This window comes from Polypterus senegalus, chromosome 12, assembly GCF_016835505.1.
Source record: "Polypterus senegalus isolate Bchr_013 chromosome 12, ASM1683550v1, whole genome shotgun sequence".
Taxonomy (NCBI): domain Eukaryota; kingdom Metazoa; phylum Chordata; class Cladistia; order Polypteriformes; family Polypteridae; genus Polypterus; species Polypterus senegalus.
The window spans coordinates 36,040,893-36,112,981 of NC_053165.1; positions in this window are offsets into that span (position 1 = coordinate 36,040,893).

Sequence of the window (72,089 nt, forward strand, 5' to 3'; positions counted from 1 at the left end):
GTCTTAGTGAATTATATATATAGATACATAACTGCACTAACCGAAATTATGTCCACAAACACATGTATCTGGGCTCCGAGTGACCCTTACTAACGCTCTCGGCTGATTTGTTTAAAATCGCAAAAGCGGATACACGTGACCGCATTTGGGTCGTAACGCAAGATGTTGGTCGTAAATCAAAACAAAAATTTTGGTTGTAAATAAAGTTGTTCCTATGTCAGGCCGGTCGTATGTCAAGGGTCGACTATATATGTTTTTCTTACTTTTCCTTCAGTGGAATGAAATAAACTAATGAAATATAATTTAAAGTAAAAATGGCTTCATAATATAATAACCAAATATAAAAAGAGTTAAAAAAGCACAACTTGATAAATATTGTTTCTACGATGAATGTAAAAGAAGTGAAAGGCATGCTGTAAAAGAAAAGTAGAATTATCTTAAAAGTTGTTTACTAAGGCATTTAGCCACCTTTCAAACTCTGAGAAAAAGAAAAGTGGATTGTTACAATGAGGAAAATAAGACTGCACATCTCAACCTATTTTTACTACCTTACACACAGACACAAGCTGGGGAGTCTGGTAGATATTTAATTTATGTAATCTGTTATTTTACCACAGTAAAATTTCATTATGCATTAAAAATTTCCACAATTCTTTGAATAGTGCATGGTGTGTTTACATCAGAAATACATTGGGAATTTATGTTTTATATTATATTATATTATATTATATTATATTATATTATATTATACGAGCTGTGTAAGCTTGTGCTATAAAAAGCCAGGGCTCTTAGAAACTTAAAATCATCAGAAAAAAAAATGAAATGCAGAGTCGGCAGTTTTGTTTTGTGGACGTGGTCGCCCCCCTTGTCTCTCTCCTTGGAGGTTATTTTTTTGTCAAACTCCTTGCCTCGCTTGTGTATTAGCAGCTAAGCGAGTGGCAGTCTCACTTTGGTGACGGAATCGCTTTCTTTCAGCTTCATGCTGTAGCCTCGTACTTCTTTCTTCTTCTGACTCGTTAACCTTGCTGGCTCTTTGAGCTTCATTCTGCAGCCTTGCACTTCCTGGCCAGACAGACAGACACACACACTTCCATGTGTAGATGTTTATATATAAGATTATATTATCTGAAAAGAAGTATACCTTGCTTTTCACCACGCTTGTAGGTTGGCTGATGTGCTGGATTGTATTGTTCTTCGGCCATTGTCTGAAGGTTAGTTATAGATGTCAACAGGTGTGTATGAGGGAGATACCCACTATCACCCAGTGACCCCCCACCACTAAACTTGGTGTTTCTTGCTTTTTTACACACTCTTAAATTGTCATTCTCAGTGAAGATACTGTGGGTATTCCCTTAGCAGCCTGCCTTAATACAGATTAAATCTCCTTAGTGATTACAAAATTACCTGTATGTTTAATGAGGTGAACCTTTATGGCAGGTTTAATAAGGCTTCAAGAGGCTGGGGGTGTGAATTGGCATCAGGTACATCCCCTTGATTAAATTTCAATAGCGTATAAGCGTTGGGCTTGTGAGCTGGTATTCAGAGTTATAGAATGCTATACATATTCTTCTGAGTTCTCTTTCTTTATTGCTTCTCAACTATCTCAGTCTAAACATATCAACCCTGGTTCCCTTTTATTTCTTCCCACTTCTCCATGTAAAAAGTTGCAACACAGAAAATGTGTCAGTAAAATTAAAGTTAGCTGCAACCTTACAACATGGATTCTTTAAAATGTCTAAAGAACATAGAAATATTAACCAATACATTTGTAATCATTAAATCATTTGTACTTTATTGTTATTTTGTAATTGTTTAAATTATTTAAATTAATTTAACAATGTATCTATAAAATTACATAATTGTTTATTGTATTTGATTATGAGTATATTATTGTCTTAATATAGACCTTAGGATTCCAGGTGCTGAGAGATCTGTAATAACATGAAGTTAGCATGTTCTCTGCAAAGATGATGGCCGTGGTCACCACAAGAAGTAGCCTGTTTAAGAAGCACTTAGCTATTAACTACTGGGTTGAGGAGCACATAGATTACGAAGTATTTAGCATGCTACTTTAGTAACAGTGAGGTCTGATAAACATTTATAAATTAACAATCGATCTTGAGTTGGATTTTATTAGGTTCTTAGTGTTACAATGCATTTGGCAAATGAAGCCCAGAGAGATAATGTCAGTCAGTTGTTTTTCATCCCGCTATATCCTAACACAGGGTCATGGGGGTCTGCTGGAGCCAATCCCAGCTAGCATAGGGTGCAAGACAGGAACAAATCCTGGGCAGAAAGTCACCCATGTGTAAATGAAACTGATAAGCCCATACCTTGAGATGAGGAGAGAACTAATCTGCAATTGTTAATTAGTTAGTTAGAACAACAAATGTATTAGCCAGATAGATATAGAAAATAAGAAAAAAGTGTAACTAATTATATGTTCTACTAAAAAAACTCTGTCACACCTTAACATTAAAATCCCTGAAGCCTGAAAAAAGTTGTAATTCTGGGCCACCTTAAATTCCTTCACACCTCTCCATTAGCCTCTTTTGTTTTTTTTTTTAAACATTTTATTAATTTTATTAATATCAAATAACATTCCACACAAGCAAGTTAAGTTTAACAAAACAGAGTAAAACTTTAATAATAGTAAAAATATGTAAATAAATAAATGAATCAACAGAATATAAAATAGGGGACAGAATCAGATTCCTCAATTTAAATTCTTATTCTAAAATGTTATTGAATAGATTCTGCCAAGTTTTGAAAAAGTTTTGTACAGATCCTTTTGTAGCCACTGAAGTATAAGGTGAAGTTGAGCACGGGCAAAATGCGGGTCGAAAGACATCTCAAGTTTGTTTTGAAAATATTTAGTGAAAGTTAAAAGCAAATAATCCACACAAGAATAAAAGAAAAATAGTTACACACGTAGAATAAAAGGCAACAAAATGGAAAATTGTATTTTCTCTAAACTTAGTTTTTCTTGAGAAAATTTAGTTACTTCTGTACTTAAAAGTTCCTTACTTCTATACTTAGAGGTTCTTAGTATCTTCTTCTATACGCCTTAAGTGTACAGTTCAACACTTAAATATGTGCTGTTTTACAATTTACTTTACACACTCAAAAAGCTCATAGGTGCGGGCACGAGCAGGTGCCCAGGCATGGTCACGTGTGTAAGCATGAGCATGAGTTTAAAACTGTATGCCTCTACACCTTACACATGACAAGGCTGTCACTAACTATAGAATAATGTTTACTCAAAGCTATTAGAAATGGCAAGAATATACCAATACAATTCTACTTTTGGGGGGTTATAGGAACCTCCCATAATTTATGCATTGTTATCTAGTAAAATATTCATGAATCTTATAGGACTAGGAAAATGGCTCTTACACCTGTAAATGAGAATTAGATTTTTTCTAATTTCAGATAAAATGTAACATCAGTTACCCACTGACTTAAAATAGGTGAGTTAGGATTCTTCCAATTGAGCAAGATAAGTCTACGTACCAATAGTGAAATAAAGGCAATTACAGTTTGTCCTTCTCTACTTTAAGCCCATCTATAAGTACATCAAACACAGCTGTTAGTGGATTAGGCTGTCTGAAAGGCATTTACAGATTTTGGTCCAAAATTATGTTAATTTGGTGCACGCACAAAACAAATGGCCCAATGATACTGGAACTTCATTGCAACGTTTGCAGGTTTGATCTTGCATTGGAAACATTTAGGACAATTTTAAAAAAGACAGAAGCACTTGATATATAATTTTAAGTTGAATAATTATATCCTTTGCGCATATGGAGCTTGAGTGAATTCTGTGCAGTGTTACCTTCCACTCCTTTTCTGAGATGTTGAGTGAGAGATCCTTTTCCCACTGTACTCAGGGAGGGACTTTAAAATGTTTTTGTATATTACGGAAATGCTGTCTGATTCTTCAAGACTGATTAATATTTTTTCTGGAATACGGGTAGATGGTAGGTGAGAGAAATTGGGTAGGTTTTGTTTAACAAAGTTTCTAATTTGAAGGTAATGAAAGAAATGTGTTGTTGAAAAGTTAAATTTGGAGTGTAACTGTTTGTAGGATGCTAAGACGTTGTCTATGTACAGATCTCTAAGTGATCTAATCCTGAATGTTTTATAGACATTAAAAACTGCATATGTTTGAGAGGGTGGAAAAAGGTGGTTCTCGTGCAGAGGTACCACAGATACAACTTCACTATCTTGAAGTACTTCCTATATTGGTTCCATATGCTGAGTGAGTGAAGCACAATTGGGTTGTTAGTATATTGGAAATGACTTTTACTTATTGGGGTACAAAGCAAAGAATAAAAAAAGTACTGCAGGATTTTATTTCTATTGCGGACCAAGCCTGTGTATGTTCATCTATTTATGTCAATGTCCAGGTTTTTATAGCTTGTATACTTGCTACCCTGTAATAAAATTGGAAGTTAGGTAGAGTCATGCAAACTTGAATTCCAAATAAATGAGGTTATGATTGAATCTAACTTCTTAAAAAATGATTTATTGATGTATATTGGAATGTTCTGAAATAGAAAAAGAAGCTTAGGAAGGATATTAATCTTAACTATGTTAATTCTTACTGCTAAAGTGAGATAGAGGGTAGACCATCTATGCAAGTCTTGCTTATTTTTTTCCATGCAGACAGCAAAATTTTGTTGATAAAGAGCTTTATGTTTACTTGTGATGTTCACCCGTAGGTATTTAAACTGATCTGTGATGATAAAAGGGAAGATGTCCAATCTAAACTTCTGTGCTTGAGTTTCCTCCCACAGCCCATGACCCTGTAGTTAGGATATAGCGGGTTGGATAATGAATGGATGGATGGTTGGCGATTTCATTGGAAAGAGCACACTTTTATTCAAATTAATTCTAAGACCAGAAATCTTTTGAAATTCTGTTAGTATTGTTAGGACTGCAGCCACAGTATTTTGTGGATCTGATATACAGTATACAGTATCATCTGTATATAGAGAAATTTTCTGTTCAAGTCCTTCTTTGATAATCCCCTGAGCAAGTGGCTCAATGATGATTGCAAAAAGCAGTGGTGACAAGGGACATCCTTGTTTAGTACTATGTTCCAGTTTGAAGTACTCTGAATTAATGTTGTTAATACAAACTGAAGCTTCTGGACTTGATTCATGCACAAATGTTCAGGCCAAACCCAAATTTCTCCAATATGCTGAAAAGGTAGTTCCATTCGATGTTATCATATCATTTTTATGCATCCAACAATAATAATATCTTTGGGATGTTAGACTCTGTGGGTGAATATATTACATTACACAGACGTTGAAGATTGGAAGCTAAGTGTATGCCTTTAATAAATCCAGTTTGGTCTTGTGATACTACCGAAGGAAGCACTTTCTCAATCCTTTTAGCTAGAACTTTGGAGAGTATCTTAACATCATTATTCAAAAGTGAGATTGGCCTGTATGATGCACATTGTAATAAGTCCTTATTTTGGTTAGGAAAGACAGTAATTAAAGCTTGACGAAAACTTTGAGGTAAAAATTTATTGTCTCTGTTGCTAATAAAATGGGAGCTAGCTGAGTTGAGAATTTCTTGTAAAATTCTGGAGGGTAGCCATCAGGGTCTGCTGCTTTCCCTTTCTGCAGTGAGTTTATAGCATCTAGTAATTCTTATAGTGCCAGAAGTTTATCCAATTCCTTTGCACTGAGAGTACCTAGTTGTGGTATCTGTAATGCATCCAGAAATGCCTTAGATTGTGTCTTGTCTTTAATCTCAGTGTAGTATAAGGGTTTATAGTAGTCTCTAAATTTGTGCACTATATTTTTATGGTCAATGATTTTGTCTCTGTCTGTGTTTGCACAATTGCTGGGATTGCATTGCGAACTTCCTGCTTGTGGATTTGTTGAGCTAAAATCTTATTAGCATTTTCTCCATGTTCATAGTAATGATGTCTTGATTTAAAAATGAGTTGATCTGTTTCTTTAGATGTCAAGAGGTTGAGTTCTGAATGCAAAGCCTGTCTTTTCCTATGAAGTACTTCATTTGGACACCTGAGGCTTCATGCGTAACGCTGTGAGTAGAATTCACACGAAAACATGGTGTAAGGACAAAAGTGGAAAGGTGCATACACACAAATAAATCCAGATTCATAAATCTGTGCGTACACTAACTTCCACATTCTTCTACTACATAAATCCCTGCTTGTGTGAAATGTAATGCACGTGCACGCGACTGCCACCCCTTTCAGACTCCTCCCAGAATTACGCATCTTTGAATATGCAAATCAATATAAATAGCCCCTTATGTTTTGCTTTCTGTGAAAAGGCAATGGCAAAAGCACAGGGGAAAAAGAAGAATTTCAGTGAATACCAAGTAGAGGCAAGGAAAAACATACTACTTTTTGGTTAAGCTGTGATATAAACAACAAAAAGAAGTTTATCGAGTAACAGAGTAGCAGAGAAAGTCGAAAGTTCAAGTTCAGAAAGTCGCAAAAACTGCCCGAAATAAATAATAAGTGGTCAGATATCGAAGTCACTATGAAAAGGTGAGTCATAGCCCACCGTCTGAGTGTCATATAGAAGCATATCAGGGTACAGAGAAAAGAAAAACAAAATAGGGACACAGTTAAAAAAAATATCCAAATGTCAACTTTAATCTTGAAATTTCCACTTTAATCATGTAGTTTATTTTGTCATTAAAGTAGAATGTCATAAACTTAATCTTAAAATCATTTATGTACTAGTTTCTCAAATCCCATCGTAGCTAAAGTAGGACGTTAAATGCTTCATATTGTATATATTCTTCTATGTAGTCTATGTGTGTGTGAATCACTATGTGCTCCTTAAATGAGCTTTCTCTTCTGTCTATAGGACACAGAATACATTACATTCATGATATTACAACTCTCTGAATGATTTAAATATTAAAATGTATACTTGACATAATTTTCATAATGATAGGAATTAAAGCATGTATTAAACATTGGGACATCTTGCAGGAGGCAGGAACAATCTCTGGACAGGGCACCAGCTCATTGCCACTGCTCTCCACCGTGTCCACACATGTTTAATTATTAACAATATACATTATTTTAATGAAGTTCAAAACTTATCTGTGTAATGTAATAAACATGCATTACTGCATTTGATCTTAAAAATGATATCAGAAACTCCAAAAATATAGTGCTTGGAAATCTATATCAACTTAGAAGCAAAGTCGTCATCATATGTAAATACAAGCTTTATAAAGTGGCTGAGGTTGTGCAATAATATAACTGTAGTGCAAGTTTACAGTGAGGTGATTGTATTTATAAGTACAAACAGTTCTACCAAGAACACTTGATGGACTGATTGAGTACGTTTAGATCTCTTGGGATGAAACTGTTTCTGAACCACGAGGTTCGTGCAGAAAAAGCTCTGAAGCGTTTGCCGAATGGGAGAAGTTGAAATGTGTGCAAGGCTGAGACAGCGTGTGCTAGATGCTTAACTCTGATAATCCTCTTTTCAATCAGCTGCTGTAGAGCTGTGATTCCACACTCAGATACAGTGGGTTAAATTCTCTGAGTGGTGCCCTGACAGTGACAACGCTAAAGCAGCTATAGTATTTGGAATAGTTTGGGCATTCTGTGTACCATTATATGGTAACTGGTTGATTACAAACAGATGCCTTAAACAAATAAACGATATGCGGTTAATTTCAGTGTTTTTGATAATACCGCGTGAGGGATGTAGATCTAAAAAATGAAAGGGAAACGACACAGGAACGTAGCACTGCTTTGACGCTGGGTGCAGGCAGTTTGAAAAAACCAAGCAGAGAACCTACATACGCAGATTGACCTGGTGTGAAAATGTGCATGGCTTTATGCCTAGTTTAGTTTTTATACATCGCGATGGAGCATGGAAACGGACATTTGTGTGCGTACGCACCATTTATACATAAGGCCCCAGGTTTCTAACCAGCAGTGAAGGGAACACAATCTGATATTTACCTCATCCTCTATGTAATCTTTGTAAGGTACCAGAAAATTTTTTTTTTTAAATGCCAGGTAGATACTGGAGATGAGAGCAAAGGAGTCACTCCACACGTGGAGTCAGATGTTTTGAGTGCTAGGAGAGGAGAAATAAGTGGAAACTGAACTCTAAAGCGACCCAGCATCCAGAAGCTGCCCAAGGACCTATGGGTTACTACTGTAAAATTCCATGCAGTCTGATTTATGCATCCTCAGACTGTGTTTTCTCAGTCTCAAACAGGTTATGTGAACATTGTAACATGTTGCTGGTGTCAAGATTAATTGAAAACCTCATGCGACTGGCCACTTCACCATACAACTTCACCTTGTGGAGAGGCCGTGTCACAGACAACACAGGTTGGCTGGCACCCCGGCTGGAATGGATGACTCCTTTCCCAGCCAGAAAGCCATTATTATGGAAGGACATGGATGAGTTTGGTTGTTGGCACCTTCCCAGCCAGGAGGCCATAATAACAGAACGTCAAAGGGAGACAGTTTCCTGAGAACATGTATTCCAACTCTACAGAGTATGGCAGCATCTTTCTGGTAACACGTGTACATCTACAGAACATCATAAGAGATGTAGTCCTGATGGAAAGACCTGTTGGGGTAATAGCAGACACCCAAGTGAGGGTCATCAGGGGGAGCTGCAGGGGAACATTGTCCCTACATTGGGGGTTTGCCTACATCTAGGAGTTGGATTAGGGAGGTAGTTGACAGTGCTTGCTGGGAGGTGTGGAAAGAGGGAAAGTCAGAAGGATTTTTATTATACTGTAGTGCATGGTGTTTCTCGAGGCAAGAGCAAACCTGTTGAAGGTATTGTCACAAATAAAAGAACCTTTATTTGAACTTGTTACAGTTTGTGCATGGTTTTTGTGTCTTTGTCTGGAGCATGGGACTGGTGGCGCCCCTATGTGCCACAATTTTTTTAAAGCATAGCAAAATACCTGCGCTTCGCAGCGGAGAAGTAGTGTGTTAAAGAAGTAATGAAAAAGAAAAGGAAACATTTAAATAATAACGTAACATGATTGACATTGTCATTGTCACGAGTGTTGCTGTCATATATACTCAGCAAAAAAAGAAATGTCCCTTTTTCAGGACTGTGTATTTCAACAATAATGTTTTAAAAATCCAAATAACTTTACAGATCTTCATTGTAAAGGGTTTAAACAATGTTTTCCATGCATGTTCAATTAACCATAATCAATTAATTAACATGCACCTTTGGAATGGTCGTTAAGACCTTAACAGCATACAGAAAGTAGGCATTTAAGGTCACAGTTCTAAAAACGCAGGACACTAAAGAGACTTGTCTACCGACTGTGAAAAACACCCAAAGAAAGATGCCCAGGGTCCCTGCTCATCTGCGTGAATGTGCATTAGGCATACTGCAGGGAGGCATGAGGACTGCTGATGTGGCTAGGGCAATAAATTGCCATGTCCGCACTGTGAGACGCCTAAGACAGCGCTACAGGGAGACAGGAAGGACAGCTGATCATCCTCGCAGTGGAAGACCACGTGTAACAACACCTGCACAGGATCGGTACATCCGAATATCACACCTGCAGGTACAGGATGGCCACAACAACTGCCCGAGTCACACCAGGAACACACAATCCCTCCATCAGTGCTCAGACTGTCCGCAATAGGCTGAGAGAGGCTGGACTGAGGGCTTGTAGGCCTGTTGTAAGGCAGGTCCTTACCAGACATCACCAGCAACAACGCCGCCTATGAGCACAAACCCACCTTCGCTGGACCAGACAGGAGTGGCAAAAAGTGCTCTTCACTGATGAGTCATGGTTTTGTCTCACCAGGGGTGATGGACGGATTCGTGTTTATCGTCGAAGGAATTGAGCACGTCTGGGACCTGTTGGATGGCAGGGTGAGGGCTAGGGCCATTCCCCCCAGAAATGTCCAGGATCTTGCAGGTGCCTTGGTGGAAGAGTGGGGTAACATCTCACAGCAAGAACTGACAAATCTGGTCCAGTCCATGAAGAGGAGATGTACTGCAGTACTTCAAGCAGCTGGCGGCCACACCAGATACTGACTGGTACTTTTGATTTTGAGCCTCCCTTCATTCAGGGACACATTGTGAAACATTTTTAGTTTATGTGTTATGGTGTTGACTCTTTTAGGGTTCATACAAATATTTACCCATTAAGTTTACTGAAAGTAAAAACAGTTGAAAGTCAGAGGACGTTTCTTTTTTTGCTGAGTATATATATATATATATATATATATATATATATATATATATATAACTATATAAACTTAAAAAATTAAAGGAACACTTTGAAAACACATCAGATCTCAATGGGAAAAAGAAATCCTCCTGGATATCTATACTGATATAGACTGGGTAATGTGTTAGGAACGAAAGGATGCCACATCGTTTGATGGAAATGAAAATGATCGAACCTACAGAGCCCTGAATTCAAAGATGCCCCAAAAATCAGAGTGATAAAATTATGTGGCAGGCTAGTCCATTTTGCCAAAATGTAAGTGCAGCAACTCAAAATTGTACGCAGCACTTTGTATGGCCCCTGTGTTCTTGTATACATGCCTGACAACATCGGTGCATGCCTCTAATGAGATGACAGATGGTGTTGTGGGGGATCTAATCCCAGATCTGGACCAGGGCATCACTGAGCTCCTGGACAGTCTGAGGTGCAACCTGGTGGCATTGGATGGACCAAAACATAATGTACCAGAGGTGTTCTATTGGATTTAGGTCAGGAAAGTGTGCTGGCCAGTCAATGGTATCAATTCCTTCATCCTCCAGGAACTGCCTGCATACTCTCACCACATGAGGCCAGGAATGGTCGTGCACCAGGAGCCACTGTACTAGCATAGGGTCTGACAATTGGTCCAAGGATTTCATCCTGATACCTAATGGCAGCCAAGGTGCCTTTGTCAAGCCTGTAGCGGTCTGTGTGACCTTCCATGGATATGCCTCCCCAGACAATCATTAAGCCACCACCAAACTGCTCATGCTGAATGATGTTACACGCAGCATAATGTTCTCCATGGCTTCTCCAGACCCTTTCACTTCTGTCACGTGCTCAGGGTGAACCTGCTCTCATCTGTAAAAAGCACAGGGCACCAGTGGTGCATCTGCCAATTCTGGTATTCTATGGCGAATGCCAATCGAGCTGCATGCTGCTGGGCAGTGAGCTCAGGGCCCATTAGAGGACATGGGGCCCTTGGGTCACCCTCATGAAGTCTTTCTGGTTGTTTGGTCAGAGACATTCACACCAGTGGCCTGCTGGAGGTCATTTTGTAGGGCTCTGGCAGTGCTCATCCTGTTCCTCCTTGCCCAGAGGAGCAGATACTTGTCCTGCTGATGGGTTATCGACCTTCTATGGCCCTCTCCAGCTCTCCTAGAGTAACTGCTTGTCTCCTAGAATCTCCTCCATGCCCTTGAGACTGTTCAGGGAGACACAGCAAACCTTCTGGCAATGACACGTATTGATGTGCCATCCTGGAGAAGTTGGACTACCTGTGCAACCTCTATAGGGTCCAGGTATCGCCTCATGCTACCAGTAGTGACACTGACTGTAGCCAAATGCAAAACTAGTGAAGAAACAGTCAGAAAAGATAAGGAGGGAAAAATGTCAGTGGCCTCCACCTGTTAAACCATTCCTGTTTTGGGGGTCATCTCATTGTTGCCCCTCTAGTGCATCTGTTGTTAATTTCATTAACACCACAGAAGCTGAAACTGATTAACAACCCCCTCTGCTACTTAACTGACCAGATTAATATCCCATAAGTTTCATTGACTTTATGCTATACTCTGATTAAAAAGTGTTCCTTTAATTCTTTTGAGTAGTATATATATATATATATATATATATATATATATATATATATATATATATATATATATATATTGTCAGTGATGCCAGGGGCAACGACCCGGCCGGGAGGTCGTGAGGGACCGGAAGAGGGTCAAAGCCCACCCTGGATCACGTGAGGGCCTCCTTCCTGGTTGCTCTGGGGGCCATGGGTTGAGGGCATGGAAGCCGTACCCTGTAGGGGCCCGTGGTCACCGCCAGGAGGCGCCCCAATGCCTTGGGGACCTGTTGCCCCAGCACTTCCGCCACACCAGGAGGTGCTGGGGGGAAGATTTAGGGTGACACCCGGAGAGCTGCCGGGAGGACAGCCGGCACTTCCGCCACGCTGGGGCGTGGCCAAGGGAGGAATGCCGGGAACACCTGTCTGGAGAAACTCTAGAGACAGTGTGTGTATTAACTTGTGGATTTTTCTGTGAGTATTTGGTGGCAGCCTGACAAAGTTGGTTCCGCAAGACTGCGTTAGCTGCGGAGCTCAGCTCAGAGCGAAATGAGGTGAATGGGAGGGGAGATGATGATATGACTCCCCCACCCGCCTTAACTGTCAATACCCCCACAAAGACAGTCTCTCGGAATTTGCATAAGCACAGCCCTTCACCATCAATGTGAACTTAGTTACAAAGTGATCAAAAGTCTCGTTTATATCCTGCATACTCTCATTAAACTTGTATCCCGCATTAGCCATAGGCATGACAAACGCCAGCGGCAGCCTGTCTATGATCTTAATTTAAACTTTAAGTTTACACCGTGCTTTGTTTTCGAAGTAGCTGCACTCATTAATATGCATGTAAGTGTTTGACCGATGTTGACTTACTAATTTTGGTCCTGAAGAAAGTCATTTCATCAGGTTTGGGCTGCCGATACCTTTTGCTGGTACTCGAACCGCTACTGCTAGTGCTAACAGCATACACAGTTTCTGTGTTTGCTGTAACATGTTTTGCATTTAGATGGTACCATAAGGTTGAAGTGCTTGGGTGGTATGGAAACTCCTTTTTGCACAGTTTGCACAAAACCACGCTTTTATCAAGGCTTCCGTAGGGTTGTCTTTTGAAACTAAATTTTCCTCAAATCAGTCCTAGCAACGCGCTTTCTTCCGACTCTAACACTTTTGTAGCTCTGATGTGTGCATCAATGTAATCGGTGTACCAGGAAATCATGCATTGACAGAAGTTCCCCTTTGCTTGGAATGCAAAGTGTGATTAAATGTGTTATTTTTTAACGCGTTATGGAGCACATGCTTCGAGGCTTCTCAGCTGTGCTTGTGCTAAGAAAAGAAAACATTTTAAAAATAACGTAACACGATTGTCAATGTAACCTTTTGTAAGTAGTGCCTAGAGGATTCAGAGTGTGGAGAAACTCTAGAGACAGCGTGTGTATTACTTTGTGGATTTTTCTGTGAGTATTTGGTGGCAGTGTCACAAAGTTGCTTCAGCAAGACTGCGTTAGCTGCGGAGCTCAGCTCAGAGCGAAATGAGGTGAATGGGAGGGGAGATGATGACGTGACTCCCCCACCCGCCTTAACTGTCAATCCCCCCCACAAAGACAGTCTCTCGGAATTTGCATAAGCACAGCCCCTCACCATCAATGTTAACTTAGTTACAAAGTGATCAAAACTCTCGTTTATATCCTGCGTACTCTCATTAAACTTGTACCCCGCATTAGCCGTGGGCATGACAAACGCCAGCGGCAGCCTGTCTGTGATCTTAATTTAAACTTTAGGTTTACACCGTGCTTTGTTTCCAAAGTAGCTGCACTTATGAATATGGTTGTATATGTCACTCGCTCGCTTCTTATTGTTTCGCTGCCTTCTCAATTATATAATGCATGTTTTCTTCAGCGCTTTTTGGAGCTCTTCCTTATTTTCTATGTACTGTGTTGACAGTCAGTTCACGTGATTACGTGGGAGGCGTGATAATGTCACACGAAACTCCGCCCCCCACGGCCATCAAGCTCAACTCCATTACAGTAAATGGAAAAAAATAGCTTCCAGTTATGACCATTACGTGTAGAATTTCGAAATGAAATCTGCCCAACTTTTGTAAGGAAGCTGTAAGGAATGAGCCTGCCAAATTTCAGCCTTCTACCTACACAGGAACTTGGAGAATTAGTGATGAGTCAGTGAGTCAGTCAGTCAGTGAGGGCTTTGCTTTTATTAGTATAGATTTGATCATTTTCCTCAATAAATAAATGACCAAGTACAATATTTTTGTGTCATTTGTTTAACTGGTTTCCCTTTATCTACTTTTAGGACTTGAGTGAAAATCTGATGATGTTTTAGGTCATATTTATGCAGAAATATAGAAAATTCTAAAGGGTTCACAAACTCCATTACAGTATATGGAGAAAACTAGCTTCCAGTTATGACCATTACGTGTAGAATTTCGAAATGAAACCTGCCCAACTTTTGTAAGTAAGCTGTAAGAAATGAGCCTGCCAAATTTCAGCCTTCTACCTAAACGGGAAGTTGGAGAATTAGTGATGAGTGAGTCAGTCAGTGAATGAGTGAGTGAGGGCTTTGCCTTTTATTAGTATAGATAAAGTGAGTTAAGAGATTTATCAGCTTCGCAAATTATTATTATTGCCAATTCATAAATTAATTTAATATCTCCTATTATGTCTATCATAAGAAAAATTTTAAAAAAATTGTTTTGACAACTGAGGCACTGCTAGCTTTGTATCATCTGATAAAATTGTTTACTTTGGCACTGTGTTATCCTGACCCATATTTCCGATTAATTTTGGAAGTATATAACTCTAGTATTGGTTTGGGTACAGTATTATCACAAAAATTCTCAGATATAGGGTGAATACAATCATGCATTTTTAATTTAAAGAAATTAACCATGGAAGAGCACAATGACAATGTAGGAAACAAAGATTTTTTGGTCGTTAAATTAGTTGAGGAACACCGACATTGGCTCAAGCGTGCCAAATTTTACGATGATAATAAGAACCTGGGGCCTCATGCATAACACTGTGCATAGAATTCGCACTATGACACTACGTAAGCACTAAAGCCTAAATGTGCTTATGCACAGAGAAATCCAGATGCAGAAATCTGTGCGTACTCCAACATCCTCGTTCTTCTGCTAAATAAATCCTGGTCAGCGTGAAAAGTAACGCATATGCACTCGCCTGCTGCCCCGCCCCAATTCTTCCCAGAGTTACGCCTCTTTGAATATGCAAATCAATATAAATAGCCCTTAAGCTCAGCGTTCTGTGAAAAGGTAATGGGAAAAGCATGGGGGAAAATATAAGAATTTCAGCGAATACCAAGTGGAGGCAAAGGAAAAACATACTATTTGTTGATTTAAACAGTGGTATAATCAACAAAAGGAAGTTGATCGAGTGACATACTGTAGCGTGTTGGAGAAAATTGAAAGCTCAAGTTCACAAAGTCGCACAGTGCCTGAAATAAAAACGAAGTCACATATCAAAGTCGCCGTGAGTGTCATATGAAAGCTTATTAAGGTACAGACAAAAAAAATAGACACACAGTGGGAAATAATGACGAAATATCAACTTTAATCTCGAAATTTCCATTTTAATCACGTAGTTGATTTGGTCATTAAATTAGAACATCATAAACTTCATCTTAAAATCATTTAATTTACTAGTTTCTGAAATCCCATCGTAACTAAAGTAGCATGTTAAATGCTTTGTTTTGTATTTGATCTTCCATGTGCTCTATGTGTGTGAATTACTACGTGCTTCCGTTCTTTCTCTTTCTCCGATAGGACACAGAATCCATTACATTCGTGATATTACAGCTCTCTGAATAATTAAAATACTGAGATGTATATGTGATATAATTTTCATGATGATTGGAATGAAAGCATGTTATTAAACACGGAAACACGATGGCGCAGTGACTGTTCATGTCTCACACAAGATGCTGCTGTGCCATGCATGACCTTTGATGAAATAATTTATTGTAGCAGTACTGTCTCTTTCAAACGTGCTAACCTCCAATTCCTGTCCTTACTTTTCTTTCTCCAAATACCCAATCGCCACACAATCAGCTCTGTAATAGACTTTAAGCCATCTGTAAGCTTACAATGACGATTCTTCAAAACTTTTAAGGAACATTGAAATATCTTCATAGTACGTGTTTAATTATTCTATCCATCTATACTTCCAGTGTCGCACCAGCCTCAGCAAATATACAGCGCGAGGCAGGAACAATACGTGAACTTGCTTAATTATTGTTTAATTATTAACAATACAGATTATTTAAATGAAGTTAAAGTTTTATCTGTATAATATAATCAACATTTTCAGCATTTCATCTTAAAAATTATATTGTCATCATATGTAAATACACGCTTTATAAAGTGCCGCAGGTTGTGCAATATTATAACTGTAATGCAAATTTACAGTGGGGTAATTGTACTTATAAGTACAAACAGTTCTATAAGGAGCAATTCTACAAGGAGCAATTGATTGAGTGCGTTTATAGTTCTTGGGATGAAACTGTTTTTGAACTGTGAGGTCCCTACAGGAAAGGCTTTGAAACGTTTTGCCGTGGCTGAGGAAGCGTGTGTTTGATGCTGTATACCAATAATTCTCTTTCCGATCAGCTGCTGCTGTGATTCCACACTCAGATACAGTGATAAAAATATTCCGAGTGGTGCAGTGAGAGTAATATAGAAAAGGATGATCCACTGTGGCAACCCTTAATGGGAACAGCTGAAAGAAGAAAAAAAAAGGAGCTGTGAGAATAACAACGCCAAAGCAGTTATGGTATTTGGAATATTATAGCTATTCCCTGGACCATAATATTGTTACAGGTTAATTACAATCAGATGCATTACACTAATAAACAATATGCAATTAGTTTCAGTGTATTTATAAAGCCGCATCAGGAATGTGGATCTAAGAAAGGGTAACCACACAGGAACAGTAGCAAAACAGTCTGCAAAACTGAGCGGAGAACTTGCATACGACTGGGTATGAGGTTCCATGGAAATGTGTGTGGCTTTACGACAAGTTTAGGTTTTATACATCACAATTTGAACGTGGAAACATTCTTACATAACATTTCTGTGCGTATGCACCGTTTACACATGAGGCCCCTGGTGTATTTGAAATAGACTAAATTTCTTTATGCACTTCAGGCTAGATGGGCTTTATTTTTAGCCACTTTGATTTCACAATCTCATATCAACCTAGGGATGCTCTTTTTTACCTATATGAACCTGATGAGAGCTCTGTGAACCCTAAACCTATTTTTGTAATGAACAGATTTTTGGGGCTACTTATAATACTCTCATTGGAAAAATTATTGAACCTAAATCACATTACCCAGACAAGTTTTTTTTTTTTTCCAGGAAGATTATTTGCTACAAAGCATACAACATAATTTACCTAGACTTTCACAAAACATGTGATACAGTCCCCCACCAAAGATTAATTCTGAAACTAGAATATGTACCATCAGAGGTAACCTACAAAACTGACAGGAGACAAAGAGTACAGGAGAATGCTCCACATGGAGAAAGGTCATCAGCAGAGTCTCCTTCAGGGGTCTGTCCTTGGACCATTACTTTTTCTGATTTATATTAAGGACATATAACACCAAAATTGGATGAATGGCAGACACTGAGGAGCCAGCAAAAAGAATTCAAAAAGACCTGAACAACCATCAGAACTATGCAAACATCTTGAAAATGTAGTTTAAGATAAAAAAGTACAAAGTGCTACTTATGGACAGAAGGAACATCAATTATAAATACAAGATGGGAGGCACTGTTACACAGGAAACAACTCCTGAAAAGTATTTATGGGAATATGTTGTGACAGGATGCACAGGAACAATTGAGAAGGCAAACAAAATGTTTGATTATATCATATAAACTTGAATTTAAGTCAAATGATGTTATGCACAAACAATATAATGCACTAGTAAGACTCCATCTGGAGTACTGTGTGCAGTTCTGGTCACCACAGATCAAGAAAGACATAGAATTTGAGGATGTACAGAGGACAGCAACCATGTACATCAGAGGACTTAATGACTTGTCATACTTCAACAGGCTCAGGCAATTAAACTTGTTTAATTTTGACCAGAGGAGACTGTGTGGGGACCTAATCCAGGTATTTAAAATCCTCAAAGGCATTAATAAATTATATCCAGCATGATTCTTTCAGCTTTAGGGTGAATCATGCATTCGAGGATGTCACTGGGAATTAAAGGGAACTGCATTTAAATCTGAAACCAGGAAGAATTGCTTTGCACAAAGAGTTGTGGAACCCTAGAACAAACTATCGAGACAAGCAGAAATCTTGACAACAGGTCATGTCAGATTGGGGAGCACACACTGGTACAGCACTTTGCTGCATCCACCACACAACGAAACAGCTCAGGATCCTGGTTGGCAACCCCCCAGGCAGACATGCAGTCCAGTCCTACTCTCTGGAAATGACCACCTATCTGTCGCAGCCAGGTGTTACGTGGGTGTCCCCTTAGCCTGGTCCAGCCACTCAGGTCCTCAAAAATTAGGATCCTGTGAGAAGGATTACCCTCCACGTGGCCATAGTGCTGTAACTGATGGTCCTTCACAATGCAATACGTGGTCATTTCCTTGGCCTGGTCCAGCTGCTAAGGTTAGCAGAGGATCCTGCGAACTGGATGACCTTCAGGGAATTCCGCCACCTGGTCATAGTGCCATAACTGACATTCCCTCACAATGTAGGTAATGTGCACAACCTTTAAGAAAAATCTAGATGAGATATTGGGACAACTTAGCCATTAGCTAAACAAACGGGTTTGAGGAACTGAATGGTCTTCATTCATTTGTCAGATTTCTTATTATGTTCTTATGTTCTTGTTTCTTCTATGCTAAGGAAAGAAGTCCTGGAAAGGGCCAGTCACTCATTAACCTTCTTAAGACTAAAGATAAAATGTGATTAAATCATTGCTCTGACATTTGCACAAATGTCATTAACTTTTCATGTTATAATTCCAAAGACGTGTATTTTTATTTTAATCACAAGCTCATCTATAATAATATGCAAACAATAAGTGGGTCAGGATTATATTCAGCTTTGCTGGTTCTCAACATATACAGGAATTTTGTAAAAACGCATGCTAGATCATTGTGGCAAAGCTTTTTGATTACTGATGTTCTTCAAGGTCTTGAGTAATGTTGATTGGCAAAATTTGTCAAAGCAGCAAATATACTGTTTTTGCTAGTGAATCTTGTTCACTGAAAATTTTACTGGGAAATCACAGTGAAGCAAACATTTTTTTTCCAAGCTCTTCATTAAACTTTGCGAGGACATTGTGACATCACATAGATGTAGCAGCCACAGACTTTCACAAATATTTACTATGATATCGTTGCCAATGCGACCATTGGTAAATCACAAGCACATGAGAAAAAAAGCCATATTATGCTTCACAGTGTTGTGTGATATCTTCCCATTTCTAACCACCCTCATTTTACCAGTAGGAAACCATGCACTTTCACTTATGGACTATTTCATCTTCAGATTTCAATCTCAAATGTGCTTACAAAAATAAATCAAAAAAACTTGCAAAATTTTCATTTGTGGGGTACATTAGGTAACATAATGAGAATATTATGAGTACTGCCACCTTGTATATAACACCATCCCTGCAGCATTGCATGGCTAATTATGCATGCAAATTAGCCATGTGTCCAGCTGTGATCCAAAAACAAGCCTTAAAGAAACCCTCCTCTTTTCCTCAGCAGAAAGCAGAGGACACGTTATGAAATAATAAAAACAAAAGATTTATTACCATTTACAACGTGTTTCTTTCTTCTTTATGAAAGTATTTGTACAAATAAATCAGAAGAAAAATTAACATTCTGTCAGTCCCTGGTTCCCCATCATCAAACAATGGAATGATCCAGTCCAGTGCCACTTCTTTGAGGCACTACCAATGTGTGCCCCAAGAGATCAACTATGGGAGTGAAAAGATCCATATTGTAGTTATTTATTGATTGTGTGTGGCCTTTTGTTGTATTTTGTTTAAGGTATTCCTTCTGAATACCTCTTTTATAGTCTGAGACACCGCAGTACGTAGCCTCATAGTTCAGATCACATATTTTGCCACCATCATTGGTTTGGCATAATTGGCAGACTTTTCCCTAGCTCTCAGGGTCACTTAAAAGAAGACTAATGCATCATTATAAACAACCAAAACTAGCTCAGTTCCTCCTTCCCCATTGACTTCAATGCCTTTTTCAAAGTTCTGTAAAATTAGCAAACATTTCCATGATTCCCTTCTGTGAGGTTCGCTAATCTTACTCTTGATTACCTGAACATACCAAAATATTTCAGATAACCAGTAAAGGCAAAGAAATTACTAAAAACTTTACTCTTACTAATCTTTTTCAAGAAAAGCTGACAATGGGGATTAAGTGGTGCCCATCTGTTGAATATGTTTTAGGGATGGTCTATTCACACCTAAAAATAGGTAACAAACCTGCCCAGGCTGATCAAAAAAATAAACCAGAGACTGCAGAACAACAACAACAATATTTATTTATAGAGCACATTTTCATACAAATGATGTAGCTCAAAGTGCTTTACATGATGAAGAAAAAAGACAAAATAAATAAGAAAATATAATTAGGGAACACTAATTAACTAGAATAAAAATAAGGTCCAATGGCCAGGGAGGAATAAAAAACAAACAAAAAAAAAAAACTCCAGACACTGGAGAATAAAATAAAATCTGCAGGGGTTCTTAGGCCACAAGATCGTCCAGCCCCCTCTAGGCATTCTACCTAACATAAATGACCTCAAAATTAGTTCTCATTGTATTCAGGGTTCACATGGAAGAACTTGCTGATGACGGTCATGTGGACTTCTGGCCTTTAATCCATCAATGTAGGGACATTATGGTGCTTTGATCAGGAGAAAACTAGAAAAAGAACAGAAGAGAAAGCAGGGATTATTATGAATTACAGAGCCATCAGGAATGATATTGATAATTAAATGCATATATACAGAGCATCAGGATTAAACTAAAATGAAGCTATGAGAAAGCCATGTTAAAATAATGAGTTTTTAGCAGTTTTTTGAAGTGTTCCACTGTATTAGCCTGGAAAATTTCCATTGGCAAACTACTCCAGATTATAGGTGCATAACAGCAGAGGGTCACTTCACCACTTCTTTTAAGTTTAGCTCTCAGAATAATAAGCAGACACTCATTTGAAGATCTAAGGTTATGATTTGGAGTGTAACGCGAAAGACATTCTGAAATATAGGATGGAGTGAGATTATTTAAGGCTTTGTAAATTATGAGCAGTATTTTAAAGTCAATTTTAAATGACACAGATAATCAATGTAGTGGCATCAAAACTGGAGAAATGTGCTAGGATTTTCTTTTCCTAGTTAAGATTCTAGTAGCTGCATTTTGCATTAGTTGCTATTGATTGATGTCTTTTTTGGGTAGTTCTGAGAGTTACTATAATAGTTGGCGTTACGGTAATCTAGCCGACTGAAGACAAAAGTGTAAACTAATTTCTCAGCATCTTGCAATGTTATAAGAGGTCTAGCTTTTGCTATACAGGTAAAATTCCATTACAACGAACTGCCAGGGACCTAAAAATATTTGTTGTAATGAAAAATTCGTTTTAATAAGATTCTGTATTTGTCACTATAGTGCTTTCTTTACCTTGCGTCCAGGCATTTGCAATCATTTCAATAGCTTCTTTCACGTTAATTTTAATCTCCTCCTGTCTACAAGTTATGCTGAAAAGGTCCGAATGATGCCCAAATCCAATGGCTGAAGCACTGCTGTGCAATTGGATAGGAGGAATTCAACTTGTACATTGTCTAAATGTGTGCAGCACAGTTATCAATCAGAAGCCAAATCATTTTCTTCTTCTTCATATTGTGAGGTTTCTGAACACTTTTGGCATCTCCCCGCCCCCCACCCAACGGGAACGACATGCTGAAGTGCGCCCCGAAGCGTGATTGCCACGTCTGTGGAAGATTGTTTGTCCATTGCTGGGGCAAGGCAACAGCAGGCTCACAGCACTGCAGCGAAACGCCACAGAAGCAAATCATAAAAGATCAGGGTTGCGCTATAAGTCCCTGTCTTGCACCGCAAAAAACGAGGCTTAGCAAAACCAGCTTTATTCAGCTTGAAACAGGAACAGCAGAGTTTTTTTATTGTAGTGGGATCTGCCACTCTTCTATAAACAGACACAGCAGTCAGGCAGGGTCGTGGACAGGTTAGTGGCCAAGTAATACTGTTACCTGCATTTATAATGTTCCTTGCATCACCCATCGAGATTTCTGTTTGCTTCAGTGAAGAGCTGCAGCAGACCTGTCAGTGCAGTGCAGACAGATAAACAGTCTCCTACAGACATGGTGATTGCATTTCGTTGTGTTGTCAAGAGAGTTTAGAAACCTCTCATTTTCTTGAATGAGTGCTGCATTAATAGGAATGTTTCTTGAATGAGCATCACTGAACCACATAAAAACTGCTTTTTCGACATCTTCAAATACAGCAGTTCTCATACGTTTGCAACCCAAGATTTTTCTTCTTTTTTTTGCTCGGTCTTTCAAGAAAGTTGATAGGGTCGATGATGAAATTCCGAATTCACTGGCAACGTCATTTTTCTTTTTGTCACAATCGAGAGGTGCAAAAAATTTTTTTTTTCTTTTTTCTAATATGAACTGTTATTGTTTATTCATGTCTGCCAGGGGAGAGTTTCCCCCAACCCACAATTAAAGCATCCCAGGTAAGCAGAGAGCTGAGGAGACTTTGTGCCAGCAAAGCAGCGGGTCCAGATGGAGAATCACCACCACTGCTGAAGGCCTGTGCGCTGGAACTGGGGAGTCCTCTACAGCACATCTTCAACCTGAGCCTGGAACAGGGGAGAGTCCCGGGGCTTTGGAAAACATCTTGTATCACCCCAGTTCCAAAAGTATCATGTCCTAGTGAGCTGAATGACTTCCGGCCTGTCGCTCTGATGTCACATGTGATGAAGACCATGGAGCGGCTGCTTCACCACCTGAGGCCACAGATCTGCCACGCCCTCAACCCTCTGCAGTTTGCATACCAGGAGAAGGTGGGAGGTAGATTCATACCTGGTAGCATGGATCATGGACTATCTTAAAGACAGACCTCAGTATGTGTGTATCGGGAATTGCAGGTCTGACATTGTAGTCAGCAACACAGGAGCGCTGCAGGGGACTGTACTTTCTCTGGTCCTGTTCAGCCTATTTATATCGGACTTCCAATACAACTCGGAGTCCTGCCACGTGCAAATGTTTACTGACAACACTGCTATCGTGGGCTGCATCAGGAGTGGGCAGGAGGAGGAGGATAGGAACCTAATCAAGGACTTTCTTAAATGGTGCGACTCAAACCACCTACAACTGAACACCAGCAAAACCAAGGAGCTGGTGGTGGATTTTAGGAGGACCAGGCCCCTCATGGACCCCGTGATCATCAGAGGTAACTGTGTGCAACTTGTGCAGACCTATAAATACCTGGGAGTGCAGCTGGTTGATAAATTGGACTGGACTGCCAATACTGATGCTCTGTGTGAGAAAAGACAGAGCCGACTATACTTCCTTAGAAGGCTGGAGTCCTTCAACATCTGCAATAAGATGCTGAAGATGTTCTATCAGACAGTTGTGGCGAGCGCCCTTTTCTACACGGTGGTGTGCTGGGGAGGCAGCATAAAGAACTGATGCCTCATGACTGGACAAACTGGCGAGGAAGGCAGGCTCTATTGTAGGCACGGAGCTGGACAGTTTGACATCCGTGGCAGAGCGACAGGCACTGAGCAGGCTCCTGTCAATAATAGAGAATCCACTGCATCCACTGAACAGTATCAACTCCAGACAGAGGAGCAGCTTCAGCGACAGACTGCTGTCATTGTCCTGCTCCACTGACAGACTGAAATCGTTCCTCCCCCACACTATGCGACTCTTCAATTCCACCTGAGGGGTAAATGTTAACATTATACAAAGTTATTGTCTGTCTGTTATACCTTGATTGTTATCACTCTTTAATTTAATATTGTTCTATATCAGTATGCTGCTGCTGGAGTATGTGAATTTCCCCTTGGGATTAATAAAGTATCTATCTATCTATCTATCTATCTATCTATCTATCTATCTATCTATCTATCTATCTATCTATCTATCTATCTATCTATCTATCTATCTATCTATAAACTTTGGAAAAATAGTCAGCTTATCATTGCCTTTGCGGGGCAGTCAGTGAAATGAGGAAGGGGCAGCTCTGCACACAATGCTGTATTCCCCTGAGCCAAATTGAACTTACCTAAGAAAGCCCAATATACTATGTTAATTTTCTGAATGCAGTTCTGAACTGGGCCCTCATCTAAAGCTCATGTTTTACCCATGAGATGTGCGCCACATATGGAAAGCATCGACAGCATAATGATCAAATGGGCATTATATCCTACAGCTATGCTCCTACTTGGAGGGTGATACCAATTTACATTTTAATAACATTTGAATATGGTTCCTCCTGCATGGATAGGTGCACCACAGCTTAAACTCTGCTGTTTCTGAGAAAATGGAGAATTCTTGTCTAATTCACCTAATTTTAAAACCACATTTTTAAAAAGTAGGGACATTTGAAAATTTTCACTCTTAAAGTTTCCTAATTATTTTTTATCTAGTTTCTGTGATATCAGAGTTGTTAGAGGAAATAGAATGCAAAATTCCTGTAAGCATGCTCAGCATTGCTGACGATGTTGCAGTCTCCATGTTCATGTTTAGTCATCCTTTATCTTACCAAACGATGGTCATTCTCCATCTATGTTTTTGGTGGGAACTATGTATAAAGACATGATGAATTACATTGCTGCTTGCAAAGCCTGTTGCAGAGATAATTTCACACAAGGTTGCTCCAACCCACTCTGGTTCCTCTTTGTCCATAAGATGACAATTCAATTTATTATCTTCTACCTTCAAAGGGGTTCATTACCATAATTGTCATGGTGGATAGATTTTCTAAATAAGTACAATTTATACTATGTAAAGGTATACCTCCCGCTTTTTTTTTTTTTTGCTGACATCTTTTCGACTGAGATAGTCAGTCTTCAAGGTTTTCCATCCTCTGCATTTTTGGACCAGAATTCACGAATTGTCTCCTGATTTTGGAGGTTCTTTTGCAATCGACTTGGGTGTCCATTGACTATTACTATCAGTTACCACCCTGAATTCAATGGTCAGAGTGAATGGGGTAAAAGAAAATGAAATTTAAAGTCAATTCCAGTCAGGATAATTGGGCACACCTTTTAACGTTAGCTGAAATTGCTAGAAATTATTATTCTGTTTCAGTCAGAATTGAAAATATCTCATGTTGAATGTTTGTGTTGCTTTTGCTTTCTTGTACTTGATCCCCCCCAAACCCCCTCCCCCACTCCCCGTTGTTTGTACTTGAAGCCCCACCCCCACAAACCCACTCCTCATATTTTGTTAATTCTTTATTACGCAGTGTGTCTAAGTATCTCTCTCTGGTCTCATTCTATCTGTATTCTGGCACAAAAACACATAAAGACACTGAGACTCTTGGAAAGATTTTACAGACTGAAAATGTAAATCTGCAGTTTTAAGATCAGAGAGTGTGGCTTGTTACACAAGACATGTGCCTGAGGGACGATTCTGTAGGATGGTACACTTCATAAGCCCTTATGTTATTAAGAAATGGATGGGTCTTGTGTCTTATAGTCTGTCATTGCCTCCTCATTTTAAAATACATTCTGCCTTCCACATCTCTCAGCTGACACATGTTTATTGCAGTCCTTGTTATGCTTGTTTATCTCTTTCTCTTGCTACATCTGTTGGATGGGTCAGAGGCAATTGATTTTGAACTTCAGGTGGTGATACTCATGTGTGGATATCTTATATTTTGCAAAGGATATGGTCAGAGGATTATTCTTGGGTTGACTTTGACAATAGATGAGGAGCATGAACAGCACCAAATTTTCTTGACAGTTTTTCCAATAAACCAGATGGGAAAGTTCGGAGACCATACTTTATACAGGGAGCTAATTTCTGAGATAGTTTCATTATTAATTTTTAATAATAATAATAACAATAATAATCATCATCATCATCATAATAATAATACATTTTATTTATACAAGGCGCCAAACATAAAAAAAGCATATTATAAACAAAACTTAAAACATCAGAAAGTACAGGAAATATAAAAGTTAAAACCAAGCAAAGCCACTGTAATCATAAAGAAAAAGCCATTTTAAACAGATGGGTTTTAACTTTACATTTGAAAGTTGAAAATGATTCAATATTTCTAAGCTCAGTAGGTAGTGAGTTCCACAGCTTGGGAGCACAATGGCTGAATGCTCTGCTCCCAATGGTGGTTAAAAGAGTGAGAGGGATGGTCAGGAGGATGGAAGAGGGGGATCTAAGGTTATGGGAGGGAATTGCAACATGAAGATGGTCGGACAGATATGGAGAAGTGACATTATGAATGACCTTAAATGTTAACAGCAGAAATATTAAAATCAATTCAAAACTTAATCGGGAGCCAATAAAGCTGCTGCAAGACTGGAGTAATATGGTGAATAGACGGGGTTTGAGTAATGATGTGAGCAGCAGAATTCTGGACCAGCTGAAGCTTATGGAGAGATTTAATAGAATAAAGAGAGATAGAGATTTAATAGAATAACCAAAGAGGAGCAAATTAAAATAGTCTAAACAAGAAGTAATAAGTCTGCGAACAAGGATGGCAGTGTGTATAGGGAGTGAGGGAGGGGCGGATGCAAATAATACTATGTAGGCAGATGTAAGCAGACCAGGGGCCTCATGCATAATGCCATTCACACTAAAACGTGGCGTACGGACAAAAGCAGAAATGTGCGTTTACACAAAAAAATTCAGATGCATAAATCTGTGCATACGTCATCTTCCATGTTCTTCCGCTACATAAATCCCAGTCAGCGTGAAAAGTAACGCACATGAACACGCCTGTCGTCCCACCACGTCTCCTCCCAGAATTACGCCTCTTTGAATATGCAGATCAATATAAATAACCCTTAAGCTCGCCGTTCTCTGGAAAGACAATGGCAAAAGCATTGAAATAGAAAAATTGCAGCAAATACCAAATGGAGGCAAGGAAAAAAGTACTCTTTGTTGGTTTAAACAGTGATATAAACAACAAAAGGAAGTTGATCAAGTGACATAGCGTGTCAGAGAATTCACAAAGTTGCACAGTGCCCGAAATAAAAAAGTTTTCAGATATCAAAGTTGCCATGAAAAGGCGAGTCGTAACCCACCGTCTAAGTGTCATATAGAAGCTTATTAAGGTACAAAGAAAATAAAAAAATAGGCACACACTAGGAAAAAAAACTCAAAATGTCAACTTTAATCTTGAAATTTCCCCTTTAATCACATAGTTTATTTTGTCATTGAAGTAGAATATCACAAACTTCATCTTAAAATCGTTTAATTTACTAGTTTTTCAAATACCATCATAACTAAAGTAGCATGTTAAATGCTTTGTATTGTATATTTTCTTCTATGTGCTCTATGTGTGTGAATCACTACGTGCTTCTTAAACGGGCTTTCTCTTTCTCTGACAGGACACAGAATCCATTACATTCATGATATTACAGCTCTCTGAATAATTTAAATACTGAGATGTGTATTTGATATCATTTTCATGATGATAGGAATTAAAACATGTTATTAAACATGGGAACATGGTGGCGCAGTGAGAGTGCTGGAGCTGGCGCCCCGTCCAGAGATTTCTTGCTGCGCTGTGGGTGACCTTCAATGAAATAATTTATTACAGCAGTACTGTCTCTTTCAAATGTACTAACCCCCAATTCCTGTAACCTCCTTCTCTTTCTCCAAATATCTATTCACCACACAATCAGCTCTGTAATAGATGTCAAGCTATCTGTGTGCTTGGAATGCTGATTCTTCAAAACATTTAATGAACGTTGAAATATCTTTGTTGTGCATGTTTAATTATTCTATCCATCAATCCATCCAGTGTCGCACCAGTCCCAGCAAGCATACAGCGCAAGGCAGGAACAATCCCTGAAAGGGGCGCCAGCTCATCACTGGCACTGCGACACTGTGTCATCAAATATTAAATTATTAACAATATAGATTATTTAAATGATGTTAAAATTTTATCTGTATAATGTAATAAATATATTTTGCTGCATTTCATCTTAAAAATTATATTGTCATCATATGTAAATACAAATGAGATGCCAGCTCCTTGCTAGTGCAGCAACACCGCATTGTCACATGCTTAATTATTAATAATATAGATTATTTAAATGATTTTAACATTTTATCTGTCTAATGTAATAAACATATTTTACTACATTTCGTCTTAAAATGATATCGTCATCATATGTAAACACACGCTAAAGTGGCTCAGGTTGTGCAATATTATAACTATCGAAAGTTTACAGTGAGGTAATTGTATTTATAAATACAAACATTTCTACAAGGAGCACTTTCTTGGGATGAAACTGTTTGTGATCCTCAAAGTCCAGCAGTTCAAATTAACTGTGCGCATTGCTGAGGCAGTGTGTGCTTGATGCTGTATACCAATAACTCTCTTTCCGATCAGCTGCTGTAGAGCTGTGATTCCACACTCAGATACAGTGGAATATATACTCTGAGTGGGGCACTAAGAGTAACAATGCTAAAGCAGTTATGGTATTTGGAATAGTTTGACCATTCCGTGGACCATTATATTGTTACAGGGTAATTACAATCAGATGCTTTAAACTAATAAATGATATGCGGCTAATTTCAGAGTATTTGATAAAGCTACATCAGGGATGTGGATCTAAAAAACAAAAGGCAAACCACACTGGAACAAAAGCACTGCTTTGATGTTGGGTGCCGCCAGTTTGCAAAACTGAGTGGAGAACTTGCATGTGCCAGGAATTGAGCTGGCATGAAAATGTGTGCGGCTTTACGCCAAGTTTAGTTTTTATACATTGCGATGTGAGAATGGAAATGGGCATATGCAATAGGTAATGTTATTAATGTGGGATTTGAAAGATAGAGTACTATCAAGGATGACACCCAGACACTTGACCTGAGGTGAAGGGGAAACAAAGGAGTTATCAATAACAAGTGAAAGATTATTGGTTTTGGATAATGATGATTTTTGTACCAATGAAGAGAACCTCAGTTTTGTCACTGTCTTTCGCCTTATCTACTATATTCCTTTCCAACTTTTAGCCTCCCTAATATCCCTCATGTTCTCTATGATTCACTTTAGGGATAACAGCCTTATACACCTTATACACCTATACAGCTCTTTTTTCACTTGCAGCATCCTTTTTATTCTATATATCCTCTTTATTAACAAACTGCAGTTAAGTGTCTCCACACTTAAAAGCTTATTCTAGTCCTTAGACTTTACCACATCTGCTCAAAACTTGCCCTACCAAAGTTAAACTTAACAATTTCAGTCTTTGCATCTGTACTCTAACAAAACACTGAAAATTGTATTATATTATTGAGACAGGTGTCTGGTCATACTTACAGGTAATCTAACCTAGACACCATTAAAATATCCAACTATGCCACACAGTTTTTATTAGGAGACTGGGAACTCTTGAGATTTACAGAAAATAGCACGCAGGTTTCTTTAAATTGGGCGGTGAGTAAACACACAATGAAGACACGGCAGCCATTTCAGGAAAATCAACAGTAACTTGTATTTCACAAGACAATATAAAGTACACCAAAAAGATAGAAGAACATAAGAATCTAACAATATCAGAATCAAAAACCCTTTTTGAAAAAGAAAAGCACACAGTCTACACTCTAAACATCCATTAAAAACATAAAATGGAAGATACAACCTTTGGTGGTGCAGAGCCAAGTTTGCACGCTGTGTTACCCCAATAATCATCCAGTTGTCCATGGATGCACTCTGTTCACCAGATCCTCGTTTCCCAACAGAAATTTTGCCAAATTGTTGAATTCCTGTCAGTGTGTTTTCCTCATGGAGTGAGCTTTCTCTTTTTTTTCCATTCTAGGCTCCCTGTCTTGATCTAGGTATGCCTTACTTCTGGTCCGTCAGCTTCATTCAGTCCTTTAGTGACTCTTCCCTCTCTTGCTAGACCCACAACCGGCATTTCTCAAGTAGGTAGGTAGGTGTTGCAGTTCAAATTTCAAAGCAGGTGACTGTTGGACGACAGCAATTATCTATTTTCTGTAGAGAACTATCAAAATAATCAGTAATAGCATTATTCAGAAAATTTTCCTTTCAACTTATCACCCCAGTCCCAACAATGGGTGCCTATTGCCCCTTCATGTACTGATTTTTAAGTATAATATTTACATGTTTCTTCACATAAGAGAAAAAAATAATCCACCCAGTGTACAAAAAATGTTCCCCTCTGACATATGGTCACTTGATCCTAGTGGTTTAGTTACCTCTACACCCTCAATTCTATTCTGATTCTTACAAAATGCTAAATCCAGACAGGCTTTACCCTGTGTTGGTGCTTTAACATACTGTGTTAAATAACACTCACTGATTACGTCTAAAAACTCTTGCTTTTGTGCGCGCCATTTTCAAGGTTATCTCAGTTAATATTCAGATAGTTAAAGTTCCCCATAATACCTTAACTTCCCTTTTTGATATTACTAATGTGAATGTGTTGAAATTACTGTCTGTATTGGTCTTCAACATACTCCTAAAATAAGGCATCTTTCCCTAATGCTTTTCCAGATGAAACAACAGGTCAACACTAAGATGGGGCTCATCTTCCAACTGAAGAGAACTTACATTTAAATTCTTTTTGACATAAACAGCAACCCCACTTCCTTTTCTGTTCTGTCTATCCTTCCTTAAAAATGTGTATCCCTCTATGTTATACTCATAGCAATCTTTGTTATTTAGCCAGGTTTTTCTTATTGTTATAATATTATAATTATGGTCTGCTACATACAATTCAAACTCACTTGCCTTATTTTTAATACTTCTAGCATTAAGGCAAGCTATTTTTAATGTGTTACTCCATTTACATTTAAAAGTTGGGTTAGAATTTACATTACTACGCATTTTTATTTTTACAGTGTTGTTTGTTCCTCCATGTATAGTTCTAAGCCTGTCCCAAACTCCTCCCTCCCATTCTCTAGTTTAAACAATCCTCATCTACTTATACACCCATTCCGATTGAACAGGTTCCATCTGTTTCAAAAAGAGTCCCCAAGCCCTATAAACCAATACCCTTCTACCTTGCACCAAGATCTGAGCCATGCTTTCAGCCTTCTAAACTCCTCAGTCTTACTTTGGCAGGCGCATGGCACAGGCAGAACTTCAGAGAAGACTACCTTGTCTGTTCTGCTCCTCAACCTGGCACCTGACTTTTTAAATTTGGATAACTGACAGACTACCTTAATGTATGCCATTTAATTTAACATGGACAACTGGATTCCCCATGGCCAAGAGGCTATCCACCATCCCAGGGAGGTCTCCCACCTGTGCACCCAGAAGGCAACACACTATGCAAGACTCTCTGCCTCTGGAGCAAGCCTGTGCTTCAATCTCCGTAATTATTGAATCGTCAACTATCACTACCTCTTCCTGGGAACTGTTTTTGAGGTTGCCTGTTGAGGCTTCTCATCCCTGCCTACCACCTCAGAATCATCAGAAACACAATCCAGCTCCACAAGGACCTGAAATCAGTTAGTTACTTCCAATTCTGGGGTTGATGCCCCTGGACAGTGTGCACCCTTTACCTTGTGCCTTGTGACCTGACCCACCTATCTCTACTTGTCCGGTCTGGGATCTCCTTCCATGCCACCTTAGGGGTGCACACTATCTCTCTAAAGGACAACTGGACCAGGTCTACCAGTTTTCTACTACAATGCAGCCAGCCATCTCCTTCTCCAGTTCAGCAACCCTGAGCTCTCTTTCTCATCTCACATTGCTGATAGGCAAAAACCTTTCATTGGCGATTTAATTTTTAAAAGTTTTCCTGAATCTTTTCAATTTTTTTCTGCAGGTTTTGTGCCATGTTTTGGCTCTGATTAGCAGTATTTTGAACCTTTCGCTTACTACTTTAAATTTGGTTTTCTTCTGGTCAAGCTCCTTTAGCAGTACAGAAAAGATCCAAAAACAACTTTACTTGTGGAGGGGCAATGAGGCCTAGACATAGTAAGGAATCATCACAGATTATGAGTTTACCAATTAAGCAGTCAGAGGTTCAACAACTGTCTAGAGGCTGCAGGTTGGTCATGTTGATTGCTGTACATTTTTTACTCTCCCAGGGTTTAACCAGCTGTAGCAGGCACATGTCATTCCTCTTTTTAGATAACTATATTTGCTTCCCGTAGTGACATGCATTAAGTTCAAATCATGGATGTTTGCCTATAGAGTAGTGAATGTGTCAGATTCTTTACATATGGAGACACTTATAAAGCCCTATTCTCCTTTTCGACCACAAAGCTTTGCTGATGATGCAGCTTCCATTAGACATTCTGACTCCCTCATCTGTTTAAAATGTATTTGAAGATTCTCTTGTTTGGTGATTTTTCTGTCTAACTCAGTGTTTCCTAACCTCGGTCCTGGGGACCAACTGTGGCTGCAGGTTTTTGTTCCAACCAGCTTCTGTTTTTAATTGGACTCCTGGGCTAATTAAGTGATGTGTTATTTCCCAAGTCCTGTGTTTTGGGAACAATATAGAAATTAGAAAACTAAGTTTGGTTATATATATATATATATATATATATATTGTGGAGGACGAGAGGAGGGCTTGTGCCTCCTCCAGACCGAAAGGGGGCATCCGTCCTGGTTATACTGGAGGCCTCGGGTAGAGGGCTTGGAAGCCCAGCCCTGTAGGGGCCCGTGGCCACCGCCAGGCGGCGCCCCAGTGCCTTATTATCCCGGGAGCCCGGCACTTCCGCCACACCAGGGGGGAAGACGACAGGGGACACCCGGACGTCTTCCGGGTGTGCAGCTGGCACTTCCGCCACACGGGGGTGTGTCCACGGGAGATTGCCGGGAAGCAGCTGGAGCCCATCCGGGTTCCTATAAAAGGGGCCGCCTCCCTCCAGTCATTAGTGGAAGTCGGGTGGAAGAGGACGGAGCTGGAGTGAGGACTGGAGGCGGCCAGGAGGAAAAGAAGCACTGGGGATGATGACTGTGTGGCCTGGACATTGGGAGAATCGGTGCAAGAGGCACTGGGGTTTGTGCACGTGACTTGTTTGTGTAAATATTATTGTAAATAAACAGTGTGTGGTGGAAACAAAGATGTCCGTCTGTCTGTGTCCAGGTCCAAGTTCACAATAAATATATATATATATATATATATTCACCATGACAGAGTATCCTGCAAAAGAAAAAGAGGATGCTGTGCATCTTAAACATAAATCTAGAACAGGATTAAGCCCAAGGAGAAAAGTGCAGCATAGTGGCATGTTGGTTAGCATCACTGCCTTGTGGATCCAGTGTTCTCTACTTGTGTCCGATGCTAGGTCATTGCTGTATGAAGTTTGCATGTTACTATCCTTGAGACTGTGTGGGTTCTCTTTTGGGTATTCTAGCTTTTCTCCCACATCTTCAAACATTCTCTGTTTAGTTTAAATGGAAATTCCAAAATGACTTTGTGTGAGTGAGCCCTGTGATAAACTGGTACCCAGTCCAAGGCTGCTTCCTGTCTTGCTGACACTCTGAGACCTTAAATTAGTTTACGTGGGGATTAAGTTTGAAAATGCAATGCCATTTCTTTTTTAAAGAAAAAAATGCAGAAGAAACCAAAAAAAAACTAGTACTTCTAACATTTACATTACAAGTATAATTTGCAGGATATTATTAAACATTAATGTTTTTTCAAAATATTCAAAGTGTTAAAATGGAGCTGTATTTACTTACAAAAGCAGTAAGCAAATTGTGTAGGCCTCACTACTGAGAGGCCTTTTATGAATTTAAACATATTAATGGAATTAGGTTTTTAACAACTCTTTTTCGTTAAACATAACCAATGTCAGGAGGATGCATCCTAATCATAAAGCAATACAATGACAATGTACACTGGCGCTAATACAAGGACATAGTTCATCATGACATTTTCAGCAATTCCCAACTGATTAGGGTCATTATGTTGGACGCCTGATTTATGCTGTCATTTCCTCTCACTCATCCTGCATCAATGAATCTTAATGAATTGGTAAATAAGGGTGAAGATTACACTCTATGACACTGAAACATTCCTCATTCACACTTTAGAGATTTATGTAGCCAATTAGAGACTAACAGAAAAAATTGGCTGACAGAAAAATAGTATTCCTTATGATACAAAATAGAAGAGTATTCTTGATGAAGGGCAATTGTACAGTGTTTCAAGTTTATAAAACATATAACATCCAAACCCTAAACATGGCTACACAATAATTCTTATAATGGAACAGAAAATGTCTGAGAAAAATAAAAACTTCCAAGTTTAGTTTAAACAAGCATTAATTTTTAATTTAGCTGATAAAAACCCTTAAACTGGCACTATAAAGCAGAAGGATGAGGTAAACAAATGCAAATCAATAACTAATTTAACCAAGTGCTTCTATGCAAGATTGGCACATATTGTATTAATGTAATCTTTTGAAAGAAACAGTTGAGCAAGAAAATCACTTATGTCTATACATTGTTCGCATGTTTAAAAAATGCCCAATAAACAGTCATCAAGAGGCTTATACAAGAGTAGCCTGAAAAGCCTTTGTGTGAAAAAAAGAGGGAAATTAAAGCTGATGCGGGAGGGAGGGGGGTTTAATTAAGTGGCTTGTACTGTATGGAAATTAATTTGCTTTAATTTTTACTGAATTTATAAACTCAATAAGATGATCATTAAAGGACTCAAATGAAATTAAAAATAATTTGTAAATAAAAGTGATTTGTTAAAATTATAAGTAAATATATAATTTGCTAATTAACAGCTGTAATTATTATATATATCAGTAAAAACATCCAAAATAAATACATGTTTTAGTGAAGAGAAAACGCCTTTTAAACATTTGGTTTGGGGTTAATTATCAACATTCTCAACAAAAAATACCTACAGAAACTGTAATTGTTACATTTATATAGCGGAGTCCTGGTATACATGACCCATTTTGCAGAGTCAACAACAACAACAACATTTTTATTTATATAACACATTTTCATAGAAAAAGTAGCTCAAAGTGCTTTACATACTGAAGAAAAGAAAAATAAAAGACAAAATAAGAAATTAAAATAAGACAACATTAGTTAACATAGAAAAGGAGTAAGGTCCGATGGCCAGGGTGGACAGAAAAAACAGAAAAAAACTCCAGACGGCTGGAGAAAAAAAATAAAATCTGCAGGGGTTCCAGGCCACGGGATCACCAAGTCCCCTCTGGGCATTCTACCTAAATGAAATAGTCCTTTTTGTAGTTAGGGTTCTCACGGAGTCACTTGATATTGATGGTCATACAGACTTCTGGCTTTTAATCCATCCATCATTGCTCTAACCTCTAACACATTTATATTGATTCAATAGATAGACTTAAAAGGCTAATATTATCAACTTTATTTCAAACTACATTTCTGTATGTACAGTAGTTACTTGCATAAAACCAACACCTGATAAAGTAATTATATTCTTGATTTAACTGGCTTCCAGTGTTTTGTCTACTCAGTGATGTAATTGGTGCTTTTAGATATAACTCTGGTCAGATATTATTGATTTAAATGAAAATTCATGAGAGCTTAGAATAAAGAGTGGTAATACATATTATGAGGAAAAAACAATCAAAATTTGAACATTTACCCATTCGTTTTATTTTTTAAATAATGTATAAAAATCCTTATTGTAAAGAAGAATAAGACAGAGACAGAGATATATTAAATTCACTTAATCAATTAATAAAAGGCCTCTCTCTCTCTCTCTATATATATATATATATATACAGTATATATACAGTATACAGGGTGAGTCAAAATTATGTTAACACTAATGGATTATTTTTATCTTGACCACATTTTTCCAGGTCGATAAATAGGTCATGGTGGATCATTGCCATGGCCTCCACACTCCCCGCAAAATGTGTACCTGGGCTTTAAATGGTATTGTTGCTCATTGTTTTTTTTGTTGAACATGATGGCAAACAGGTTGAGAAATCATCTTGCACATATGAAGTATGTTTTGTGAATAAATTGTTTCTGCCATCCAAATGTTAACATAATTTTGACTCACCGTGGGGTGGATAGATATGCTGATCTTGGCTGAGTGTGAGACAGAGCAGGTCTGTCCATCCTGTTTTCATGTCTGGAGGCCACAGACTCGAGGTGAGGAGCTGCTGGATTGAAGGACCAGGGGAGTGAGCACCTCCGAGACACTACCTACACTGGAACGCTAGAGGGCAGCCCTCCTGGGCGGCTGTGGCAGCATGGATTCCCACAGGTCATGCTGGGACTTGAAGTTTGGTACAGCCCTGTTGGGTTCTGTGGGGGCCACCAGGGGGAGCTTCAGAGCCCTATAATGGACTTCCACCACACTAGTGGTAGAATAAAAGGAGCCACCTCACTCCATTCGTCGAGCCAGAGGTGGGAGGAGGTGGATGAAGCTTGCCGAAGAGGAGTGAAGGCAGAAGGACTGGGAAAAGAAATGGAGTGACAAAGAGAACAGACTGTGCTTACTTTGTTGTACTGTGCTGTGGCTATTGTGTTGCTTTGGGGAGAAAAGGAAGCACCCCCACGTGTAAATAAACTGTTTTGGGCTTAGGGCGGCTGTATGCACCCCAGTGGTTCACAATATACAACAACAACAACAACAATTGTAATAAACAAAGCAGACAAGCATAAAGATTTGGGGTTTTAGGCCATGAATACTGTAATGCAAAATAATTTGTCAGTGTTTTCCCACAAGTACAACAGAGAGGAAAACAAAGGCAGGTCAGGTGATTTATAGTGGCGGACAGAGCGTGATGAAATGATGGGGAGAGCTGAGATGAGTGGTGGGTAATTGACGTCATCATAGAGGGACCAGAGGCAAGAAAGGAACCCGGAAGTGAGCTGCATCAAGAGTTCTGTGAATGGTTATGGTGGTGGTGCTTTGTTTTTCCTGAAGGAGGAGAAAAAGAGAGGTTATTGCCCTGCCATTGTCCCATGGTATGAATTCTCACGGCGCCCATCGGGTCCTTAAACCGCTCCCTATGCACTCATGCGTGACATGACCCCCCCCACCACCAGCCCAGACCTGGGAGAGCATCAGCATTGGCCTGAAGGTTACTTCGGCGATAAGTGACGGTGAACTTATATAGCTGCAAGTCCAAAAATCACCTGGGGCCTCATGCTTAACACCGTGCGTAGAATTCGCACTATAACATGACGTAAGCACAAAAGCGGAAATGTACTTACGAGCAGAAAAATCCAGATGTAGGAATCTGTGCGTACGCAAACTTCCATGTTCTTCTGCTACATAAATCCCGATCAGTGTGAAAATTAACGCTCGTGCACGCACCTGCTGTCCCGCCCCAGCTCCTCCCAGAATTACGCCTCTTTGAATATACAAATCGATATAAATAGCCTTTAAGCTCAGCCTTTTCTGAAAAGAAAATGGGAAAAGCACGGGGGAAAATATAAGAAGTTCAGCGAATACCAAGTGGAGGCAAAGAAAAACGTGCTATTTGTTGGTTTAAACAGTGGTATAATCAACAAAAGGAAGTTGATCAAGTGACAGAGTGTTGGACAAACTCGAAAGCTCAAGTTCACAAAGTCGCACAGTGCCTGAAATAAAAAACAAGTTGTCACATATCAAAGTCACAGTGAAAAGGCGAGTTGTAGTCCACCGTCTGAGTGTCATATGAAAGCTTATTAGGGTATAGAGAAAAAAGCACAAAATGTCAACTTTAATCTCAAAATTTCCACTTTAATCACGTAGTTTATTTTGTCATTAAAGCAGAACATCATAAACTTCATCTTAAAATCGTTTAATTTACTAGTTTCTCAAATCCCATCGTAACTAAAGTAGCACGTTAAATGCTTTGTTTTGTATTTGATCTTCTATGTGCTCTATGTGTGTGAATCACTACGTGCTTACCGGCTTTCTCTTCCTCTGAAAGGACACAGAATCCATTCGTAATATTACAGCTCTCTGAATAATTAAAATACTGAGATGTATACGTGATATATTTTTCATGATGATAGGAATGAAAGCATGTTACTAAACATTGGAGCACGGTGGCGCAGTGATTGTGCGCGACCTTCGATGAAATTATTGCAGCAGTACTGTCTCTTTCAAACATACTAACCTCCAATTCCTGTCCTTACTTTTCTTTCTCCAAATACCCAATTGCCACACAATCAGCTCTGTAATAAATGTTAAGCCATCTGTAAGCTTACAGCGACAATTCTTTAAAACTTTTAAGGAACATTGAAATATCTTCGTAGTACGTGTTTAATTATTCTATCCATCTAGGGTCACGCCAGCCCAGCAAGAATACAGCACGAGGTAGGATCCATGTCCTCATGTTTAATTATTAAAAATACAGCTTATTTAAATGAAGCTAAAGTTTTATCTGTATAACAGTGGTTCTCAACCTGTGGGGCAGGCCCCCCTCGGGAGATGCGAAGTAACAAAAAGGGAGGCGCGAAGATGTAAAAAAAAGAAAACAAGAATCTAAACTATGAAAAAAATGTCTGTTGAAACCAAAACAAATTAACTAAAACTACATTCTGATACTAGAACAATAAATATAGAGTTAGATAAATGTCGATAAAAGTTAAGTAGGTATAATAAAATATGCATCTACATTTCAAAAAAATGTTGGGGGGAGCGCGATTAAAACTGCTATAAAAATTCGGGTCGCAAATACTTAAAAGTTGAGAAATGCTGCTGTATAATATAATCAACATATTTTGCTGCACTTCATCTTAAAAATGATATTGTCATCATATGTAAATACGTGCTTTATAAAGTGGCTAAGGTTATGCAATATTATAACTGTAGTGCAAGTTTACAGTGAGGTGATTGTACTTATAAGTACAAACAGTTGTACAAGGAGCACTTGATGGACTGATTGACTGTGTTCAAAGTTCTTGGGATGAAACTGTTTCTGAACCGCGAGGTCCGTACAGGAAAGTCTCTGAAGTGTTTTGCTGTGGCTGAGGCAGCGTGTGCTTGATGCTGTATCCCAATAATTCTCTTTCAGATCTGTTGCTGCTGTGATTCCCCACTCAGATACAGTGATATAAATACTCCCGAGTGGTGCAGTGAAAGTAATATAGAAAAAGATGATCAGTTGTGGCAACTCTTAACAGGAGCAGCTGAAAGAAGAAAAAGAAAGTGCAGTGAGAGTAACAACGCTAAAGCAGTTATGGCATTTGGAATACTATGGCTATTCCCTGGACTATTATATTGTTACAGGTTAATAACAATAAGATGCATTACACTAATAAACAATATGCAGTTAGTTTCAGTGTATTTAAAAGCCTCGTCAGGAATGTGGATCTAAGAAAGAAAGGGTAAGCACACACAGGAACAGTAGCACTGCTTTGACGCTGGATGCTGCCAGTCTGCAAAACCGAGCGCAGAACTTGCGTACGACAGGGTACCGTGGCAATGTGCATGGCTTTACACCAAGTTTAGGTTTTATACATCATGATTTGAACGTGGAAACATTCTTACGCAACATTTCTGTGCGTGCGCACCGTTAAGTAGCATTTAAAAATATAGAGATATGATATTAAAAGGCGATATCCCTCCCATAGTGATACAGCAGTAAAAATCACATAAGAGAAAATAATTTAGCTTTCTTTACAGACGGGAAGCCAAATAGCATGACAATACCAAGGTGGGATCTTGATCTATACAGTCTGCCATTTTCCGTCGCTGTGCTGAAAGGATTTTTGGGACAAATGACGATATCACCCATTCGTCCTTTGGCTTCAAAGTATTTGGTTGCTGTCCATGTATTTTTATACTGTCTTCTCCACATGCAGGCCCTTACATCAGCAAATAGTCAATTTCCAAACAAGGAAAGAAGATCCCGCGCTCACTTCCAACAGAGGACAAAATAGCATACACCTGTCTTTAGACTGACTACACATTCCTCAAGCTGTCTCCGTCTATCTTGTCCTACGCTTGGCTAAGCACTTCTAAATGCTGAGAGCCCTTTTGACCTGGCTGTACATGTGAATTGATTTATAAAATAAATTCTTGTACAGAGCACAGTGACATTAAATTTACATTCTTGTTACAGATGTCTCCATGGTTTAAATGTTCTGTGTCTGTAAACAGTGACAGCGCAGGAAAGGCCACGGAGTCACTGGAGTTGCTGATAAACAAGGGTTTAAGGAGGTTGATGTGGTAGATTATCTTCCTCGTACGTAGGTTGTGCTGGTAGACTAGACAATGAGGCCCTTCGTAAGGCTCTTGCCAGAGGGACAGGAGTTTCAAGTGTGATGTGGAGATAAGCACCATAACCCTGTCCCTTGGGTGGAATTTTCAAAGGTGGGAGTCAGGGTCGAGAGTGCTGGGCACCCTCAAAGTGCTCCTTCACCAGTAGGCAGAGAGGCACAAAACAGTCATAACTCAGAGATGTATTCAGTAATGTAAAAGCTGGGTGGCAGTGCTTCTTTCTCCCAGGCCTCCTGAGCATGATTGAGCAGTCCCTAAGGCTGTCTGCCATACAGCAGTTCAAAAGGGGAGAACCCTGTTGAAGCCTGTGATACCTACCCAAGTCCCTCCCATCTCTCAACACCACCTTCTTCGGCATCTGTTTAAGTATCTGGTTTGTATGTGAGAAAACCCCTAAAATTCCCGGGCTATGGTCTTGGAATTAGCCACCCGGAAGTGTATGGCCTCTGGGTACTGGGTGACATAGTCCACAAGGATGATGTATTTGTGTACCCTGGCTGAGGGTTTATGCAGCCCAACAATGTCCATACTGAGCCACAGGAAGGGAATGTTAAGGATGGGCAGGAGAACAAAGGGAGCGCTGAAATATTTGGGTCAATTGGCACTCCAGGCAAAATCTGTGAAAGCAGCGCACATCATTGTGCAAATTAGGCCAATAGAAACATGCTGTGATACACTCAAGAGTTTTTGCAGTCTCCAATATGTGAGTGTGAGCAAAATCGCATACTGTATGTCCTGGCAGTACAGCCAGGTTACAAAGAGTTGGCTCTGGACTTCATCCTGGCTTTCCACCCTCTGGTCCAAGAGATCTTGGTCATCTCTGCAACGTCTCCCTGTCATGTTTTCTTTGGGGCCAGTCTCTCTCCAAGTCATGGTGTATGGAGGCTGTAGTAACACCACCACCCACAGCCATCTGAGCTGCCCTTTTGCCAGCAGACTGTGATGGGGTAACATCTGGCCTTACCTTGAATACTGATTAGACTACCCCGTTTACCATCATTGTAAGAGCCAATCTTAGAAAGTTAAAGTTTTGAGTTAAACTCATATTAATGTTTGCTTAATTTGAATAGAATATAAATTTCTTTCATAGTCATAACTTATGGTATAGTCTTTTCCCCCTATAAGTTAGTAAGAGATAGAACGTTCTTACTATAACTGAGAAACAGTGTGATAATAAGCTTAGTAGTGGTAAGAACAGGTCCTAGTAAAGAGGGACCTGAAAGACCCATTTTCTACTCAGAGATGGGATAAGCATACAGTTTTCTGACCATTTAGAAATGGTTCCGAAACGTTTTGAAATGGTTCAGAAATGTTAAGTAAATAGTAACGATATGAGATGTAACAAGATTGAAGCTTTGAACTGAACTTTTCTTAACATTAATCTTTTCTTTTCTTTGCTATTTTAATTTTCTTTTTTGTGTGTACTGTTTTACTTTGAAACATAACTAAACTTTTAAAAACAAAGATATTTTGTCTGTGGAATCATTTCTGTGTGTCAGGCTTTCGTTGAATTCCATTTTTTTTTTGAGTTGAAGCTGCAGAACTTTGGTAATTTTAGGAAATCGCAGCTATAATCATAGTGTTCTGAAGGGATGTAATGGCTTGTGACAATGATGGGGATGGGGTGTCTGTTCAGTCTGGTCATGCGTGTAAAAGGAACCCATGGAGGGTTGGGCATGACCATGTAAACTGTATGTCTCACTGCAGGACTAGGTATCCACTGTATGCCCTGGCTTGCTGCAGCGATAGAACTGGAGAGGAGGGGGCAATCGCTCACTCATTCTGGGAGACATCTTGGCATTTCTGGTGTTTGTCTCTGCTCTTGGAGATACATATTAACAGCTTCTCTCCATGCCTCACCATCGTGCAGCTCGGCATGCTGGAGCCGCAGCTGTCACCTGATTGGCAAGTTGCAGGACTAATTCTGCCAAGTTGGCAAGGTCTGCAACCTTTATCCTACTGACTATGCCACTTGTGGCTGAGTGCAGTAATGACAGCATCATAAACAGCGAGGAAATTTTGGGATGCAATTAGGTCATCCCGTTTATTGTCTGGAGACAGAAATCAAAGAAAACAAATAAGATGGAAAGGGAGTAAAAAGCTTTGTCACTTCAAGCAGAGCGCCATCTGGTCAGCAAATTACATCTCCTTCCAGTACACCAGGGTTTTATAGCAGCTGGACCAGAACTTTCATATCGACAATCAGTGTGACCAAAAAGTAAAACAATTCATGAACCTCCTGGACTCTTTTGATTTGAGACAGCTCGTTAATCAACCTACAGATAAAGCAGGTCATACGTTAGACTTAGTGATTGCTTGAAGGATTTAAAGTTGATTTAAAGCAGGTCATTGATATTGGTCTATCAGACCATTTCCTTCTACTATTTAATATAGAAATAAAGATAGAAAACACTCATGAGTAGCATTTTGTTAAAAACGCTTCTTTGACTCATCAGCAGCTTTAAAACTTACAAACATTCTAAGCAATCAGTCCGTTTATAATGCCAACTATAATAGCGAGGATAATGTAAATAGTAAAGTGGAAAACTTTAATTCTAAAGTAAGAACTGCTGTTGACATAGTTGCACCTGAAAAGACAGTTAAAAAATCTTCTAGTATTGTTATTCCATGGAAGACCCAAAGAGTGTCTGATTTAAAAAGAACATGTCGTAGAGCTGAGTGTAAATGGAGGAAAATTAAACTATCCATTATGAGATATTGAAGGTTAAAATAACAGAATACAATAACACAGTCCGCCTTGAGAGGCGCTTCTATTTCTCTAATATTATAAATAACAATGCTAGTAATCCCAGAGTCTTATTTTCTACAATTGATCGTCTGTTAAACCCAGGTAACACAAAGGAATACCCCCAGAATACTTCCAGTGAAACTTGTGAGAACATTGCTGTATTTTTCAATCAAAAAATTAATGATATTAGAGATAACATAGTATATCTCCATTATAAACAAATTAAATGCTTTCACCAGGATAGATTTACCTGAATTACATAGTATAATCTCTCAACTGAAACCCTCCACCTGCATCCTTGACCCATTACCAACAAGGTTTTTCAAAGAAATATCAGGCGTGCTAATTGACAATATTCTTGACATAGTTAATTCGTCATTAGATACGGGGGTCTTCCCAGACTGTCTTAAGACTGCTGTAGTTAAACCCCTGCTCAAGAAAAATAATCTTGACCCCTCTGCCTTTGAAAATTTTAGACCCATCTCTAACCTGCCCTTCTTAAGTAAAATTCTAGAGAAGGCAGTCATTTTGCAATTAAATGACCACCTCAATAAACATGCTATTCTTGATAAATTTCAGTCAGGCTTCAGAACAAATCACAGCACAGACACTGCTGTTACTGCTACTTAAAGTAGTAAATGACTTGCGGATAAATGCAGACAGTGGCCATTTATCTGTTGTCATCCTCTTAGATCTGAGTGCCGCATTTGACACCATTGATCACAATATTCTTAGAAATCGCCTTAGTCAATGGGTGGGCCTCTCTGGCAGTGTCTTAAATTGGTTTGAATCCTACCTGGCAGGTAGAAAATTCTTTGTTAGTTGTGGTAATTACAACTCAAAGACACATGATATTCTATATGGTGTTCCACAAGGCTCTATCCTGGGTCCGCTGCTTTTCTCAATCTATATGCTTCCGTTAGGTCAGATTATCTCAGGTTACAATGTGAGTTACCACAGCTGATGACACACAGCTGTACTTATCAATAGCACCTGATGACTCCGACTCTCTCGATTCACTAACACAATGTCTTACTGGCATTTCTGAATGGATGAATAGTAATTTTCTCAAACTAAATAAAGAGAAAACTGAAATTTGAGTAATTGGCAATAATGGATTCAATGAGGTTATCAGAAATAAACTTGATGCATTAGGATTAAAAGTTAAGACGGAAGTAAAAAACTTAGGTGTAACTGTTGACTGTAATCTGAATTTTAAATCGCATGTTCATCAGACCACTAGGACAGCATTTTTTCATTTAAGAAACATACCAAAAGTTAGACCTCTTATATAATTGAAACATGCTGAGAAACTAATTCACGCTTTTGTTTTCAGTTGTGGAAGACTGCCGGCTTCCCAGGCCGGTCCGCACCCCCAGGCCGACAGGAGGAGCTCTCCCGACAGCAGGATCGTGCCCCGAGGTCCAGCAGGGTCTTATGGACTCTGTAGTGTTTATACACAGCCCTGCTGGATACCTTGGGGACCACCAGGAGTCGCTGTGGGGGGACTTCTGGGTTCTGTTGTGCCTTATGACCGGGAGTACGTCACAGTCATGTGACGGGAAGGAATGGCGTGCTCGGGGTGATGTAAAGACTGATTGCCCTGACCCGGAAGGAATAAGGAACTGTGGACTGCTGGGACAGGAACACCTCCGGGTCAGGGGCTATAAAAGGACGGTGCCTCAGTCCAGACACTGAGCTGTGCTGGGTGGGAGAGGAGCAAAGTGTCTGGGCGAGGAGGAGAGGTTATTGTGTTTATTAGAGTGAGTTTATTGTATATGAGTAGTGTGGAGGGTGCTTGGTGCACTGAAGAAAATAATAAAAGGTCTTGGACTGTTACCTGGTCTCCAGAGTTGTACCTGAGGGTTCAAGGGTGCATTACTGCCCCCTACTGCCACACTGGCGTAGTCGGCAGGATTCTCTGGCCGTCTTTTGGCACAGGACCTGCATAAAAAACAAATTTTGTGTGGGCAGACAACCCTCGGTCGATTCCCCATTGTCACGGAGGTGCACAACACCACCCGCTACCAAGAAAGCTGCAACAGTGCGTGCTATCCCGCTCTGTAGGGCCATGGGAAAGAAAACTGGGAAAAAGAAGGACAGTCCCAGCCGCCTGCTGGGCATGACGGACGCCGAGATGTCCTGGACCCTCCTGACCGGGGCGAGGAAGACAAAGCGCTAATCCGGGCGAGCAGGCCGGGTAGCGAAGAACTTCGGGACATGGGCGGCTGTCGGCGCGGGACCCCTAGACAGTCCGGGGTGCCGCCATCCGCTACTGAAGGCAGCTGGAGGTAAAACGCCCAACGTTTCGACTTTGTTTTTATCCTGTTTTGCAGACGTCCGCCGGGAGAATTGCAGCGGCATCTTGGATGACGGCCTCATACCTCGGCAAAATGGCCGCGGCTCCCAGAAGGCAAGTCGCGACGCAAGACGGCTACCGACAGCCACGGTCGACGGCAACAGCCTGGTCACCCGCGGTGTATGTCGGGACGGTGGAGGGAACCCGGAGTCCTCCGACGAGGCTGGTCGTTCCCTAACGGGTCCGAGCCTCCTGGAAAGGGAGGGGAAGGTGGGCGAAGCGCCGCCGAAACAAGAAGCCACCGACAAAGAGGGCGGGTTGTGGCTGGCGAGTCTGCCGTGTTAAAGGAAAGGCAGATCGCAGCCGGCTTGTAGTAGCCAGCCGTCCCTCTGAGGACTCCAACTCCCAGGAGCCTCTGCGCGACCCAGCGAAACACGTGCCGGGAGGGGCGTGCTCATTGGTTCCGGCGGAGGGTAAGCAAAATGCGGGCGCTAACAACTCCGGCCATAAACATTAACTGTTTGGATTTACAGGGGCTCGAGGAATACCTCGCGCCCCTAAACCGTTTCTTACAGGAATATGCTGAACTAAAGGAACGTGTAGTGGAATTGGGAGCGATGGCGGCAGCTCCGTTGAAAGCACTGAGGGAGTTCGTGCAGCGGCTGCGCCGGGAAGCTCCGGAGAGGATCGATGGGGAGTACAGGTGAGTCCCTCCCGTGTCGTAGAGAGTAAGGGGACACAGTGTGATCGGGCACCGCTGAGAATGAGTAGCGCGTGTCAAAGCACTGTGTGCCCGACAAGAGACTGGGGCATGATGACCGAATGGTCGGGGACTGGAGCAAGCGGCCGGGGCATGCGCGTGGCATGGCTTTCCGGAGCAGTACGGCTCGAGGACCCGACCGGTCTTAAGTGCGGGGTAATGCCGGTGATGGGAGTGCCGGGGGAAGCGCCGCTCGTACCGGTGCAGCTGACTGGTGCTGTTCATCGGAGTGAGACGGTGCTAATGAAGTCGGCTCCTAGTAAGCGGAAGGAAACGGGTGTGCAGACAGTAAAGAGGCTCCCCTCTTTCCATGGAGAGCCTCAGGCTGAGCACAAGCCCCAGATCAAGCGGGAGATCCCCAAAAGGAAAGGTGGGTCTCCCGACATAATGGAGAGAAGGCTTGAGGGCAGCCAAGCGGCCGTAATGCCCTCCCTGGCAGGTGAAGGGGCAGAGACGACGCTGACGGAGTTCCCGAGGTGTTTTTGGTCCCGCAGAGGGAAGCAACCAGGAGGGCTTCGTCGGTGCTATAATTGCCGGCAACCGGGCCACGAGAGGCGCCATTGTCCCCGGGGAGACAGGAGGTACACCGTCCCCCCAAGGTTCGCTCGAGGACAGGGGCAACGCACTCAAGGCCCGGACGACGCGTCCTCCTGGAGGAAGACATCCCTCTCGGGGCCGGACGCTCCGCCCCAGAAGTCATCGCTAAGGGGGGGGAATTGTGGAAGACTGCCGGCTTCCCAGGCCGGTCCGCACCCCCAGGCCGACAGGAGGAGCTCTCCGACAGCAGGATCGTGCCCGAGGTCCAGCAGGGCCTTATGGACTCTGTAGTGTTTATACACAGCCCTGCTGGATACCTTGGGGACCACCAGGAGTCGCTGTGGGGGGACTTCTGGGTTCTGTTGTGCCTTATGACCCGGGAGTACTTCACAGTCATGTGACGGGAAGGAATGGCGTGCTCCTGGGGTGATGTAAAAGACTGATTGCCCTGACCCGGAAGGAATAAGGAACTGTGGACTGCTGGGACAGGAACACCTCCGGGTCAGGGGCTATAAAAGGACGGTGCCTCAGTCCAGACACTGAGATGTGCTGGGTGGCAGAGGAGCAAAGTGTCTGGGCGAGGAGGAGAGGTTATTGTGTTTATTAGAGTGAGTTTATTGTATATGAGTAGTGTGGAGGGTGCTTGGTGCACTGAAGAAAATAATAAAAGGTCTTGGACTGTTACCTGGTCTCCGGAGTTGTACCTGAGGGTTCAAGGGTGCACTACTGCCCCCTACTGCCACACAGTCGACTAGATTACTGTAACGCACTCCTCTCAGGACTACCCAAAAAAGACATAAATCACTTGCAACGAGTGCAGAATGCTGCTTTAAACACATTACTTTAACATGGCCTTTTTATAACTTCACTTTAACTTAATACTGATACTCTGTATGTTCAATCCATCATAATAACTATTCATAGTGGCTCCAAAATCCGTACTGACCCCTACTCTCTCTTCTGTTTCTTTTTCTGGTTTTTCCTGCGCCACCACCACCTACTCAAAGCATCATGATGCACCAACATTGATGGACTGAAAGCCAGAAGTTTACGTGACCATCATCATCAAGTCCTTCCATGAAAACCCTAAATACAAAGAGGACTGTTTGATTTTTGTTAGGTAGATTGCCCAGAGGGGATTGGTCTCTTGGTCTGGAATCCCTACAGATTTAATTTTTTTTCTCCAGCCTTTGGAGTTTGTTTTTTTGTTTTTTCTGTCCACCCTTGCCATCGGACCGTACTTATTCTATGTTAATTAATGTTGACTTATGTTTATTTTTTATTGTGTCTTCTATTTTTCTATTCTTCATTTTGTAAAGCACTTTGAGCTACATTTTTTTGTATGAAAATGTGCTATATAAATAAATGTTGATTAATTGATTGGTGTTAAGTGCCTTCCTTTTATGGCTTTATAGTGCTGTGGGGAAAGAAGGAGACAACATCATTAGCAACAACCTACGAGGAGGTCCTCTGACACGCATCTGTTGCAGTTTTAAGCAATAAACCTGTGTCTTTAGATTTGACTATATATTTCAATATTTTTTTAATTATGAATTTTTCACCAAAATACATTTTTGGCATGTAATATTTGAGATAATAAAATAAATCATGTCTAACACTGGTAAATTATAAAAATATGATCTTAAAAAAATTCTCTTTACAGTATGTGAGCATTAACATGCTATATAATGCTGACAGCTGCATGTACTTCCCTACTGAACGTTAAATGAAAAAGACTGCAGTTTTTACTAGTAGAATATATACATGAGTTCTAATCTGAATCAAATAATACACATTTTTTTGAAAACTGCATTCTGGTCAATTTATCATTTTTATCTCTGCCACTCAAATACTTAAAGTCAATTCTGAATAACTTTTGGCATTTATGGGAAAATGCATCTGGCCTCATAAAATTTTCTAAATGGAAAAATTAATGACATAAAGAATTGAGATAAAGAACCTCACTCCATTCCTTCACATGGTTTATAAGGGATGGTATAGTGTTGCACAGATAATTTCAGCAGGATTGAAATTAGAAGGTTGAGTGGTCAGTAGTATTATGTAAGGCGGCTTCTGTCAAACTGTCAATCACCCCTTTTCCTCTGATTGCTGGCCTCGCCCATCCATCTGATTGGTAGATTTGAAGGATGCACCCCACCCCCTGGCGATGGATTGGTGAATGGCAACCCATCCCCCGCTCAGACTATCGCCAACCCAACTGTTTGCCTGAGGTAAGTGCTAAGCGTAGATTTGATGGATGTCTGTCCCCCACCTTAATCCCACCCCTACCCCCAACCACTGTTTGCCCGAGATAAGTGTTAAGAGCAGATTTGAATGATGTCTGCCCCGCCCCCACCCCCAACACCCACCTGCTTGGCCACCTCTCAGGCAGCACCTGTTGGCTGTCCCCCCACTTCCCGGCCCCTTCTCCCAAAGACAAGTACAAACATGTTCCAGCCAGCTACTCGACATGTCCAGACATGAATGGCCTGCCTCTGCCTTGGCCCCCAGTCAGACAGCACCTGTTGGCTGGCCACTCCACTTCCCAGTCCCTTCTCCCCGAAGACATGCCCAGAACATGTTCCAGCTGGGCCGATCTACCTTATAGCCATTCCTGCCTATACTGTGTGGGGTCATGCCCCTGTATCTATCTATCTATTGTTTTAAAATATCTATCTAACCTTTGCTTTATCATTTGTAAACTGCTTTTTTTATCTAAGTCAAAACAGCCTTTTTCCATCTCACTGAAAATCCTCAAGTAGAAAGGTCTAAGCATCCAGCATCTGAATCTTCCATTTCACAGAAAGACACTTTTACAGCCACAGCAGTGATGAAAAAAAGCCTCCCAATCTTACAGAAAGCAATGTGCGTGCTCTCTTTCTCTCTTGCTGTACATATTGCTGTGGCAAACTGACAAACTCTCAAGAGTGCTGACAGATTCTGCACGTGCCCGCGAGCTGGACAGGGCCTATCAGCTGCTTTGCACGTATGAGCAGGCATGTGACTGTAGCTGGAAGATGTTAGGTATCCCGCTGGGGGGAGGCACCTGTGAGCTCACATTCAAACAGCTGTGTGTAAGTTCCCCCAACCCTACCCCCCTGCTGCGGGAGTGCACAGACCCTCAGTCCAGGAAAACAAGTTATGTGTGTAACTTTTAAAGTTAAGGAATTTTAAAAATCACACACAGTTAAATAATATGCAACAGAACCCTTTAAAATCACGTTTGAGACGTATAAAAAATCTAGCCTCTGCTGTATAATTTGTAATTATATTAATTAATATAATTATAATTTGTATAAAAATCGATCTAAAACAAACCCTTTTCTATTTAAACACACCCCACATTTTAAATAATCAGCTGACCCTAAGGAATCACATGGTTGAAGAAGGCGTTTAATTTTCTAAAAGTTAAATTGCCTTCACCCTCGGATATTCTGGTGATAGAAAAAGCCGTATAAAACACTCTTTGCCAAGCCATGAAAACTGGGATCATTCTTTCAACTCCTTCAAAAACAGTTGGAGATTCCTCTTCCGACACTGCAGACAAGAAGGGCAACCCCCACTTCAGCTGTGGGGCTGGCTCAAACCTTATGCTGACACCAGAGATGTTCACACATATAGGCCTTTGACGTCAGGGCGTATCTTCCGGGATCAATTTAAAACAAGCTTAAAGTGAGGCCAGACATTTGCTAAAAGAAATCTTATGACAAAGGCTTCTTTTTAAAAAATACCTGACTTTTCTGTGTCCGGCCAAAGGCTTAAGTGTAAGCCCCCAGTACACTGACCAATTAAAGACAAAATGGAGCATCTTCATGATCTTCTTAGAACAATGTTTTTCTATTTTTTATGGACTTAATGAAAATACAGTGGAACCTCGGTATACGTCCTTAATCCATTCCAGACCCTTTGACTTATACCAAACAGGACGTATACCAAACAAATTTTTCCCATAAGAAATAATGGAAAAATGATTAATCCTTTCCCATAAAAAAAAAATCCTATTGCTATTGGCATATTATACATTGATGGGGTTGTATAAAATAATTTAAACACTGCTTAATACTAAAATACATAAATACAAAAGCAATTAGAAGAAATAAATGAAAATTTTACCTCACTTTACTTTTTAATAACATCTTTGTTTTTCACAATTGTAGATACCTTCGTTCTTGGCAAACGGTATGCAACAGCCATGTCCCGGATATGCATGCCACCTTCATACTTTTCAACAATCAATTCAAATTTACATGAAAAAAACACAAAATCACGTTGTGACGATGCAGGTTTGCTGTATGCTGCCATTTGCTGCTGGGGAACCCTTGAATCCTACACCGTTGGTAATGTGCCTAGCTGCTAACCTCATCTGTAACTCAAAGCAAGGGGATGGTGAAAAAGTGCAAAGTGCTTTTATTAAAACAATTAACAAAACAAGGTGTTCAAATTAAAGTGCAGTCTCCAAAGTTCCAATAATTAATCCATAAAATCAGAAGTGAAGCGTGGAGGTTAAAAACAATAAAAAAAAGTCTTCTTAAAACAACGAAGTTAAAAGCAGGAAGCATTCTTTAAAAAAAACAAGAAGCCCGGTGCCTGCTTCCCAACTGGGGAGTCGCCCTACTTGCAGCTGACCTTCGCTCTGCCTGCTTCAGCCACTTTATCCATGCACGCTCTCGCTCGCTCTCTCTCTCTCTCACGTCTGTTCTTTCTTTTTACTCCCCTTCAAGCCAACTCGCGCTTCTGTTTATCAAGATAAGCAGCCCTCTCTCTCTCACTCACTCAACCTCCCGTCTTTTTTTCTTTTTACTCCCCTTCTAGCTGACTCGTGCTTCTGTTTATCAAGATAAGCAGCCCCAGGAACAATCATGAATGCGGACGGTCCCTCACAAGTGCACTTTAGTGAGAAACGTCCACATCGCTAATCGCCCTGACAACCTTTAGCCACATAACCACCACGCCCCCTCACCAAGCTGCGAGTGCAGTGATTATTTATTTTAAAGCTGGACTTTTGACAGGAGCTGTGCACCCACTATATCACACACGTGAAAGTTCACAGAGAGTTATAGCGCGGGTTGTTCACTGAATGCTAGCAACTGGCGCACTAATGCTCGTGGGCAGTCGTGGCTTTGTCTCGAGTCGTATTCCAAACAAAGGTCGTATAGCAAGCAAAATTTTTTGTGTCCAAACAGGACGTATACCAAGTTGGACTTATTTCAAAGCAGACGTATACCGAGGTACCACTGTATAACTATTCTTCATACATTCTATTCTCCCGGGAGTCACGGCAGTCAAGATCAATATGGCCTATTATTGATTAGTATATGCGCCAAACGAGTATGTTTTAAAAAAATAGATGGTTGAATCCTTATATTTTATCGTTAATATTAATATTTCCAAGTAGATTCTCTGGTAATTCCCTTTTTAAAAATTATATCTGTTTAAAAAGAGATGGGCTGGAGCTTTAAATTAAAAAATGCTCATAGGTTACCGTTAATTATTATGTTCTGGACCATCTCTCTGTGTGGATGTGTGTGAGCGGTTTAAAAGCACAGGCAGGGATTGTGTATTAGCTCTGGCATAATAAAATGTCAGTATTCTGAACTACGTACAGAAGGACTCCTGGAGGCTGTCTCCAACCGGCTGTCCAAATGAGAGTTTATAAAGCAAAAAATGTTTTGTTAGCTCAGACTTTTAAAAACAGGTGGTTCCATACAGAGAACATGCGACTACAACGAGAGTCCTTTTCAAATAATTACACATTTGACAAGCGGGCCCTTCTGTACGTAGTTCAGAATACGGACATTTTATTATGCCAGAGCTAATACACAATTCCTGCCTGCGCTTTTAAACTACTCCTGAATATTTTCAGAGAAAAGGCTCTGTTTGAATTTTCAGACGCTGAGACAAAAACAAATTGAATGGATTACCCGTTTCGGTAACAGAAAAAAACTAATATTGTTTGCTTCAGTCATATATATTTGTACATTAATCGTCGTACACATAGATAGCTAGAAATAAAATGCTGCAATTTATATTATATGTACACACACACAAGCGCGCTCACACGCCTACACACAGAGAGATGGTCCAGAACACAGTAATCTATGAGCATTTATGAATTTAAAGCTCCAGCCCATCTCTTTTTAAACAGATATATTTTTTTAAAAAGGGAATTACCAGAGAATCAACTTGGAAATATTAATATTAAGGATAAAAAATTTGGATTCAGTCATCTGTTTTTTAAAACATACTCGTTTGGCGCATATACTAATCAATAATAGGCCATACCGTGATCTTGACTGCCATGACTCCCAGGAGAATAGAATGTATGAAGAATAGTTATATTTAATTTAATCCTATCCATAAAAAACAGAAAAACATGAAGCCTTTGCCGGACACTGAAAAGTCAGGCATTTTTTAAAAAGGAGCCTTTCTCATAAGATTTCTTTTTGCAAATGTCTGGCCTCACTTTAAGCTTGCTTTAAACTGACCCCGGAAGATAGCCCTGACGTTAAAGGCCTGTATGTGTGAACATCTCTGGTGTCAGCATAAGGTTTAAGCCGGCCCCACAGCTGCCCTTCTTGCCTGCCATGTCAGAAGAGGAATCTCCAACTGTTTTGGAAGAAGCTGAAAGAATGATCCCAGTTTTCATGGCTTCGCAAAGAATGTTTTAAACGGCTTTTTCTATCACCAGAATGTCCGAGGGTACAGGCAATTCTAACTTTAATTATTTTAGAAAATTGAATGCCTTCTTCAACAATGTGATTCCCTAGGGTCAGCTGATTATTTAAAATGTGGGGTGTGTTTGAATAGAAAAGGGTTTGTTTTAGATCGATTTTTATACAAATTATAATTATATTAATTAATATAATCACAAATTATACAGCAGAGGCTAGATTTTTTATACGTCTCAGACGTGATTTAAAAGGGTCCTGTTACATATTATTTAACTGTGTGATTTTTAAAATCCCTTAACTTTAAAAGTTACACACATAACTTTTTCTCCTGGGCTTAGGGTCTGCGCGCTCCCGCAGCAGGGGGGTAGGGTGGTGCGAAATGACACACAGCTGTTTGCAAGTGAGCTTGCAGGGGCTTCCCTCCAGCAGGGTATCTAACATCTTCCGGCTACAGTCATGTGCCTGGTCGTTTGTGCAAAGCAGCTGATAAGCCCTGTCCAGCTTGCGGGCGCATGCAGAGCCTGTCAGCGCTCTGAGAGTTTGTCAGTTTGCCGCAGCAATGTGTACAGCGAGAGAGAAAGAGAGCAGGCACATTGCTTTCTGTAAGATTTGGGGGCTTTTTTTCATCGCTGCTGCGACTGTTAAAGTGTCTTTCTGTGAAATGGAAGATTCAGATGCTGGACTGTGACGATGTGGGTTCTGGCTCCACACTCCCATCTGATTTTGGGAACCCTTGAACCCAACACCGTCGATAATTAAACCGAGTGAGCTAGTCAGTGAAGGCAATAATTTGAGCAAGGGGTGGTGCAAAAAGTGCAATAGTGCTTTTATTTAAAACTGTCCATCAAAACAAAACAGTGTTCCATAAATAGTGCAGTAGTTTCAAAATTCAATAAATAAATAATCCAATAAAAGAACGTGGAGGTTAAAATCAATGAATAGAAAAAAAACAATCCTTTAAAACGAGATTTTTAAAATGTTCTTCAGGAAGCAGTTTTTTAAAAACAACAACAACAAGCTTGGTGCCTTCTTTTGTGCTAGCGTCTCACCTGCTTCTCCCGGTTGGGCTTTACAGCAGGCGAGACGCTCTCTGCAGCTGCCCTTATTTCACACAACCAATCCCTGGCTTCGGTTTGGCTCTCATCCCAGTCCCCAAGACTTGATGTTCACCAATGACCAGGACGCACACATTGGGGACTCCACCACCAAGCCTCCCGACTTCCTTCTGCCTTCTGCGGCTCGTCGCTTTCACCTGGTCACTCCCGCTACCTGGTCACTCAGCGGGAGCAACATCAACTCAAACGCCTGGGTGTCGGCCTAACACCCAGCTTCCTTGCAGCTGCCCACGCGCGCTCACCACACGCTCCGCGTGTCTGTTTCTCCTGCACCGCCTGCTTCCTCACTGGCTCCCTACAACCTCCGTCTTCTTTTCCTTATCTCGTTCTTTTTTTTTTCTTTCTCTCTGATCTCGATCTTTTTTCATCCTCCCCAAAACCGACTCGCGCTTCTTTTAAAATGACGCGGGCCACAGCAGCTGCAGAATTAGCCATGGGACAATCACGAATGTGGGCAGTTCCTCACCTGTGCACTCGGTGAGAAACGCCCACACCCTACGGATTGCCCCACGGCCCGCTATGGCGTCCCCTCGTTAAGCCGTGAGCGTGGCGATCATTTATTTAAATAGAATGGCCTTTGCTCAATGAGCTGTGGACCCGCTATACCACATGGACGCTTAGACCTTTCTACTTGAGGATTTTCAGTGAGATGGAAAAAGACTGTTTTGACTTAGATAAAAAAAAGCGGTTTACAAATGATAAAGCAAAGGTTATACAGATATTTTAAAATAGATAGATAAGATACAGGGGCATGACACCACACAGTATAGGCAGGAATGGTTATAAGGTATATCGGACCGGCTGGAGCATGTTCTGGGCATGTCCTCGGGAAGAAGGGACTGGGAAGTGGAGGGGTCAGCCAACAGGTGCTGTCTCTGGCCAAGGCAGAGGCAGGCCATTCATGTCTGTACATGTCCTTGGGAGTAGGGGCCGGGAAGTGGGTTGCTAGCCAACAGCTGCCTGACCGGGGACCGAGGCAGGGGCCTCATCCATTCATGCCCCGGACATGTTGCTGCCGGACTCTCGACATGTCTGTGAATGTCCTGGGGAGAATCTGGGGGCTAACCAACAGGTGTTGACAGGCCAGGGGGACCGAGGCAGGCCCTTCATGCCTGGGACATGTCGCTTGGGACAGGTGGAACATGTCTGAACATGTCCTCGGGAGAAGGGGCCGGGAAGTGGGGGGCCACCCCACAAAACAGGTTCTGACAGACAGGTGGCCAAGCAGGTGGGTGTTGGGGTGGGGGTGGGGCAGACTCCGTCAAATCTGCTCTTGACTTTTACCTCAGGCAAACAGGTGGTTGGGGGTAGGGGTGGGATTAAGGAGGGGGGCAGACATCTATCAAATCTGCTCTTGACACTTACCTTGGGAAAACAGGTGGGTGGTGGGAGTCTGAGCAGGGGACGGGTTGTCATTCACCAATCCATTGCCAAGGGGGCGGGGCGCATCATTCACCAATCAGATAAAATGGGTGGGGCTTAAGGTCACCAATTAAATTTGATTTGACAGTTTAACAGAAGCCACCTGACGTAATACTACTGTGGTCATCATTTCACTCAGTGGCGTTCATTATTATGTGATATTGATCTTTTGTTAACCTCTTGGCACTCTTTGACTTTGAGAAGATGGTATGTGTTTGTTTAATGTGTATTGGAGTTGTTATATTCTGTAAATCTTTGTTCAGCCATCAGTCCATCAAACTATGCAAAAGCCAGACAGTGACTGTGCAAAGATTTTATGTGAGACAATGACATAAAAATACAGGTAATCAAACAATACTGTATTATTTTGCCAAGCCATCATTGAAGGGTAACACCTAGAGGTATTACTTTACTTTTATTTAAACAATAAAATTAATTTAGTTTATTTTAATTAATTTTTAGTATAGCTTAATTTAGTAATTCTGTCTTGTATTTTCAAAACACATTACCTAGGATCTTTAGTAGCACATCTCCCAATCTAGGTGGTTTTTTGTGTGATGGTTGGGGCAATGCTTTATCCACATATGCTCCCAACCGCTCTCTTTCACACACAACATTAAGAACTCCCCCCCCTCCCCCAATTACAATGGTAGCTTCCAAATAATCAATAGGAGAGAGAGTGTTGTGTGTTTTGCATGGTCATTTTCCCCTTGCTGATAGAAGTGATCAGCAAAGTTAACCTTACCGATGTAAACTTTACATAGTAACATCTAGAATTGTATACAAATAAACTTATATGTCAGGAGGTCCTGATTTAGACTTTCTCACTAACTGAGAACTGAGTAGGCTAATGTCTTAAGTTTTACAACCGAGTTTGTCTGGACTGGACTGTCATCATCCTCTCCTTCACCTGTCGAGAATGGCGTTTTATGCCGATGTTTTCAGGTGGACCACCCCCACTGTCTCCACAACTCTCCAGCCACTGAGCCAGTAAACTGTGACCACGGTCTGTTATGATGTTCTTCGGCATCCCCCAATGGTTGAATATTGTGTCCTTCAGGGTTGAGCAGATCTTTTTTGCTTGGCGTTTGCCAGTGGGAATAGCTCGAACCAATGGGTGAAATAGTCCATAACCACTATCAGGTAGGTCTTCTGATCTTTACTGGTGGGAAAAGTTCCTATTAGGTCCACATCTAGGCACTAACTGGATGATTACTGGTTTCAGCTGTCCAACATGGAGTCCAGGTGGGGGTCTTTAATTGTTTTCAGGTGGTACATGTCTGTACATGGGACCAAATGTCTTTGTGTACCGTGAGGCAACATGCCACCTTCAGGATCTTAAAATGAGTTTTGGCGCATTCAAGGTGCCCAGGGATTGGGTGTCATGGTAGTATTAAAGGAACTTTAGCATATGTGTCTCGGGCACAACCAGCTGATAATGGTAACCCAGATTCTTTGGTGGTACACAGCAATAAAGTGCCCCTTGAATTTCCATATAATGTATGTGGTCAGGCCTCTCCACTGAGCCCCCTCTCAAAATCTGATATACAGCTCTAGTGGCTCGTGACTTGACAATATCCTACATATTTGGGGCAAGATCAGGCCAAAGGTTGGAGATTAATATTGCACATACTACGGGTGCCAGCCCATGTAACCTGGACAATGTATTGGGCAAGATATTAGCATAGCCCTTGCAATGGCTCAACTTGAACATAAACTTTTGATGGGACAATAACCACATGGTTAACACAGACATGGTCTTTGGGCAATTAAATGCCCAGATCAGGGCCCAATGGTCCACATAGACTTCAAAGTTTGTCCACTCCAGGAAATGGCACCACTTCTCAACAGCCCACATGACAGTGAGGCATTCTTTTTCAGTGGTGGAATAATTGTACTTCTCATCTTTCAGTGACTATGAGGCATATGCCATGTCTCTTTCCTTCCATGATCTATTTGTTAGTAGGCAGTGCAGAGCCCTAGGTCACTCGTGTTTGTGTGAACCTGGAAAGTTAATATTGGAACTGGCTATGCCACGACTGGTGCCAATGACAAGGCCTTCTTCATTACTTCCAAAGAGTCCTGGCATGCCTGTGACCACTTCCAAGAGGATCTGTTCCTCAGCTTTTGTAACAATGAAACAGCAATGTCAGAGAACCTTTGAACGAACTTTTGGAACCACAGAGCCATCCCAAGAAAGTGCTGGAGACTTTTTACCTCCTAAGGCGTCAGATAGTCCATGATGGGCTTAACTTGCTTCGGGTCCACCTGGACTCCGTCCGCTGATACCATATGACCAGTAAAGCTGGTCTTGGAGAAATCTAAACTTCCTTGAACTGGAAGATAGTGTTGAGGTCCTTAAAATGTTGTTGGACAGATGGGGAGAATACAATGATGTCATCAATGTATAATGAAACAGGTCTTCCCAATGAGCCACCAAATGATATGCTCCATGAGCCACTGAAATGATGCCCCCACGTTTGACAATTCAAAGGGTTTTACCTGAAACTGGAACAACCCCTCCGGAGTGATAATGGCCGCTTTCTCGATGCTATCCTCCTCCATCCTCACCTGCCAATGCACGGATATTCCCCATGCACAGACTGTAAGATGTCATAAATGAGTGGGATGGTGTAAGCATAATGCAGGACATTTTTATTTAGCTCCCTAAAATCCAGGCAAAGTTGTCAGATCCCATCAGGCTTTGGTATGAAAACCGCAGGACTAGCCTACTGTGAGGTAGAAGGCTCAATCACCCTTTCCGCCAACATCTCGTTGATCCACTCCTTGATTATCCCTCTTTTCATAGGTGACACTTTATATAAGCCCTGTGCCAAACAGGGACTTGGTCGACAGTGTGGATGTGATGACACACCTCATCAATCCAATCTAGTTTGTCCGTCCACACCAAGTGCCACACTTCTGTCTCCCAGTATGTGTCAAACAAACAAAGCCCCATGCGCTATTCCATCAGCGAGAAAGAATTTTACTTTTGAGCTTCCTCTAAATAGCTCATGAGGCACCTTAAGATTTTCCCACAAGCTATATTACATCAGGGTATACATGCTGCCTCTATCTATGACTGCCTCTCCAGGGACACCTTGTACTTGTATGGGCACCATTAAGAGAGGCAAGGTGGCTGGTAGCAAGGTGATATCTGCTGAGTCGTTTCCCTCATGCTTAGGCACAGGGCGCTTTCTGAGGCGATGTATCCTTATGAGACCTACTAACTCTGATGGCTGCCCAGTCCTTTTCGACTAAGGACCCAAACTCGCCATATCATCTACCAGTTTCACAAACCACAATGACGTGGCTGCCACACATTGCAATATCTCTTCCGCATGTCAGAATGCCACTTAAGGCACAACACCTGGAATTCAAAGACAAAGTCCCTGAGACTGTACATTGGCTTTTGCACAAAGGTCTAGAGCCTCTCTTCCAACAACGCTTGGTATTCCTCTGAAAGGAATGCATTTAGAAAGGAACTGGAACTCCACCCAGTTGTTATATTTGTGCTGTTCTGCAAACCACGAAGAATGAGCCAGACCACAGAGTGCCATGTTCAGGAATCCCTGCAGCTCATCACACTGAAGGGTAAGCCTAGGGAACTCCATTCACAGAACTGCCACCAACAATTCCCTGTTAAAAGTGTCAACTGCCTCAGTGGCTGCAAGACAGCATGCCAACTCTCTTCCACATGCCTCCTGATCTTCTCTCTCATATTCACTTCTAGGCGCTGCATGTACTGTGTAAAGGACTGTTCAAGACACTGCACTATTACAGCCGTGGCCTTGATGAGGTCATGGACACTCTTTTTTTGGTTGATAAAGTTACGATCGATGTCATCAAGCAACACCTTTAACTGCTGTAGGCGCAGCATCAGGTCTTGCAGAACCCATCCCTCACTGGATGAATAATCATCTTCTGAACCAAATTCAGAATACCTCCTGGAAATTTATGATACTTTTGCCACATTCTTAATGTAAGAGCCAATCTTAGAAAGTTAAAGTTTTAAGTTATAACTCATATTAATGTTTGCTTAATTTGAATAGAATATAAATTCTTTTCATAGTCATAACTTATGGTATAGTCTTTTCCCCCTATTAGTTAGCAAGAGATAGAACCTTCTTACTATAACTGAGTAAAAGTGTGATAATAAGCTCAGTTTGTTTAGAACAGGTCCCAGTAAAGAGGGACTTAAAAGATCCATTTTAAGCATAGAAATGGGATAAGCATACAGTTTTCTGACCGTTTTGAAATGGTTCAGAAATGTTAAGTAAATAGTAACGATTTGAGATGTAACAAGATTAAGCTTAGAATTTAACTTTTCTTAACATTAATTTTTCCCTTTTTGATATTTTAATTTTCCTTTTTTTGTGTGAACTGTTTTATTTTAAAACTTAACTAAACTTTTAAAAACAAAGATATTTTGTCTGTGGAATCATTTCTGCGCATCAGGCTTTTGTTGAATCCCATTTTTTTGAGTTGAAGCTGCAGAACTTTGGTAATTTTGAGAAAACGCAGCTACACTTAACACAAAATAAATATTAAAAATAATATAATACATCCCTCCAAAATTAAGCATGTTGAACCACAACATGCTCTTTTTAGAAACTTAAGTTCCATTTGTGCAATAGGTTTTCCTGAACTCCACTGAATAATTTTCAACCAAAACCATCCACTGGTGTCCTTCACACAGTCCCAACAGGATTTATAAAGAAATCTTGGATGTGCTAACTGATGGTACACTTGACATAATGAAGTTGTCATTTGATACTGGGGTCTTCTCAGATTGTCTTAAGACTGCAGTTGTTAAATTCCTACTTAAGAGAAAAATAATCTTGACTCGTCTATACTTGACAACTTTAGACCTATTTCTACATGCATTTTTCATTAAAATTCTAGAAAAAAGTTTTTTTTTCAGCAATTAAGTAACTATTAAAAAACATTTTACCCGTTATAAGTTTCAGTCTGGTTTAAGAACAAATCAAAGTACAGAAGCTGCACGGATTAAAGCATTAAATGATGTACAGGTTAATGCACACAAAGGCCTTGTATCTGTTCTTGCTCTACTAGACCTAACACCATAGACCGATACTGTTCTAATAAATCACCTTAGTTAATGGGTGGGCCACTCGGGCAGTGTCTTATATTGGCTTCAGACTTATTTAAAAAAGAGAAAATTATTTGTTAGTTGTGGTAATTGCAGACTAGAGAACCATGGTATTATACATGGTGCACCACAAGCATCTGTTCTTGGCCTGGTGTTATTTTTAATCTATATGCTCCCATTAGGCCAGATTATCCAAAAACTCAAGGCAAACCAGATGACCCTAACCATTTAGCCTCTCTGTCTTTTATTTCTGAATGGAATAGAGTAGTACCTTCATGCTAAACAAGACAAAATCTGAAAACTTTGTTATAAGTAAAAGTGGAAATAATGAAGGTATTAGAATCCCACATTTTAATTTGGCTTTCTTACAACTACAATTTACTTCTACCCTTAATAAACTAGATAAGTATTGTGATATACTGTATGTCCGGCAGTTTATCCCAGCCAATACCCCCATGCCGCCAGATGAAGCCCTCCCTGCAACGTGGAATGCTGAATCAACCAGCCCTGAAAATGGATGGTGCTGGAGTGTCGGGCCCATACCCAGCCTTCACTGGCACTAGTGGCTGTGAGTGCTAAGCCACGACAAGTAGGGGGACTGCAACGGTGCGCGCCAAAGCTTAGATCTTGGTGGTAGTAGCAAATATTCAAACAAGCGCTTTGAAGGCCGAAGTGGAGCAGGGCATCATGGACCTTGGAGCTTTACTTCACAGCCGTGCTGGATACCATAGGGGCCACCAGGGGACGCTGCAAGAAGGCACAAGGACTTATACTTTCCATATAGCTCGGAATTACTTCCCATTCACGGGAGCGGAAGAAATGATGTACTTCCAGGCTCAAGAAAAGAAGAGTTTTGATCTGATCCAGAAGTGCTAGGAAGTCACGTGAACTGAAGGACAGAAACATATTAACTGCCCACTTACAAAGAATTTTATGTCTTTATTGATATTATGTGTTCATTGATTTGGAGAAGGCTTATGGTAGAATTCATCCATCCATCATCCAACCCACTATATCCTAACTACAGGGTCAAGGGGAAGAATGCCATGTTGATTTGGAGAAGGCTTATGGTGGAATGCCATGTCAAGAGGTCTTAGTTGCATGAGAGACAAAGGAGTACCACAGAAGTACATAAGGATTGACCAGAAAATTTATGCTGGAGCAAGGACTCAGGTTAAAAGCAGTGTTGGTGTAACAGGCAAGATCCCAGTTACAGTAAGTTTACACCAGGGATCTTTTTTAAGTCTTTACTTCTTTGATCTGTTTATGGATGTGTCGAGTCATAGGATAATAAAAGACCAATCCTCCTGATGCCTGCTCTTTGCTCATTATAATACAATAGGTTGTGTAGCACAAGAAAAGAGGAGGTGGAAATAAGTTGGAAGAATGGAAAAGGGCTTTGGAAGATAGATGATTAAAGATAAATATGAAGTCAGAATGTCTCTGAGGTTTAATGATGATCTGATTCAGGCTTTAGCCTACAGGGAGAGCTGTTGGAAACAGTTGATACATTTAAATATCTAGGATCAGTGGTAGCCCAAGATAGAAAATAAGATGCAGATAGAATGCAATGTGAATGGAACAATTGGAAGTAGGTATTAGGCATATTGTGTGACTGAAGAATTAAGGAGAAGGTTAATGGTAAGTTTTTTAAGATAGTGGTAAGACCATCAATGATGTATGTAGCTGAGACATGGGTTGTAAAGGGAGCACAGGAAAATAATTTAGATTTGGCAGATTTGGGGTGGATACAAAGTTACAAAGCAGGACAGAATAGTAAATAAGACAATCAGAGGCACAAAGTAGGTTGAAGTGGTATAGACATATGATGAGAAGCGACAATGAATATGTGGGCAAAAAATCATTGGGAATAGAAGAACAGGGAAAGAGAAAACAAGGGAGACCAAAGTGGAGTTGAATAGATAGAGTAAAAGAAGATTTGAAGGAAAAGGTTCTGACTGGGGAGGAGGTAAAGGACCAAGCTATTTGTAGAAGACTGATCAAGCACATTCTCCCCACATAGAAGTAGAAAATGAAGAAGAGGAATAGGAAAATGATTTTGCTAAATGTATTTGTATTGATTTACACTGTTTAAAAATTGACCTGTGTCACTTTGGGTTATCTAAAAGTGGACTGCTGTGATTTTTTTCAGTGTCTGGCCAAACAGCTCCAGACCCAAGTTGAAAACCAGCAGGTGGAGTTAGACAGGCTCAACGCAAGGCAGCAGAAATCCCATGAGAACACAGGATGATGTGGAGACTATCTCTTAATTTTCTAGCGGACCATTGTCCATTGGTGCTGGCCACAGTGCAAGTGGGGACAACTGATGGCTCCCTTTCTGACAGGGTGGACCCAGTGGGCCTTCCATGATCTGGAAGAGCACCTGGTAGTTGACTCTTCAATACTGTAGCACAAAATACTTCCTTGCTATACAGGTTCATGCCAGCCTGCCAGACCCAATGGGCTGTTCGTGCCCTGGAAGAACGCAGGTGTTGGACCTGTGGAGCAAGCTCCCCCGCTAGTTGCACCCTGGTGAAAATACACACAGCAAGTGGTGAAGATTGTGGTGGCAGACTTCCTCATTCATACCCTCTTAGAACATCTTGTTTGCTTGGTACAGAGGCAATCCTGTGTGAACATGAAGTATCTGGTTGAGGTAACTGAAAGACACTGTGCCACCCTCATCATAGAGAAGAATATGCACCATAACCATTAAAGTGCCAAGACCTGAAGCAGTGCCCAAAGAATAGGATTCTCCACCCAGGGAACCAGGGCCCATGATGATGAGCTGTCCCAAACTGGGTAACCCCATAGACTATGGTTGTGCTCCCATTAATAGGTACTGTTATGTGGTCAAGGCACTATTGTAACCCAGTACAGGCCCAATGTGACTCCAGCAGCAACACTTCCATTATTGCTGATCACTACATTTATCTGGGACAATACAATGGCAAAGAGGTCGGTGTCACCTGTATACACTTAGGGGTACAGCACTACCCGACCACAGTGTGCTGGCTATTTGCACAAGGAAATCTCCACCGACCGTGGGTGGTGTTGGTGCTACAACCTCCATACACTATCATGCACTGATTAGGCCGGATTCAAAGCAAAGGTGGATAGGGCTGAAGGACAGCAACCCACATTCTCTGGGGGATTACCCTGCCATGGGTTGGTGAGGGCATGGTCAACCATAATAATGCAGCCAAATACTGTATGTGACGGAGCACATCAACATGCCAAAAGTGTCATAGGGCCCACACCTAATTCATTAGCTGCCCTGCAGCTTAAGTTTCACTCTCTACTTGTGCTGTTCATGCATGAGCAGAGAATGATGAGTCTCTGAAGGCTGCTGGGAATGCAGTCACCACTACTGATGGACAGCCCTCTTATGTTGCTAAGACACTTAAGTCCTAGTTTGTGCTGAATAATAATGTGCTATATTGGTTAGCAGACACACAAGGAGAGCAGAGGTACCAATTGTTAGTGCCCAAGATCCATTGCCGGCAAATCTGTGAACTGTCCCATGTTCATCTACTAGGAGCTCACTTAGGAGCCGATAAAATGGTAGAAGGGATCATGGCACAATTTTATTGGCTATGTTTATAAGAGGTGCACCACTTTTTTCGATCCTGCCCGGACTGCCAACTTTGTCAAAACCCCTGGTGAAACTGCACACCTCTCTTTCCCATTATTATCAGTAGAATACATCAGGCGGTATATGTCAAACTGTCAATCAAACATGATTGATGACTTTTGGCCACGCCCCATGTCTGATTGGTGGATTTAAATGATGCACTCCGCCCCTGTTGGAGGATTGCTGAATGACAACCTGTCCCACTCCCACACTGCCTTAATCCCTCCCCTCCACCTGATTGGTCAAGGTATGTGTCAAGAGCAGTTTGATGGATGTCAACACCTGTTTGTTTGCTCCCCCCCACTTTCCTGCCCCTTCTACCGAGGACATGCCCAGACATGTTTCCTGTCCATATCCTGCCAGCCCAATCGACATGTCCAGACATGAACGGCCTGCCTCTGCCTTGGCCCCTGGTCTGTCAACACTTGTTTGTTAGCTGACGCAAACCCTCACTTCCCTGCCCCTTCTCCTGAAGACATACCCAGACATGTTCCTGTCCATACCCTGCTGGACCGATTGACATGTTCAGACATGAATTGCCTGCCTCTGACAGGTGAAAAGAACACGTTCAAATAAGCCCCCTCCCTTCTGAAAGTTGTGTATAAAAAAGCAGTTCATCTTCTTCGACTCTATCTATTATTTTAATATTATTATGAGATTAATAATATCTATCTAATCTTTGCTTTATCGTTTGTAAACCGCTTTTAATTGCTCTCTGGAAGCCGCAGTTCAAAATTAAATAGTTTCCCATCTCTCAGAAAATCCTTTTACAGAAAAGACCAAATGACAGGTTTCCCCACAGAAAGGCACTTTTACAGCCTCAGCCGTGATTCAGGTTTCCCACAGAAAGACCAACCGACAGCCCCTGCGAGCATGCCTCAGTGTGTAGAGAGAGAGAGAGCCGCCACATTGCTACTGCAAGCTGACAGGCCCCTGCTGTGTGAGCCCGCTGAATGCTTGCAAACTGCTGTGTTCAAGCTCCCTTCCTCCAACTCCATGCTGAGGGAGTGCACAGCTACTCTTTCCACGATGAGTGGGGCTTTTAAAGTTAAAGGATTTAAGGATCACATGTAAAGTATAAGATAACTAGGTCGATATAAGCTTTTAAATATCACAGAGGTATATATCAGTTTCCTTTTAAATCACGCATAAAAAAATCTATCCTTTGCTGTATAATTTGTAATTATAATCTATACTTATAAAAGGCAAAGCCCTCACTCACTCACTGACTGACTGACTCACTCACTCACGTACTCATCACTAATTCTCCAACTTCCCGTGTAGGTGGAAGGCTGAAATTTGGCAGGCTCATTCCTTACAGCTTACTTACAAAAGTTGGGCAGGTTTCATTTCGAATTTTCTACACATAATGGTAATAACTGGAAGCTATTTTTCTCCATATACTGTAATGGAGTTGAGCTTGATGGCCGTGGGGGGCGGAGTTTCGTGTGACATCATCACGCCTCCCACGTAATCACGTGAACTGACTGTCAAGCAGTATGTAGAAAACAAGGAAGAGCTCCAAAAAGCTCTGAAGAAAACATGCATTATATAATTGAGAAGGCAGCGAAACAATAAGAAGCGATCGAGTGACAAATACAACCATATTCATGAGTGCAGCTACTTCGGAAACAAAGCACGGTGTAAACCTAAAGTTTAAATTAAGTTCATAGACAGGTTGCCGCTGGCGTTTGTCATGCCCACGGCTAATACGGGGTACAAGTTTAATGAGAGGATATAAACGAGAGTTTTGATCACTTTGTAACTAAGTTAACATTTATGGTGAAGGGCTGTGCTTATGCAAATTCCGAGAGACTGTCTTTGTGGGGGGGATTGACAGTTAAGGTGGGTGGGGGAGTCACGTCATCATCTCCCCTCCCATTCACCTCATTTCGCTCTGAGCTGAGCTCCGTAGCTAACGCAGTCTTGCTGAAGCAACTTTGTGACGCTGCCACCAAATACTCACAGAAAAGCCACAAAGTAATACACACGCTGTCTCTAGAGTTTCTCCACACTCTGAATCCTCCAGGCACTACTTCCAAAAGGTAACATTGACAATCGTGTTACGTTATTTTTAAAATGTTTCCTTTTCTTAGCACAAGCACAGCTGAGAAGTCTCGATGCATGTGCTCCATAACACGTTAAAAAATAACTCATCTAATCACACTTTGCATTCCAAACAAAGGGGAACTTCTGTCAATGCATGATTTCCTGGTACACCGATTACATTGATGCACACATCAGAGCTACAAAAATGTAACAGTCGGAAGAAAGCGCGTTGCTACGACTGATTGGAGGAAAATTTCATTTCAAAAGACTACCTGACGGAAGCCTTGATAAAAGCGTGGTTTTGTGCACATATATATATATGTATATATATGTGGATGTATATGTATATATACTGTATATATGTGTTGTGGTCCTCCAGACCGCGAGGGGGCGTCCGTCCTGGTTATGTTGGGGGCCTCGGGTACAGGGCTTAGAAGTCCAGCCCTGTAGGGACCCGTGGCCACCGCCAGGCGGCGCCCTGGTGCCGGAATATCCCGTGTGGTACCCGGCCTGGGCTGGAGCCCAGCCGGGATGCCCAGGAGGACTGGAGGAGGGCTTGTGCCTCCTCCAGACCACAAGGGCGCGATCGCCCTGGTTGTATTGGGGGCCACGGGTAGAGGGCTTGGAAGCCCAACCCTGTAGGGGTCCGTGGCCAGCGCCCTGGTGCCTGAGGAACCCTGGAGCCCAGCACTTCCGCCACACCAGGAAGTGCTGGGGGGTGGAAGAAGACAGGAGACACACGGACGGCTTCCGGGTGCACAGCCGGCACTTTCGCCACACAGGGGTGTGTCCAAAGGGGAGTGCTGGGAAGCAGCTGCAGCCCATCCGGGTTCCTACTTAAGGGGCCGCCTCCCTCCAGTCATCGGCAGAAGTCGGGTGGAAGAGGACGGAGCTGGAGGGAGGACTAGAGGCGGCCAGGAGAAAGGCAGAGAAACTGTGTGGCCTGGACATTGGGGGAATCAGTGCTGGAGGCACTGGGGTTTGTAGTGCACGTTAAAATTGTAAATAAGTCTTGTAAATAAACGGTGTGTGGTGGAACCATGTTGTCCGTCTGCCTGTGTCCGGGTCCCAGTCCACAGTGTGTATATGTATATATATGCTTATGTGTGTGTGTGTGTGTGTGTGTGTATATATATGTCTATATATATATATATGACAGCAACACTCATGACAATGACAATGTCAATCATGTTACGTTATTATTAAAATGTTTCATTTTCTTTTTCATTACTTCTTTAACACACTACTTCTCCACTGCGAAACGCGGGTATTTTGCTAGTAATTAATATAATTATAATTTGTATAAAAATCGATCTAAAAACAATCTCATTTCTATCAAATATGCCCCATTTTAAATAATCAAATAAGGGTCTGTATTTTCTGCTGAGCTAAGGACCCACATTGTAGAAGAAAGGGGTTTAACTTTATAAAAGTTAGAATTGTACTCAGACACATCCCGAGTGAACAGAGTATGCTTGAATAACCTTGTCTTAACCCATCCAATGCCTTAAACAACTTGGCCATTCTGGTGATAGAAAAAGGTACTTTAAAGCTTTAAAATACCATATACTATAGCTATACCAAGCATGAGGCGGTAATTTTCAGCTCATTCGAAAAACATGTTTTGTCCACATGAAGCTAAGGGGGAGGGGCGCTTGTGTCCAGAATGGCAACCCCCAATTCAACTGTGGGTCCAGCTCAAGCATTTTGTTGATACGCGTAATTGGTCAGCTGACACAAGAAACAGATCTTCATGATCTTCTTAGAACAATGATTTCTATTTCTTATGGATAGGACTAAATGAAATATAATTATTGTTAATACAGTCTATTCTACCGAGAGTCACGGCAATCAAAAGCACGGTATGGCATATTATTGATTATTATATGCGTCAAATGAGTATGATTTAAAAAATGTATTGCTGAATCCTTATATTTTATTCTTAATATTAATATTTCCAAGTTGATTCTCCGGTAACTCCCTTTTTAAAAAATGATATCTTGTCACACACGTGCAAGTAGGAGGCAGCTAAAGGGCCTGAGTAAGTGTAATGAAACATCTGACCAGGGGGTGGCGCAGTGCGCTGACTGTCTTTCTCAGTTCTCTACAGATCTTTCCCGGGAAATCCTGCAAGGTCACTTCCGAAGCCGGCCCCTTTGCTGACGTCACATTTCCGAAGTTGGCCTTTTTGCTGACGTCACTTCCGAAGCCGGCCACTTTGTTGATATCACTTCTGGTTCCGGCCATTTTGATGACATCAGTTCCTCTCCGGGCCTTTAAAGCCTCCATCTTGGGCTACTATAGCCAGTTCTAGTTTGGACTCTGTGAAATGCACTTCGTATTTCTGATACAACAAACCCTTTTGCAGCTGGGAAAACCAATATATAGGTGGCTGCCCCAAATCTTTATGATGTCTTTGGTGTATTATTATCACAATCTGTTTAAAATGATCATAGGTTACCATTAATTATTATGCTCAATACCATCTCTCTGTGTACGCGCGTGAGCGCGCTCGTGTGTGTGTGTACAAGTTGTAGCATTTTATTTCTATCTATCTACGTGTAACATGATTAATGTACAAATTCATATGACTGAAGTAAGCAGTAGTAGTTTTTTTTTTCTTTTACAGAAATGGGTAATCCAATCAATTAAGTTTTGTCTTGACGTTTAAAATTTCAAACAGGGCCTCTCCTCTGAGAATATTCAGGAGTGGTTTAAAAGCGCAGGCAGGTTGTGTATTAGCTCTGACGTAATAAGATGTCAGTATTCTGAACTACGTACCGAAGGGCCTGCCTTGTGAAATGCATACTCTTTTGAAACAGACTCTTGCTGTAGCCAGGTGTTCTGTGCACGGGACCACATGCTTTTAAAAGTCTGAGATAACAAAAAATTTTTGCTTTATAAACTCTCATTTGTTACAGCTGGGTAGATCCAGACTCCAGGCATGAACAGGATCCAGGAGCTTATATCGAAGCGAGTGCTTAATAGACATAAGGAAACTGTGCTTTCAATCATTTCGCTAAATGAAATGTAATTATTTTAATACAGATTAGTAGACTCAAAGTCCGGATGATTTTTAGACGTATGAAGTGTATTGTTGAATAATTGGGTAAATGAATATTATAATATGTTCTTGTATTTATGAGATGATATCTTAATACACAGGGACCCTCAGACCAGGCTGTCCGTTTTTATTTACATCTTTAGATTTTAAAAAGTTTGTATCTAGGCATGCATTTTTCTGTGGTACCTGTTTCTTTAGCCACTTTTTTCACAAAGGTATGGTATCTTTGCAAGATTGTCGTATAAAGTTTTACTTTTGCATTGGCGTTCAAGTCACTGCGTCCAAGTATGAATTTCATTTGTTTATCCAGTTCACTTTCTTAAACGTTTAAAAGGTCGCTGGAAGCAAGAGATTTCTGCCATAATTGAGCCGTTTGTTTACGAGGTACTAGGTACATCTTGTGTGTGTATTAATTTTTATACTCTCGTCCCTATTAAACTAGTAATGAACGGAATGACCGGGCTTAATAGGGCTCCGAGATACCCTCCTTTCTGATTTAAAAGGGTTTTTTCTTTTTGGTGGTAATTTTCTATCACTGAGTTTCTTAACCGCACAATGATGTTTCTTCAGCAGATATTTAAGTGCATGTGTTGCTGGGGTGTGTTTTAAGCTACCTCACCAGGCACAGAGTATTCAATATATTAAAACGGTACTAGTCAGGGTCTACTGAGGATCAGGATTCCACTCTCTATTTTTTAAATCTGGTATCTTCTTTTTCCATCTTGTGCATTGTTCAGTAAACATTATTTTTTGGTGGATCAGAACATTTTGCTTACACTCCACTCATTCTCTTTAGGTTTTTAACTGTTATACCTACCGCATTACACTTGAGTATAAGCCGACCTGAATATAAGCCGAGGTACCTAGTTTTACCTACAAATGGAGTGGGGTGAAATGATACGAGTAGAGCAGAAGAGATCTCAGCACATTATTCCAAATCAGAGGTTCCTCCAAAAAACAATGAAGATTACCAAAAACAAAACAAGATCTCATAATCCTATTATGCCAAGTAGGCAACATGGACTGATAAAATTTTGACAACTTCGTGTAAAAATACAAATGCCAAGTCTCTCCAAGGCAGGCCATCTGGGCCATAGAACAGCCTCAGTGCATACTGTCCCAAAAAAAGTCAAGGATGATTGTCTGTATGTATTTGATCAGTGCTACTGGTGGAACAGCACACCTGAGCTTGTGCCAAAACAAGGAGGCAATCAGGTTATTCAGAATTAATACCTTGCCTCTACAGGAAATGTCACTCAGAAGCCACTTCCAACGGTTCAGCCTAGCTTGGATCATATCTGTCCACCCTACCCTACCTCTATAGCGGTGCCATCTTTTCCTAAATGCACCCCCAGGTACTTAAAGACGTTTTTGTTCCATTGGAGGGTCTCAGAAAGAGCCGGAGGAGATGTGAGTCCCCAGTCATCCAAAGAAGGCATTAATCTTCAACCAATTGACTTTTGCTGATGTCAGGCTTTGAAAAACGTCTATGCAGTTAACTAACGTGTCCACCTCAGATGAAGAAGACACAAACACAATCACTTTGTCTGCGTAGGCATCCATCCATCCATCCATCCATCCATTCTCTTCCGCATATCTGATATCGGGTCGCAGGGCAGCAGCTTGAGCAGAGATACCCAGACTTCCCTCTCCCCGGGCCACTTCTTCTAGCTCTTCCGGGGGAATCCCGAGGCGTTCCCAGGCCAGCCGAGAGACATAATTCCTCCAGGGTGTCCTAGGTCTTCCCTGGGGCCTCCTCCCGGTTAGACGTGCCCGGAACACCTCACCACGGAGGCGTCCAGGAGGCATCCTAAACAGATGCCCGAGCCACCTCATCTGACTCCTCTCAATGTGGAGGAGCAACGACTCTACTCTGTGCCCCTCCCGGATGACTGAGCTTCCCACGCAATCTTTAAGGGAAAGCCCAGACACCCTGCGGAGGAAACTCATTTCAGCCACTTCGTGATCTCATTCTTTCGGTCACTACCCATAGCTCATGACTCATGAGGTGAGGGTAGGAACGTAGATTAACTGGTAAATTGAGAGCTTTGCCTTATGGCTCAGCTCCTTTTTCACCACGACAGACCGGTGCAGAGCCCGCATCACTGCGGATGCCACACCGATCCGCCTTTTGATCTCACGCTCCATTCTTCCCTCACTCGTGCACAAGACCCCGAGATACTTGAACTCCTCCACTTGGGACAGGATCTCACTCCCAACCCTGAGAGGGCACTCCACCCTTTTCCACTGAGAACCATGGTCTTGGATTTGGAGGTGCTGATTCCCATTCCAGCCGCTTCACACTCAGCTGCAAACTGATCCAGAGAGAGTTGAAGATCATAGCCTGATAAAGCAAACAGGACAACATCATCTGCCAAAAGCAGTGACCCAATCCTGAGTCCACCAAACCGGACGCCCTCAACGCTCTGGCTGCGCCTAGAAATTCTGTGCAACAACCT